The following is a 72,089-nucleotide window of genomic DNA, read 5'->3' as shown; positions in this document are numbered from 1 at the left end:
ACAATGCTATTTTGATACTCACCATAGAATGACCCAGATAGTCGGTCACATTTTCTGAGATATAAACCAGTTTTCCTTCCCTGGTTGCGATCAACAAAAAGCCAGTCAGAGCCTGGAAGGAAATAAATATGTTGAAGTCTTTTCCTTGTTTCTGATGTAATAATCGGTATGCTATTTACATGTAAGGACAATACAAACTGAATCTGAAGATAGATGCACCTATGACATGACATAATGCTATAAACACAACATTTGAGTATCACCTGTAAGAGAGTGTACACAGCTATTGTATGTATACCTTTTAAATGCACATATGCATTTGATGATACTATGTGTTTGTGTGTATGCGTGCGTGCGTGCGTGCGTGTGTGTGACTGAGTCAGAGTTTGGTATATATCACCAACCAACTTTCACGTATAATGCCAAACACCAAGCTACGTTTCCTCTCTCAGACTACAATGCTTGTGGTAATGGAAAGCAGAGGGGGCGTTTTCAAAATACAGTTCTACCTCAGCAACAAGGACAGACTGTGAGCAGGTTTTATCGTATTAAACTTCAACCTCCTAGATTGGTGGGCTTATCTAACTACGTGGAAAAGGTCACCTACAATTGCTTGCATATGTGGGTTCGCTGTTGGCCTATCTTTAAAGCAAAGAGATTGTGGTCCCACTTTTATGAGATTTTCTACATATGTTTGTTGTTATCTACTGGTCCTTGTTGAGTTCTGGAACGCACGGGCTCCACATTTTGGTAACTGACGTGATAACATTTGACTTTTCCACTCCCCAAATATGGCTATCTCTCGCATTCAATACTGTTTGCCCTTGCTATCAGTATGAAACTACTATCGCAATGAGGTCAATTAATAATACATCACAATATCAGACATTTTGTCTTTAACAAATACCAGTCTGCTGAATTTGTTTGGGTTTAATTTCTTTTGAAATATACTCAATGTATCTACTTACTTAAGATATGTTTTAAAGAAATGCCAACAAGGCCCAAGTCAAAATGCCAGTTAAATAATATACGAGATACAAACAATAATATCTAAGGCGTTAATATAGCATACATGTTGCATAAAACCACCATAAATGTCCCAATGAGCCATAGCTAAAACAAAATCAATAGATTTCATTCGTTCGTACTGCAGGGAATCGACACTTGTAGATATCAGGCGATCTAGGTATTGATGCGTCATCGCGCCACAATGTGTACGTCGATAAATTCATAAATACCCCGCGAGCTCGTCAATCGACCCTAGTGTGCGTATAAAGAATAGTATCTATCTAGCTAGAAAAATCAATACCTTTACCAGGAAGATATGGCACGACAGGGGAAATTCACAACGTTTCCACACTTAAACATCGATAAAATTACTTCACGCAGGTAAATTAGAATGGCATTCACACAGGTGTCATTTCAACGAAACATGAGGTCATAGTGCCGAAAACGAATATGAAATAGGCAGCAGCTTTACAAAGTTCATTTATACTCAATTTGAAAAAATAATTTCAAAGTTGTTTGTATAGCAAAATAATACGCCTTAAGCAGAAAATAAGATGCGAGTTGCCACACTAGAACAATTTCATTAAACTGTGAGTGGCACAATGGGGTAATTAAAAGGCCATATCAACGTGTCAGATGGCAGAAATGACGTCACAGTGTCTGAGGTCCTCCTCGCAATAACCCCTGGCATCTGCTTTTATTGCTCACTTGTGAAACATTCCGACAAGAATTTAAACCGTGGCCGTATACCTAAACTGTTAACCTGATACCCATATGACGTCAAATATCTAAGAATAGAACATACACATCTAGGCAAAGTTAATCGACAACTTTCAGCTCAGTAACAGTTCTGACCCCATGTAGCGATACGATTAACTGATCAACGTAAATTGTCCTTTCATATTGTGATATTTAATAAGCGAATAACTGGGAAATGTCCCGGACACAGACCGACAGATTTCTCAAAGCGGGGTCTGTTGCCGCCCGCCAAACCGGTCGAGTATAAATAGCGGTATTACTAAGCGCAACCTGGGATTGTTCAGGCCACGGACGCGGAGAGAGTGGCATAGCGAACGTAAATAAAAGGTACAGTGGCAAGGTAGAGTGAAATCCGGGGAGATTTGGAAAACGAACTTCAAACTTACCTGGAAAAAATCACACGAGGGAACGTTGAGGTTGTCTTTTCCAGGCTGGCGACTGGATCGAAACACTGAAAGATGGAAACAAGTTCTCGTGAAACAAGACCTTAAAACGTCATTAAACTAAATTCTAATTCGATGACCTCCATAGATATCATGTTACTTATTTCAGTCTTGTTTTCCCCAAATAACTTCATAACATTGATAAATAAGTTATCAACACAATACGTCACTCGAGTTGAAATAAGTGGTCAAAACATGTCCAGACAGTGTTGTACGAAGAGATAGGTACAGGCTTTTACCAAATGTTATACATAGAGTTTAGACATTTAATCTTATCAACACTGTTTTTAAGTATATATAAACGTGTTTTGACCAGAACAAATATCAAGACAGCATTTTAAGTACCTTTAAATTCGAATGAAAATGATGACATGTCATAAAGTTACTTAAAAATACGTTTTAAAATGAGAAGCACTTTTTTACAATTTTCTATACGTTCTGACATCAAAACAGAACAATTATTTCCACTTACATTTGTCAAGTACGTTGCATTTCCTAATATAAACGCAACTCAGGGACATGATTTGAAGTTGGGACAAGCGTTGACGGGCGGACTCGGGAAGGGGCAACAGGTCTCTCATGACGGCTATCTCAGCGTTAATCTGATCTCGCCGTTGTTTTGAAGCCCCTTTGTTGGATCTGAACAAAATAAAACACTATTAAACTATTTCTGATGACAACAGAAACTATCCAGATCGACTTAATGAGTGGAATCGGGCGATTTGAAACCGTTTGGAACGTGGGAGAGTAATGTTTATAGCTTTTTAGTAGTTTGTTATGTCAACCTGAAAAAAGAGATAAAGTTAATTCCAGGAGTGGTGCAAGTAAACCTCCTGGGATTGAGCAAATACGTCGAGTTAATAGACTAGACTCACATCGATAGTCAAAATAAACACCCCGTGTATATAGACAAATAGGTATCCGACGAGAGTATCGACCATAAACCCGTGGGCGTGTGTGGTAGAAATGAAAGCACCTCACTGTACACACACACATTCACACAACGTAGAATCCCGTATCCCACACGTCAAATCAAACAACACTTACCTATCAAGATCATAGAGAACCAGCTCTTCTACAGGACTTGGAGCCATTGTGTGTGTGTAAACTCTAAGACATTAAAAAATAAAAATCCTAGGAACTCGGCTTAAGACGGACCAGCCGTCTTTTCTCGCTCTACCTTCTCGTGAAGCCGGACAAGCTTTGAGCTCAGTGACATCATACCTGTCGATTTTAGTTCCTCGCTAGTCACGTGACGATTCTGATTGGCTAAGCCGTGTCGTCTGCCTGTTGAATGGCGGATTCGCTTGCGTTAGCTGGAGAGTGGCCTTGACACGAGCAATTCCCTTTTACAGGCATTTGTGTGGCTTATAGTAAGTGTTTAGCGATGGATTCATTTCCGGGAGACAGGAGCTTACAGACAACAGGCAAAATGAAAACAGTTTGTTGCTTCACAGAATCTTAGTGTAGGAGTTAAAGCTACACGCCGTATGTCAAATTCCCTTGTTTGTGTCCTACTGTATGTTTACATGACTGAAAATCACATTCATTGTCATTGCTTCATGAAATATTTCGATTTCAGCATCCACCGTAAAACAACAGCATGGAAATATATTTCGGACTTAAATTCAGGATACCAAACAATTTCGTCACGATAAAAAAAATACACCCGCCTACAATGTGTGAGGAATTACTTTTATTCACAATTTGTCCGAAATGCGTTTCTTGTATTATATATATCAACCCACATCAACACGTTTATCATGATCAGATCATAAACAGCATATATAGATTGTTATTGACAAATGAACACGTATATGTTGTTTGTAAAGCGATCGTCTATTTGATATATTTTATTCATTGGTCAGGAGAAATAAGAATTTGTTCCAGAAGGAGTGAATGAATATATATATTAATGGTGGATCCCAGAGAGTAAAATGGATATTTACGTACTGCTACGGAATATCACGGACGTGGAAATTATTTCAAAATATTTAATGTTTAGATACGCGAAATGTTCATTCAGAGACACAATTACAAAGTAATATAGAAGTGGATATCATTTGCAAAACATATGTACGTGATCTACGTACTGGAAAAAAACCCAGTCTAACGACATTGCTGCTAGATAATGGACTGTTGACGATGTTGCATTGCGACGTAACTGTTGTAATCCGTTAGACCTCCTCATGGTATCAGTATAGTATACAATGCAAACTAAATAAAACCTGAGTACGTCTACTTAGACACATCCCGATGTCAGTAACGTCATCGCATTCAAAATAGCAAGACTGGCTGACTGAGTTTAGTTTTACGCCGCTTTTAGCAATATTCCAGCAATATCACGGCGGGGGACACCAGAAATGGGCTTAACACATTGTGCCCATGTGGGGAATCGAACCCGGGTCTTCGGCGTGACGATCCAACGCTTTAACCACTAGGCTACCCCACCGCCCCCAAAATAGCAAGGGAAAAGGAAACACAGAGCACCAACGCACTCAAAATAGAAAGTGAAAATTGAACGCAAAACGTCAACTCCCTCAAATTAGGAAGTAGAAATTGAACGCAAAATGTCAACTCCCTCAAATTAGGAAGTAGAAATTGAACGCAAAATGTCAACTCCCTCAAATTAGGAAGTAGAAATTGAACGCAAAATGTCAACTCCCTTCAAATAGGAAGTGAAAAGGGAACGCAAAACGTCAACTCCCTCCAAATAGCAAGTGAAAAGAGAACGCAAAACATCAACTCCCTCAAAATAGCAAGTGAAAAGGGAAGCAAAACGTCAACTCCCTCCAAATAGCAAGTGAAAAGGGAACGCAAAACGTCAACTCTCTCCAAATAGCAAGTGAAAAGGGAAGCAAAACGTCAACTCCCTCCAAATAGCAAGTGAAAAGGGAACGCAAAACGTCAACTCCCTCCAAATAGCAAGTGAAAAGGGAAGCAAAACGTCAACTCCCTCCAAATAGCAAGTGAAAAGGGAACGTAAAACGTCAACTCCCTCAAAATAGTACGAAAAAAGGAAACGTGAAATAGAGATTATTCAATCTCAGTCTCTGTTACCTGAAGAAGCTGACTCCTTTGGGCATAAAACGTAGTTTTCTATGCGTGTATTTGGTTCATTGACATGCTTGTATTTGGTTCATGGACATGCTTGTATTTGGTTCATTGACATGCTTGTATTTGGTTCATGGACATGCCTGTATTTGGTTCATGGACATGCTTGTATTTGGTTCATTGACATGCTTGTATCTACCTGGCGTCTAACTAAACAAACAACCATATCATTTTGGTTTTCCCCGATGCAGATAAAATAAGATTGGAAGTAGGATACGTATCAACCCTTCGCCTTAACTTTACTTACACTCAAATTCACAATTTGCTCAGATACACCTAAAATAGGTGGTACAGACTATATATATGGCATGGTCAGTTTGGCACCATTTATAGAACTGAACAGTGAGTCCCAAATGTTAAAATCAGTTTATCGAAATAATCGATCTCATTCACAATCCACGAGGGCGATGTACTGGTGCACTGTAAATCGCATGTCTGATCGGACAGTGATAAGGTTTGTTTTTCGGACCTCTTCACAGCCAATGGGATCTGTGTCCCGCCCTGTGAAAGATAGGTTCAAACATGATAGCTCGTGACATGGGCGTCCACTCTGTCGCCTTTCCTGCGTTGATAACAAGGTAGATTATGACAATTGTTATGAATTTATCAGAACGAAATAAAAAACAAGCGTACGTTGAACTGATATAGGGTGGTGCATGTGTTCTTCAGGTGAAATGAATTTATGGTCAACATTAGAATTAAGCAGGATAACTGTGAAATTAACAAAGACTACACGTTATATTATATGACTGCATTGTGACGGTATATGCTTTGATTACTGTCAGGGTCATGAACACAGGGGCGGTGGGGTAGCCCAGTCGTTAAAGTGTTCGCTTGTCACGCCGAATACCCGGTTCGATTCCCCACATGGGTACAATGTGTGAAGCCCATTTCTGGTGTCCTACGAATATTGCGAAAAGCGGCACCTTTATTTTATTTTCACCTTTATTTCACCCTTTGTATGGTAAAGGATGGAGACGAGATAATTAGAATTGCAATACATCCTAAATCCAGATCGTCAACGCCAGAGAATAATCACTCTCGATGATCACTGACAGAGAATTTTCATTCAACGTAACAGATAAAATAGAGGTGATGATATATATAAATGTATTACTGAAAATAAGTGATGACACCAGGTATTCCTGAACCATACGCAATGGTGCTTAAACTACTATAGTATCTCACATGGATGCATTCCCCAACTTCCTTCATCTTCGCTTCATCCCTGTCTCGTGAAACACTGACTAGCTGTCAGTCTTATGTACTTCCTAGCGGTACATAGAGGCGCCTGTTGACATGATCTTAAAGTAACTGAACCGGTATTATTACCAGTTTTGTTTCAGAATGGATACTTATGGCCCAGTACTGTACATAGCATATACTATCGTAAGTATTTGTGTCTTACATGCCAAAACTCCTCTGGATCTCATGTTAAGGGTAATCTGAGAAAATAGATTTCGCTACCTTCAAAAACAGTTTATGGAGACTTGAAGCGTAACATAACATTGGTTTTCTTGTTCCATAAGGCAAACGTATGGGATGATATAGACTTTTCTGTTCCACAGCCTTGAGTAAAGCCAAAATTTCTTATATAGTGCTAACCTGTTTCTCATCCGTTTGAGTGTGGCTATACAATACAGATATGTACAGGTAATTTTTAACCCCCATTGATGGTGCATGGTTCTAATGCACGACACTTTCCCCTTTACCTTGTTTCCCGTTATGTAGTGTAGGTAATGTGAATAGCAAACAAATTGTAGCAAGATAATGGGACGAAATGTGCACGCATGACAATCCTTTACAGGTTGACTACAAACGTCCCATTATTTCTTTTTATCTTGGATTGGTCTCTTTTGTATCGTTGAAACTGCTCGTCACGCATGATATTTCTACCATCTTATGGTATGAATTATTGAAACTTGCGTTACTTTTAGGCGTTTAGGTCTGATGATTGTACTGGAGATGGCTTTGCAGGTAGGAGAGGTTTTTGCAGGCTGGTAATTAGTAATGTGCTGAAAATAGGTGTCCCCATGTATGTGTGTATAAAACAGATGAATGTGTATGTTTGTTGTTCGGATAATCATCAGTTACGTACATTTAGATATCTAAATAAGGAGCGATAGAGAGAGAGAGTGTGTGTGTGTGTGTGCGTGTGTGCGCGTGCGTGCGTGCGTGCGTGTGATGGTAACATATATGCTCAGTACCGATCGCGACATGCAGATGAATGCGGCACGCAGACAAACGTAATCCCATCAGAGTTCCATGGAGCCTACTGCGAATCTCGATATCATAAACATATGTACGCTGGTACATTGCACTGGATCTACTAGCATATAGTCTTTGGAATCGTATATTCCACAATACATTTTTCTCATCAAAAACGTTTTCTTATAAATAGAAATCCTGCTGATTTCTGGCTAGACTGGCTTTCATATCAACGTAGATTTGTTTTGTTTTCATGGGGTATAAATAAACAGCTTTCACAGCGGCTGGTACAGGACTAGATGGTGCCGCGTTGCAGAGTTTACGATTTCGGCACCTCCAGGCGGACTATCTTGCTGGGTGGCGACACAGAATGCCTGTTGACAGGGTAGTTACTGAACTTATCGCTGTGAGGAGGTTGCTCCATTTTCTACTGTGTCACCGTGGTTTGCAAGGAGGCAGAATCTAGGACACATTAGCTGTAAGCCCCGAATGGGTTGCAGATGTTGTCTTGTGGGCAAGAAGTTAGTTGAAATATCAAGTATATTAGAGGGGCTAAACGAAATCTTTTACATCTATAACGTTGATATGGTTGTATGTGCTGAGAAATAGTCAATAAAAACTGGACGCGAAATATGTGAAAATAATAACTGAACACGTTGCAAAATATATTTGCTGTTGGATCAGAGACCATATATTAACAAAAAGAGTATGCTGGAGTCGGGGTTACTTGAGTTTAGTTTTTCACCGTTCCTAGCAATTATTCCAGCTATATCACGGCGGGGGACACCCGGAATGGGCTCCGCACATTGTAACCATGTGGAGAATCGAACCCGGGTCTTCGGCGTGACGAGCGAACGTTTTAACCACAGGGCTCCCTCACCGTCCCCTTACTTGTAATAGCTTGTCTGGCAGGACTAAGGAAATATCCTTTCTGCTGACACAGCGGCAGCTAGTTCTTCAGAAAACGTACACTGTCGATCAGCTGGCATGCTTTTTGTTCACTTCCTGTTCTCGTATTTGAAAATGTATACTGTCTGAAAGCCCATGTAGCAATTACGCACCTACTATCACAAGCATTACCTGTGAGAGTAAAACAGAGACCGCTCACCATGCTTAAATTCTTGGTGAAGGATAGACTGGCGCTTAGTCTCTGAATATATCTAACAAATATACCCATTTAAATTGAAAAGTATCCCCTTTGAGATTGGAAATTCAGACCAAACCTGAGGAAATCTGGACTTGTTTCATTTAGGGTTTTAGCATTGACGGGACGGCTAGGCAGTTGGGAAAATGATGTGGTTCAGGGACTGTGGCTAGGCTAGGCAAGCTATGTGGAACTGATGGATGAAAAGTGTAAGGTATCTTGTGTAACTGCGCCAGGGCAACGAGCGTACATCCACATACATTTGACCGTTTCACAATAAACTGAGGGCTGTACTACATTTGTTGTCTGTCATACAGACCCTGAAGCAAATATATCCAAGAACGCCCACGCAAGATTAGAAAATGTGGCAAGTCTAGATTTCCATAGCTTCAGGAAATGAAGAAAGTCTCAGGGTTCCTTTTCATTATATTTATTTTTTTACTAAAAACTTTTTTCTGTAAACTATGTTCATTTCAGAGACTAGTTGTTAGTCTATAAATTTGTGAACACGCCATGCTATAACATTAATACTATTCAAACTCAACCCACTTACTGCTACAGTTCAAACACATTTATTTTTTGTAGTACCATTATACTACATTAACTCGTTACAGGTGAAGGGTTTGTTAGCTTTACTCTGTTACTTTATACCTTCTCCTGCAAAGCATGTGTTAAGCAGCCTAATTGTGCATAAAGCATATTTCAACTGATTCTTCGTAATACATATCCTGATATAGGTCACAATAAAATCTGCGGCTATCAATCATTCTGGCAGTTTCGTCAAAGTATTCTTTGTTTGATACGCAGTAAATCATGTAAAAAACACATGAATTGATGCTGAGAAACAATCCTTGATTCTTTAAGCGTATGTTTTCTAGGTCAATATAACGGAACACACATACACATATATCTTCTTTATAGAAGACTGACAAGTTTGCCTTCTGGTGTCCTATTTATCAAGGAAACAAACAGCATACCACAAGTTAATGGCCATCTCCACATATGCCCCGGAGCGGTAAATCACAGTACAACATTCACAGTGACACAGTATTTTCCACGTGGTATTGGTGTCCTTTTTGCCCCGACCATTTTAAATTACAATCTAACAGTAAAGCCAACCGCAAACAGTTCTTAATCCCTAACATGGCGTTACGTAAACCACGTTTAAAGGTGCGGTATATCGATCGCTTTATTCATCCTACTATTTGTTGATGATGTTGTACTTTCTTAAGCACATTGCACAAACGCTTTGAATTATTTTCATAACACACTTTCGATCAGAACAGGCAATGTGTTTTAGCAAAGACAACACAACAACTTGGAACAGACTTTAACGAAATTGTTTGTGTTATTAATCTGTAGGGGCGACATAAAACAGCATGTCCGCTGTGTAAAACATTGGTCGTATTAGTATACATAATATTCCGATTGTGTTCTTCGCAAACGCCTGGTGTCATCAGTGGTTTTCAGATATGCTTTCACTCGATATTTTGCCCTTTAGAACCAGTAGAATCTGTTTCTACCGGGAGACAAACGAGACTGGCGTTTTCTGGCGTTGACGTATACTTTATGAGCAGGGACGTCCCAGTCACCTGTTTGATGACAAATTGTCAGCGCCAGTGCTGTCGTATGACCTTTGTTTGTTTGTTTGTCTAATGCCGCAACCGAGTTTCCAGCTATATGGCGGCGGTCTGTAAATAAATGAATCTGGACCATACGATCTAGACTTGCACAAGTCTCTAAGGTAATAATTAATAGTTTGAATGATAATTTCTAAAAATATAAATACTCCTCTAAAGCTTATTTAGAACTGACTTGAATTACTATGCATCCATGGGCTTAGCCTTCAGTACAGCCTTGGAGCAGGGCTACATACGATCCCGTGATTGACATCATGAGCATCGATCTACGCAATAGGGATACGATGACCAGTGTCAGCCATGGCAGCAAGCCTGACCACATATTCACGTTGGTCGCCTCTTTCGACGAGTATGGATTGCTGAAACCCACGGGTCATCATATACAGAGTTGTACTGTATATACTCGTTTCCAGATTTTCTTCTTGACAGGTGTATGCCATGAGCATCTGTGTAGATATCATGAATAAACTTGAAAGATGAAATCAACAAAAAATGAATATTCACTGATTACCAATTTAGGGTAGACATATTGTTGTGAAAATAGTCTCAAACAAAGGTATAATTCCATACCAGCACAATCAGAGTACCTCCTTCACCGAATCTATCCACTTCCGTGACGCAGTATTCCACGTAATCCATCACAGACAATCAGATTGAAACTGGACATTTCACTTACATGATATTATCCTGAAGTCGGTTCTGGTTTGGGGACATTGACCTCACACGGATATCCATTTTTTGCAATTGTTCAATCAGTTTATCAGACATTAGATTGCATCTGTGGTAACGTATACGATCTACTATAAGTAAGTGAACAGAACAGTCCATAATTTGAGACTAAAAGAGAATGTTGTCTAAAATGAAGCCGATTTGAAGAGGACTTTCTGGATTTGGGGCAAAACCCCTGAGAACTGGTGAAAAGCCCGAAGTGATTATGGTCTTCATGCTTACGATTTTTAGCAAACACCGCAGATACGGATTTTGTGGTTATGACAAACTAAGAAGTGTATCCAGGGATTCAAACTGGGATCCAAACATACCAATACATGTTTGTGGCAGGGCAAACGGCGGTCATACCACATGTATCGCGAAGAGTTCGTGCAAACGACGGAAGCAGCACATGTCGAATTATATGTGATCATGTCAACTCGGATCCAAAAGGCGGCAAACTACATGCATTCTGTTGCCACTTTGACCACATTTCACAAAAGCGTTCATAATACACAATTTCTTATATTTGTGGGTACTCACGTATCTTTGTACATGTCGGCGCAATGTCGGTATGTACACGTGTGCTAGAAACTGGGTGTCCACCGAATCATTTTACAGAATATTTGAAACATTAAAGGCCTATATTGTCCTTGCGGTACATTCATTTGTATCTGCACAACAGCGCTGGTTTCCATTCAAGCATAAGGCTACATAGCGAAATTCTAGAAATGTCAAGCAAATACGTATTATAAGGAGCTCTGAAGACACAGGAGCTATTTCTGCCCAAGACCCAGTCTCTTACTGCAATGTGGCGTAAAATGTCACCGAAGTTTCTTTTCTCTGACGTTTCGTTATTTCATCGTTTTATCAGTTTCGGTCAACACGAGATTGGTTTACTGGAACTACAGACAGTGATATTTTAAAGCAACGCATCAACGGTCAGTAGGAATTATACCATTCAGATCTTTAAAGGAAATCTTTAATGAAATCCAATCATTCATAAAGCACATAGAAACAAGTATTTTCAAGAAGGTTTTTATGAAGTCAACATTTATTGCCAAATACCTTTAAAAACCACTCGTGTTCCGGAAACTACCGAGAGTTAATTGGCAAGAATTGTCATCACGTGAACTGACGTCCTAGTGGAGTGCTAACTTGCAGTTGGTCTCTGCTTCTATTTAATGCTAGAATCTAACTTCCGTTCGCCGTGGCATCACCATAAAAAAAAAAACACAGATGAAAATGTTGAATTTTCACACAATGACTTTACAAATATTCGTACATATCAATATGAGCTGAAATAGTTTTGACAGCAGCAAGAAAAGCAATGGGAATATATCGAGTGAAGGCGATCAATCAGATGTCACAACGCGAAGACTAGGGAACATAAATTCTTTTGCAAGGAATATAATTATTTTTGATTTCGGTAGAAATAAACTTTATTTGGGTTAATTATAATATATTTCTATTGTTTATCTTCCAACTAAACTTATCAAAATCATGAAACGATGGCGGCTCTTCTTCACGCAGGTATATTTTGAGTTACAGATGTGTCTGTGGGTGTGGATGTACTTGTGCCTACACAGGAAGAGATACAAACATATACATCTATATACATATACACATATTATTATATACAGTGCATCTAATAGTACTAATGTTGTACTATAAATACTAACAATCCTAAGGACTAAACGCTACTTTTGGGTTTCTACGTGAAATAGAATTAATACATATCTAGTAAACTGTTTCACAAGACAGATATTTTTATGTGAAATGTGCAAGGTGTAGATTGGATCTTGCTATTGTCAAAACACGGTGGCTTGTGATGTCAACGCTAAACAATTAGTTCTGAACAGAGGCTAAATGTTTCCTATACACATAATTGGTATATAGTTATTATATATCGCATAGTGTGTCCAGTGGTGGTTGGTTTAGTTATTCCTGCCGTTTAAACAGTTCTTGTAACGTGTACTTTACTGATAAAATGAGGAGTTTTTATACTGATATTTAGCTAACAGTAACATTTGTCCATCGCTATAGCACTGACTACGAGTGAGTGAGTGAGTTTAGTTTTACGCCGCACTCAGCAATATTCCAGCTATATGGCGGCGGTCTGTAAATAATCGAGTCTGGACTAGACAATCCAGTGATCAACAGCATGATCACTAACTACGACATATTTGAGAGACACACAGAGAAAAAACACAAACGAAGGAAGTGTATTTAGGCACAAACAGGAAAAATAAAACTGACAATATTACACTTAAATATACCTCACACAATATTTTAATTGACTTGGGGGATTATAGATACTGTGCATACACAAGATTCTAAAGATTAGTTTACCAACAACTTCCTAAACATTGTCGAAACGTTGTCCATGCATGTGAATACAATTAGAAAGGCTTTCCCATAGGCAAATCATGTTCGTCAAATTTCTTTTTCAAACTACAAGCATATTTATATAGTGATTAAAGTGACGGCCGTCTATAGCAGCTATCCCTGCACAGGCATCAACTAACACAATGTAAACGATTAGCACAGAGTTTGTTTCACATCAATCCGAATGTTTCATTCAAACTGAAAAAAGTATTTCACAAATGTGGTGAGAGTGTGAGGGCATTTGATGGGTCTGTGATTCTGTAATTTATGGAAACTCTCATATGGAAACTCTCATAAGTAAACTCTGATCTCATACAAAGGTTCCTGTCAAACCTCGACAAGAATACGGTACGTTGTCTAACGATATTCCATACGTAGGTTGATGTGGTTTGTACGGGTGTTTTTGTGTTTCGTTTTCTTTTCTTTTAATTTTTGTTGAGTTTGGGTTTTTTATAGGTGGGTGGGGGTTGGGGGCATGACAGATCAGATCAACATGCTTCTTACACTGAACATTAGCTACGCCGATATTTTCCCACGATTTTCCATACGATTGTGTCTTGTCCTTGAGTAAAGTTAGTCCTTTAGAAATGCTTTAGACAACGATTAATATCCGTTAACTACTTCCAGTATCCTTGTACATACTAAACGGGTCATGATTAATACCAGTGTTTGTGATAAGGCGGAGAATCAAACCTTGATCCTAGACCTGACGATCACAAGTTGTAACCACGTGAGCATCAGACCGCTCGTTCAGAGGCAGAAGACACATTTCAAAGATTACCCATAGGCGGAACACCCCCCCACCCCCCTTTCTAAAATAGCTGTATCCGCCCCTGGTTCATATATCAACATTGGAATGAACTGAAAGCAAAAGAACAGAAACAATCCTATATCTAACCAAGGCATAATGTAAAAACTAAATCTAGTCACTGCAGTATCTTATACTGAGCGTGTTAGTGAATACGGTGTTAAGCGCTTTTTTTCAGCAACATCATAGCGGTTGACACCACAACAGGCTTTATACATTATATGAATGTGGGGAATCGAATCCTGATCAGGATTAAGCCGTTGACACATATAAAACGGGAACGTAGTTCCTTTAAGATAATATATACATCAATAAGCTCCTGTCTATACTAGATGTCCACCTGAACTCCTTTTAATATGGGGCGGTCGGTAGTCCAGTGGTTAAATCTTTCGCTCGTCACGCCGAAGACCCGGGTTCGATTCCCCACATGGGTACAATGCGTGAAGTCCATTTCTGGTGTCTTCTGCCGTGATATCGCTGGAATATTGCTAAAAGCGGCGTAAAACTAAACTCACCTCTTAATCTACACTACCATATTAGAATATCAAAGTAGTGGATGTGTCGTCAGCCTTTAGCAACCGATTGCAACAATCTTTAGTTATTTTAGTCATTCGAGTCAGCGTGAGCCTAGTCTCCTACTTGCAGACAATTGCTGACATTTAAAGCCATTAATGTATGTTCATTCACGTTGACAATATTGCATTGCGAAGGGTATCCGCTGTGACGGTGACGAGGCCATTCACATGGCATGTTATTGACGGGGATTGTGGGGGAAGCGGTAGAGCTAGAAATAGTCACGATGCGACACATACCTCAATGCCCTAATTCGGTGTAAAATTGATTTAATATTTACGGAATAAAAAGTCAGATATATTTTCTGAAATCTATTCGTATCGTCAGATGTTCATGTGATGTTAGTGCGTTAGGGTGGCATAGCTGATAAACGCGTTCGCTCGTCACGCCAAAGGCCTTCTTCCATTTCCCAACAATGACACAATGTGAAACCCACTACTGGGGTCTCCCACCAGGATATTGTTGAAACATTGCTTAACGTGACGTAAACCCCCCAACTCAAAATCTGAATTCTATTTGATTCGGTGATAATGCATTCATTGATTCATTATGCATCCATATACGTTGTAATATATTACAACAGGCCTCTGCTACGACGAATTGTTTCATCCAACTGATGAGGGACATCAAAATGTACACTGTGCAAATGTTGGTTTCTTTTAACATTATACTCGGTGAGTGAGTGAGTGAGTTTAGTTTTACGCCGCACTCTGCAATATCCCAGCTATATGGCGGCGGTCTGTAAATAATCGAGTCTGGACCAGACAATCCAGTGATCAACAGCATGAGCATCGATTTTCGCAATTGGGAACCGATGACATGTGTCAACCATACACTCGGTAATACCCCAGCTATATGCCCCCGGTCTGTAAAAACTATTCATACAGACTCTACCAGATAATCCAGTGATTAACTCTCAGGACGAAAACAGTGACAGCCAATGATCCCTGACACCGTCCATTCAGTGGCCTCTTACGACAAGCTTTGTTTATCATATACTTTCACCTAGTTGCTATTATGATCTGGGACATTCTGACTAATGTTTGTGATTGTTGTATTTTGATGATTATGAAACTTAATCCATGTTAATTCGCATCTAGATATGACTATGTATGACTAAGAGATTCGCATATTTCGCCATGACAAATCAGTTCCCCGTTTTCAAGTGTAGAAGATGACACGAAATGATGACAAGGTCACCCACCCCTTCACATCACAACCTATATGTCCCCAGTAAAGTGATGATTAGCAATACACTGAGGATTCTAACTCACAGGCAAGCTGACACAATTCCCCAACGGCCGTTTATGCATCTAATTTGGATGTGTCCCGCACATGTCTTCTCCTTGTGATTTTAGGCAGAACATGTTGTAGTGCTTTCTGACAATGACACTTAACCGTTCTGTCAGGACACATCCAAACAGCTGTTCAAGAACCTCGAGTGAGTGAGTGAGTTTAGTTTTACGCCACTTTTAGCAATATTCCAGCAATATCACGGCGGGGACACCAGGAATGGGTTTCACACATTGCACCCATGTGGGGAATCGAACCCGGGTCTCCGGCGTGACGAGCGCACGCTTTAACCACTAGGCTACTTCACCGCCCCAAGAATCTCGAGTACATCCTTGCACATGGCTGCATGCCTCTACCCGTCTGTCATGAACGTGGGGATCTACTGGGCTAACACATTCACTGTTTCGCGACACTGCAGTCCTTTTTTGTTGGATGATCCGTATACCACCAAATCCTGATCCTAAGCAAACTGTGAGTAGTATACACAACTGCTGATTGTATGTTAGACCTATGATCTTTGAAAATCAAACATAGCTATTTTCGGCACAAATTCACATTATTTCAAACATGATGGTCATGTTAATACATTTCTTACCCAAGTCTTGGCTGAACCAATTATATTAAACAAATTACCCAGCCACATGTGATGTCAACCATGAAACTTTTCCTTGAAACCTTCACAGAAACCTGACTTGCTGTAACCCTGATCCAACAACTGGTGCCCGTGGGGATGCCAACTTCTCTCTTGCAAAAGTAACGCTTGCCTAAATTTAGTTCAGTCTATCAGCAACCATATCCAAACGGTCTGTAATATATGAGAGCCTATCAACAGTTAATAAGTGAGTGAGCTACGTTTAGTGCTGCTTTGAGATACGTAGTACAGTGTGATAAGTACTTTAGACACTGTATTGTACAACAGCCCATAAAACAGCTGATGATATGACAGTCCTGTCACTAGCTGCCCACTGCGCTGATCATAATGACAAAAAGGTCATTCACTTATTTCTTCGGGGCACATAATCACACTTCGACAAGAGTGTGTCAAATGTCAACCTCGCACTTGACATAGTACGCATTACTAGTGCTTCAGATACCGTAAAGTTCGTAACAATGGCTCTATAATACAGACATGTTTAATTGAACATTAGAAAAGAACAGTCAGCAAGATCCATTGTCATTATATTTTTCTTCTCTATTTCATGATAAAATAAAATAAATCACATACAGTTGATCTGCTGTTAATTACTTTGACTGTTCATCATTCCAGCTATTTCAGGTTGAGCGATCACGGGGCTTTATGTACGTACTTATTTAAAAAAATATTGCGTCAGCTAGGAATCGTTGGGGGTATTTTATAAACTTGTTGAGTCATATACTGTATAAACTACTCCACGTTTGATAGGGTTAATGAGCTATGTCACCCCTTTTTAATGCACTTGATATGCACTGCCAATAAAACTAAAAGTGATTTTCAAATATATAATAGAAAAGAAAACTGTCGAAGGCTTAAGCCAAGTCGCCTGACTGCAGTCGGCCGATGGCGATGTTGCCTTGAGCTTCTGTTAGTCGAGGCAAAATTTTCATTTGCTGTACAATTGTGATGATAAACAAAATGAAAACCCATCATTCCTCAAGAAAAATTTATGTGAAATGAAATTCAAAATAGTCCAATAAATGTCAAAACAGTCCATGTCACAGAAAAACGTTATTTAAGAAACTAGCATGGTGCTTTGTGTACACGCTGGCATCTTTAACGGACGGGGTACAATGGGAGGAGGAACAGCGCAAAGCCACGTGCTGCACAACGGTACTGGGAATGACATTGACAGAAGGGACGTCTCATAAACAAATAGTCGCAATCTGACTCGCTCATGTCATAGCCCTCGTTGTCAATGCTGAATGGCTCGAGTCACTGCTTATGGTCACGTCTATGCTTGTGACTGTTTTTGCTAGAGCCCATTACGTGACCAGTATCTTGACTCTATCTCGTTGACGACTTTGGCAAGGCTGCCAAGTCTCAACTGTTAGCCGACAAAAGGATTGTTTTATTAGCGTTTAATTTCAACGTTGTCTTCAATCATCCAGCTTTAGCCGTTTCATCCAGCATTTGATGTCTTCAGTATTATATATTTTACGAATGTACCGATAAAGTTCCTTGTTCTATCCAGCTGCCACAGGGACATGGCTGTTGACGTCCCCAGAACAATCAACCTGTCTTGAGGGGCTTAAAGCGTCACCTGGAGCAAGGACGGTTAATGCGCAGTTTGGAGAGTGTCGCCACCAAGACCCTGTCATACATGCGTACATCGTGGAGCGTGTATATGTCATTCATAGCGAATTATATTGTGCATAAATTCTTACAAAAGGATTCATCTGTCTACAGTGAGTGAGTGAGTGAGTGAGATGGGTTTTACGTCACTTTTAGCAATATTCCAGCAATATTACGGGGGCAGAAATGGGCTTCATACATTGTATCCATGTGGGAAACGAACCCGGGCTTTCGGCATGACGAGCGGACGCATTAACCACTAGCTACCTCGCTGCCCCCTGTTTACAGTGTATTTACAGCCTAAAGGGCATATCGTGTATTGGCATGAGAAAGGTTATGTACGTTTTCTCAAAACCACCGAACATTAAGCGAATCATATACAACTGTAAAACAATTGAGCACACCTAATCTATACTCGGGTTACAATGTTCAATGATTTTTCTGCCACTATTGTACGAAGAAGCTTATCCGATGACCAGAGATATACAACGTACGGCATGTCCCTTAGAGCAATTGGTCGGGAAATGAATGTCCACTCCACAGTTGTCAGTCGTTGGGTCAGATAAAAGGGAAATTAGATAAAAACTAATTAGGTGAAAGATCGCCCACATACTGGGAGACCCAGGGTAAAGTCAGACTTGTAGACAGGGCAGTACTCAGGCCCACTCGACGACAACCATTTGCCACAAGCACTATTCTGAAGCACCACTGGTTAACATTAAGCCGGGAATCTGCGAGAACAGCCCGGAATCGCCCAAGGAGAGCGGGTACAGCTCTAGAAAGGTCATCAAACGTTCTCTACTGAGTTTGCTGTTTACCACGGTACCACGGAAACATGGGACTTGGCGAAGTATACATTGGTCTGAGGTGAGGTGAGGTGAAATTGGGTTTTACGTCGTGCTTAAGAATATTTCGCTCATATGACGACGTGCATGCGTGTGTATGTGTATGTGCGGCTGCTTGTACTAGCCCAGACTTAAGCTGGTTTTATAGTGCTAGCCCACTGAGATACCATGCCACAATGAAGCATGAATACCCCACTCAGACACATTATACTGTATTCGAGCCGACCAGTCCTTGTTGTACCCATTAATGCCGAGCGCCAGACAGGGACCAACAAGTACCATATTTTAACGTCTTTTGGTATGACGCGGTCGGGGATCGAACCCGCGACCTTCCGCTCTCCGGGCGGACGCTCTAACCACTACACCACGGAGGCGGTCATTGGTCTGAGGAAAGCTGATTCTTTCTTCATATACTGAACCGCAAAAGAAACGCAAGTTACTATTTTCAAAACATACGTTCCAAATGCATTCCTTTTAGGACAACAAAGTATACCATTATAGAACCAGGCATTCGATGATGGTTTTGCCGTTGTTGCCGCTGATTCTTGACCATATCGCCCAAACGCAATCATTTTTATGTTTTTCGTGTTTTTTGCATGAAGTTTTTGTGTTTCACACAAAAATGCGTGAATTTCACTCCAGTTTGAAGCTTTATAAGGCAGGTCATTCAAAAAACACCATAGAATCTGCATCGAAACGTCGCATTCACGAATAAAAGAAGTTGTTATCAATAAGTTTGTTATCAATAAGTTTGTTATATATTGTGTCTCTCTTTACTGTAAACTCGACTTGGTGACAATACGTGGGAACTTGACGAGTGATCAGTATAACCAGAACGTGCTGGATTCAGTTGCTCAGCAATGCTGTTCCCGATCTGATGCAGTGACAGCTTTCATTAAGAATAATGCAGTGGTCCGCCATGAGTCTAGAGCTGCACCCCCTGGGGCACATTTGGGAGTTCATCGGGCGACGGATACAAACAAGCACGTGTTCCACCTATTCAAAAATCTGCCTGAGTTGGATGCAGCTTTGCATCAAGAATAACAACAATTTCCTCTGCAACGGATACAACTGACGTGGGTTACACGACGCAGGGTACAGGCAGTTATCCAAACATATTGGGTACACATATCAGTCTAAGTAAACTTAGGCTCAGAATTATTCCTTACACTGCTATACTGAGTCTAACAAAACCTAGTAGAAGGTCGCGTCAGCTAACCTTTGAGCGACCTATGACCGTCCAATCAAACGCGAGACGGCCGAACGGATTTAACCAATCAGACAACGACTACTGGTTAGGGTTCGGCGGGACTTACAAAGCGGTTTTGGGATTTCCTCTTCCCTGATCGCTGACACTGATCTATCAACAAACGAACATCCGCGTAAAACACAGATATTTGACATGCAGAAAGTACGCTTGTGGGTTTCTAAAGACATGGTTACTATTTGCTTATATTGTCGCAAGATGACCTCCTTGAATATTGACAAAAACGCTATTTTCAGCGACTGTTTACTCATTGAGTGTATCACTCGGATCGTGCGGAAAATAGCATTCGGAATCGTTCGAGTTTTTGAGGTAAAGGCGAATGTTAACTTTCGCGATTTGGTAAGCTGTGTTCTGATTGGTCAGTCCAAAAGATTAGCTGACTCGACCTTCTATTAGGTTTTGTTAGACTCAGTATAGCAGTGTAACGAATAATACTGAGCCTGAGTTTACTTAGGCTGGTACACCTATTGGTTTTACAGCGCTTCTGGGTTACAAATAAACATTTTTTTGTCTCATCACATACACATTATGTTGCCTGATCCTCTCTCTTGATCCATACTTGTAATAAGTATCATTTTGAGCCAAAACAATATGATTTGTGTATTGTGATATATTCAGTCTACTGCCCTGTTTGTGTTTTCTTGTAGCCAAGACGTGATGTGCATTACAAAACATCAAGCTTTACCAACGTACTAAACTAAACACCTCCCAAAGGTGCTTAACCTTTATCAGGTGTATATGTTAACAATGTTTTAAAGAGGGAGTGTTTGAATCGTTCCAAACATGTTTCCGTGAGCTGTATGTGGGTGATGAGGGTGACGAACATTTACGACAATAACATATATGACTGTGTTTTCGTCACGCCCAGATTCACATCCAAAAGTGTCAGACGGAAGACAGTTGCCATAGTGCCGAGCGTTGCAATGAAAGTACAACGTCCTTTCGGTAAAGTCACAACAAATCATCAGCAACGCGGTGCATGCACGACATCAATACACATATAATTTGAAGGTAAACATGACAATATACCGATTGTTGAACCCAAACAGCTTTTAAACATTTCCGTTGGACAGTTATACAATTGTGATGAGGTGATATGGGGTTTTAAGTTGTACTTAAGAATACTTCGCTCATATGACGATGTGCATGTGTGTGTGTGTGTGTGTGTGTGTGTGTGTGTGTGTGTGTGTGTGTGTGTGTGTGTGTGTGCTACTAGCCCCGATTTAAGTTGGTTTTATAGTGCTAGCTCGCTGAGATACCATGAAGCAGTTAAGCATGAATATCCCAATCAGACACATTAAACAGACTCGACCGGTCATTGTTGTTCCCATTAATGCCGAGCGCCAAGCAGGGACCAACAAGTACCATATTTTAACGTATTTTAATATGAAGCGGCCGGGGATCGAACCCGCAACCTCTAACCACTACACCACGGAGGCGGACAGTGTGTAACACTGTATCATTTTAGACAGGGGAAGCTTGTTTATGGGAAGTGTGAGTGAGTTTAGTTTCACGCGGCTTTTAGCAATAGTACAGCAACACCAGAAATGGGCTTCCCACATTGTACCCATGTGGGGAATCGCACCCGGGTCTTCGGCGTGACGAACGAACGCTTTAACCATTAGGCAAACCCTACCGCCCCGTTTATCGAAAGAACTGATTGCATATGGCGTAATTAAGTCTTCATAAACTGCGTTAAAACTGTACGTGACATGTGCCAGGGGAAGGTATTCGCATCTGTCTTCAACATAGTTAATGTTATGGCGTCACGAAGAATTAAAGGGCATGTATGGCTCGTGTTGCATCAGCTTTCACGGACACCACCAGCGTATAATGTCCAGTTGTCAAGTCTTGCGACTTGTCCCACTTTGCGAGTCGAAGAATATAAAACTTAAAAAACGAACAGTGTCAAGCACAAATGTCAAGCATGAACCACGTTTATGTTGGTTGTTTTTTTGTTGAATGACGCTGTGAGGAATCTCATAATTATAAGAGGCTGCCAGTAATTAATCGAGTTTGGATCAAGCAAACTAGTGACTGATATCATGAGCAACGCCCTTAAACACTAATGAGTGAGTTTAGTTTTACGCCGCTTTTAGCAATTTCACATCAATATCGCGAGGGGTGGGGTGGGTGGGGTGGTGAAGTCACAGCCTCTAATTATAAAAGCTAAGTTAGACCCCATGTCATCTATCCTAAAGCTGACTTCATATGTACAACTTGCGATACTATCTGATTAAATAGGATGCGGTTTTAAGGATATATCAACAATGTAGGTATTAGGGCATAGCCTGTGAGAAGATGACTGTGTACTGCTCGGATATACTTCGTTAACATAAGCTGGATGGATCAGCACGTCAATAGGTATAATACCATGTATATATCAGGCTTAGTGATATGTAATTTCAACAGGGGTGAATCTGTTATCGTCCCATCTTTTGACCTGTGACTTTCGATCTTCGTGCATAGTCATTTGTTGAAGGACGTGAGAAGGAATATGAATCGTGAAGCGTTGGGTAGAGATGTGTGTGCACACGTAAACCGAAAGCACATACACACACGAGCATTAGTTAAGCACCACTTGAATTCAAGGGCGTTGTTTTAGAATATTGGTCCAAACGGAGTCTTTAACTGACATGGCGTAAGGTTCTTTGGTCTTGTGACATCTTTTACATGTTACCGAACGGCCGTTGTCGCGTATGGAGACGTCGTAACGAAGCATATCACCTGGAGCTGATCGGTTCAGGACGTCCTGGATACCACCGTCGTGTCACGTTTTGATAACCATCCACTTGCCACTTACGATATTCATGAATGGCAACGATAGACCTCGCCGTTCTCCAGCCGTCATCGTCCATTTGCAGAATAACGCAATCATGGTCCTCAAAGAGCCCCGAAAGGAACACAATCAAACACCTTTGGGACGGACGGTCTTGGAAGCCAATTTCGAGCAAGAGGTCCTTCTGTTCAAAATCTGCAGAAACTGATGCAGACACTCCTATGATGAGAATGCTTGATTGCCAGTATGAGAAGAGTATTGACAGATGTTATCCGTGCGTGCTGTGGCTACAACTGGTACTGATGTAGTCGCCAGTGGTGGTTCATACAATCACACCAATCATTGTTTGAGAACCGCGTGATAATCAGATTGGTGGCGTAGTCATGGTATCCATTCATTACGGCATTGTTGATATTCACGTTTTTGTGTATTCCCTCCAAGATGTTAACCAAATTTCAATGTCAGTTTTGTTTTTGTTTTATTCAGAGTTAAATATGTTACAGTCACCATTTACTAAACTGTGTGCATCTGTTGAAAGATGACAAAGGCATTGTTTCGTGAACAAAATTCTGTGGTCATTTTCCACACTTGGTCGATATTTGTCACCGTATCGCAGTTTTGTAGATCGATATTAATATTAATGAACAGATTGACTGGTCCAGGCTTGATTACTTACAGACCGACGTCATATAGCTGGAATACTGCTGAGTGCGGCGTTAAATAAACAAAACAGTTCACATGGGCTCCATAGGTTGGATGCCATGAGACCAGGTTGGCCAGTCAATGCGGACAATAGCCTCCTGTTCCAAGTAGGCTTCAAGTCGTGCCTTATCGTCCTTGTGGGATGAAGTCTATCCCGCTTACATCAACATTCGTTCTCACATATACAGCCAGAATGTCATCCCTCGTTAGGACATGAAGATCGGTTCTTCAACGTCAAAGTATAAATGAACCCCTGCACAGCTGGCATGTTCGGTTACGATGGAATCCTGAACTTGTTCTTCGCCACACCAAGGCATGATGATCTGTGAAGTCTTGAAAATACTGGGGCTAAATCCTGACCTGTACAAATAATGTGGTCTTCAGTCCAATCCAAACATGCCTGTTTGTTATTACACGCTACTCTTTTAAGTGTAGTAATGAGGCTATAATGTCTGTGTGGTGTAACGCTGTCGACCACCTGCATGTCGTTGAGTAGCTGATCAAAACGTCTGGAATTGATTCCAAGCCCTTATGATCATATTGTTCCAGACTCAATTTATTTACAAACAACATCATACATCTGTAATACTACTGAAACAAATTTATGCTCATGATATAGTCACAATTGTACATCTGCTTTGGGCAGAGATTTCTTATGAATGTGGAAAGTGTTTTGTCGCTTCTATTTTACATCATCGAAAACATCAAAAACATCCTTTGCAAACCTTGAGCAGTATATGGTGAATCATAACAAAGATGTTACAAACATGTTTCTGTGAGCTACATGGTTTTGGTGCTTCTATATTTTAAGATATCAAAAATATCCTTTGAGCAGTATATGGTGAATCATAACAAAGATGTTACAAACATGTTTCTGTGAGCTACATGGTTTTGGTGCTTCTATATTTTAAGATATCAAAAATATCCTTTGAGCAGTATATGGTGAATCATAACAAAGATGTTCCAAACATGTTTCTGAGAGCTATATGTGGGTGATGAGGGTGACGAACATTTACGACAGTAGCATATATCTGTTTTCATCACGTCTAGATTCACATCCAAAACTGTCAGACGGAAGACAGTTGCCATAGTGCCGAGAGTTGGGATAAAAGGACGTCGTCTGTTCGGTAAAGTCAAGTTACAGTCCGTTTGATTTCATTTGAGACCGATGAATAAACAAGTTGTTTAACAAACGATCATTATTTTGTTGTCACTTACCGCTATTTTTCACGAGGGGGTGACCACTTGCTGGTAAAAGAGCCAGGTAATCAACAAGCAGTAAGTGATAAGAAAATAATGATCGTTTGTTAAACAACTTGTTTATCCGGGTGTCCAAAATTATGAGACAAGATTTCATGTGACTGTGCAACGTTTGATTTTTTGGCATTTATTAGATATTGTGTTAGTGAGCAATTCATCGGTCTCAAATGAAGTCAAACGGACTATACATGAATCGTCAGCAACTTGGTGTCATGGTGGCCATTCATTCCGGCATCGTTCATATTCACGTTTTTTGTGCATTCCAATTATCTTGTTAACCAAATTTATACACGTTACAGTTACCATTTAGGTACGCGGAATTAGTTTTCAAAGCACGTAAAACCACATGTAGTATTTTCGTACTAACACAGATATGTGGGTGTTGCTTGATTAATGCTGATGTGTGTATATAATTATATGCCTAATGTAAATTTAAGTATAATTATCTAACATTTGGCAACAACAAATTTTTAAGGCCCTAAGACTTATGTTCATTCGATGTTGTCATATTCCTACAATTACTGATTGTTATAGAGCATGGTGGTGAATATACCCCTGTTCGAAACATACATACCAATTAATGCTGCTTTCAGGTAACTGTTACTAGAATACCGTTTACATTAACAAAGCGTTCCTGTTATCAAACCGTAAAAGGGTTCCGTGTACAAGTGTTCCAGGTCACACTGTGACGTTGGACAAATCAAAGCTCACTGATCGTATAACCTTGTGTGATAAACGTTGACTTCACTAAAGGTATGGGACTACGTAGACAGTCTCATAGGGACCTACTCATTGTACAACACCATGTACATTTTAGATACTAACTCCACGAAATGACGTGTTTTTACAGTCATGGCATTTAAGATTTATTAAACTCGTATATTTATCTCAAATGCCAAAGTACAAAGTAGCTGATGCGATGGCCTTTTGATTATGACGTTTGTTCGACACAAGAACCGAGATTGTTTTCTTCTGAAAAATCATTGAACATATGTTTGAGTAAAAATAGTGTACTGCATCACACATAGTTTTGATCACTGATGCGTCAACTATTGAAATGTTCCCAAATGTCTGTCATCAAACTGCATATAAGTTGCTGAAAATATGCTCGACTTCAAGTGAATGTTGCTTATTTGAAAAAATCATTAGTTTCGGGACATCCAGTAAAAACTGCTCTAATGTTCGGTCCCTCAATGAACTGCAACATCGGTTGAACGCAACACTTCACCTTACATGTGAAATGTATCGAAAGTAAAGTATATGTGCTTCAGGAACGTCAAACATCTTCATTTTAGTCACTAAAATGTATACCTTATGTTAATTGTTGCTTTGCGATTTCAAAGCCAGGACAGTGTTAATGAGAGCCGTATGACTATATCTCATCAACGTGAGATAACGTGTAGCATAGGTACGTGTATAAGCCATATGAGAATTCCACTCGATGACGTCATGTTTAGAAACGTTTAGGTCAACTACGAGTTGTTCCCGCCTACAAACATGGAGATGGACCAGACTGATTAGTATTTCATATATTGCAAAACTCCTTTGGGGTATGATAACACTTAAACATCTTAGACCATCCGGACCATTCAGTTGCCCCTTACGGAATTAAAACCGGAACCCTAAAGAATTGTGTGGCAGGGGCGGATACAGCTTTTGAGAAAGGGGGTGCACAATATTGAGAAAAGGAGGGTGCACACTTCATTTTCACCAGAGTTTCAATGGTCATTTAACAAACTTTTAGCACAAAGGGGTGTGTGCAAATACACACACACACACACACACACACACACACACACACACACACACACACACACACACACCGGATCCGCCTATGATAACGATGATGATGAAAGAAAAGACACATATTTCAAGCATGAGAAAATGTGCCTTCTACAGAGAGTAATGTCTATATACCCAGCAGCTGGACATAAATATATCAAACATTTTAGGGCAGTTTCTCATTAGTCACGGCGTGTGAACAGTACGTTTGTTTTTCTTGTAGCTACAAAACACACAATGTGCATCGTGGTAACAACGATAACAGGCTTAACACTGATATCAAGCAGATATCACTAAGGATGTTTGTGGTCAGGACATGGATACAAATACACGCGTTGTCAACACAGAGTTGTCTTTCACGAGGTAAAGTTTGCTCAGCCTATAACACCATGGGCCACCATCGACCTACTTACAGGGTATTTACAGTCAGGTAATCAACAAGCGTGTGTGGTGAAATTTCAATTTCACACGTGCAACCAACAACTGGTCCCCCCATATAAAAAATAGCGAAAAGTGACAACAAAATAGCGGTTATTTGTTAAACAAGTTTTATATTCGAGTATCCAAAATTATGAGACAAATCATCAGAGTTGGTCTGTCGATTTCATGTGACAGTGCAAGATTTGGTTTTGTTGCAATTATTAGATTTTGTAATAGTGAGCAATTCATCGGTCTCAAGAGAAATCAAACGGACTGTCTGGTTGCTTTGATGTGAAATTGGCAATAATTCTTTGCTATGTTTGCTTCTCCTACACACACACACACACACGCACACACACGCACACGTTTTCCCAGCCCTCTATCCAATTTGATAAACCCCCCTACGAACCCTTTTTATCCATATTTGTTTCGTTCAAAACGACTGGGGTGCATATATTTTCTAAGTAAAGTGCATATTCCGGTTTTCGCTGTTTCTGAGGAAAGATATTTCGCAGAATCCTGTGTGTTACGTTTCCTTGTCCTCGTATCACTGTACGAAGAGGATGCAGAGTTGAAATATCCACAAGGAAGCTACAAGGTTCTTTTCCTCTTTTTCCTAAACTGGAGTGGTAATATTATTCCCTGATCGCTAGATAACATTAACTGAAAGCACACTGAACCCACTGCAAATTGTTAAGTGAGTTTGGTATGAGGTCACACTGAACAATATTCAGTACATCCTAGTGAACCAACAAGGTGGACAGCTGGCAGAATAAACCTACAGGTGCAGTGTTTGCCCTTAACCCTGAAAAGCTGCTGGCTCTAAGGACCCAGAACCATAAAAAGTTCGGGGTCCTGATCAGAATGTGTAGGCCCTATGTTTTAATATGGAAGAAAATACTCTTAGTTATTGAGGATGAAAAAGCTGTTGGCCATAAGGACCTGCAGAAAACAAAAGCTGTGGGTCCGAGTGGTTTTCAGTCGGCTATCGGCCGACGTTAATTTCGAACGCTGTGCAGGTGTATGATGCTGCCAAGCATAGCATCGTGAGTGAGTGAGTTTAGTTTTAAGTCGCACTCAGCAATATTACGTTTTCTGTAAAATTTCCAGTAATCTATACTAAGTGACCGAGCCATCCCACCCGATTCCCTCTTACCCCCTTTATACGACAAGCACAAGCTGCTGAAGGCCATTTCTAATCTGGACGTTTACGGCATTTGGGGAACTTAAAGGTCATAATAGAAAATCGTTTGGGGAAGATCGCCAAAATTTCAAACTAAAAACGTAATTGGTCCGATGAAATGGCTGGAAGAAAATGTCCTGTCCATACCAGAGTGCGTGACTTGATCAGGGTAAAACGGAAGATACCGTTCTGTGTTCACTAACATTTAGCTCAGCCAAAGCAGCAAGGCACGTACGCACACATGCACGACTGGTGGCAGGCCTCCAAAATGATGTCATTCGTGAAAAAAGTCTATGGTGCACCGCTTGACTGCCTAAGCTAAGTGCATGATCTGCAAATAACTTCTTGGGGACATTCCCAATTAATCACATACACCCTTAACTGCTTTGAAGAATGTAAAAACCATTTAAGATAAGAAAATACTGTTTAATCATGCCTCAAAGTGGATATGGAGTCAATTATAAATGAAAGTGTCCTGAATGATAAATGAAGCGTAAAGTTGGAGCAATGTGACCCAGTCAAGCCTGCAATCGCTGTAAAGACAGCAAGGCCACGAAGAAACCAACGTATACGTCGTCTTTCATGTTCCATACCAGGAGTCTTTGAAGTGAAAAAAAAAAACTACTACTGTACTCCACCGCTGTGGATCGTGTAGTACAAGCACTGATAACACAATCGACATAGTAGCACAGGAACAAGGAAAACTATGACGTTTCTCGAGAAACAAAATGTTTATCACACGAATAATTATTTCGTACTTGATAATGGGTAAAGGATAGTGAACTGCTGAAAGACAAAATACAGGATCATCAGTTGTTGGTTTGTTGTTAAACGCCGCACTCCAGCTATATTCCAATATTCCAGCTATATTGGCGGCTTTCTGTAAATAATCAAGTATGGGCCAGACAATCCAGTGAACAACAGCATGAGCATCGTTCTACGCAACTAGGATACGATGACATGTGTCAAACAAGTGAACGAGCCTGACCTCCCGTTAGTCGCCTCTCACGACAAGCAAGGGTCACTGAAGATCAATTCTGACCCGGATCTTCACGGGTGTTAAGTCATGACGATCACTTCAACACTATCCACTGACTGAAGCAATGAAGTAAATCGTTGTTTATCATACCTCAAAATTCATAATTCAACAATGAGTGCGTGAATGAGCTTATCACGGCGGGGGGACACCAGAAATTGGCTTCACACATTGTACCCATGTGGGGAATCGAACCCGGGTCTTCGCCGTTACAAGCGAACGTTTTAACCACTAGGCTACCCCACCGGCCCTAATTCAACAATGATTTATCAGAATTGATGACTTCACTGTTCTATGGGCCCACTGCTACCAAAGTCAAACAGAAAGAAATGGCCGTATACATACATTTGTAGTGAAAATGTGGAGGACACCAGATGTCACCGAATTGCATTATCCCAATGCCTATCACTGAATCAAGACCTAATACTACTCTTTGAGCTATACGACTGACTGAGTTAAGTTTTAGGCGCTTTTAGCAACATTCCAGCAATATCACGGCGGCGGACACCAGAAATGGGCTTCACACGTTGTGCCCATGTGGGGAATCGAACCCGGGTCTTCGGCGTGACGAGCCAACGCTTTAACCACTAGGCTACCCCACCGCCCCCTTTGAGCTATAAGGCGGAAGGGTAGCCTAGTAGTTAAAGCGCTCGCCCATTCACGCCGAAGACCGTGTTTTGATTCCTCACGTTGGTACAACGTGTGAGGCCCATTTCTGTTGTCTTCGTGTAGCTGGAGTATTTCTAAAAGTGGTGAAAAACCATACTCAGTCTCAAAATTGGAGACAAGTTGTTCCACACTGGGGACTAATTTCGATCGGAATGTAATGTTATGTTCGTGAAGAGGAAGATCAGTGTTTAACTGGCACTTTCTTTCTTACAGAAGCTTGTGTGGGTGGCGGGTGCTCCCGGTAGAGAACTGCATGCTTAATATTCTTTACAGGAACCCCTGGCATCCTCACTGTTCTTCAGAGAGCTGCTCTCATAATTTTCATCACCAGTTGCGAATTATATCGTTCGGAATCTGCTTTTACAGAAATTCGATACTGATTAATCTCTGACATTCATGTTTTGAATTCGGGTTTAAAGCATTGCACAACACAACTGTCATGTGAAGCTCGGGAGCGTTGCCCGGACGCCTACATACTCTCAGTCTGTGCCATTACGGGATGTCCAGAACCCCGAGGGAGCTCGTCCTCATTAACCTATGCATGTTAAAAGGGGCCTAAATGAATCGGGTGGGCAGGGTTGGGGAATTAATGGATTGACATCGTATCACGGCAGTGGATTCCTCTACAACTGATGCAGCTGGTTTTTCGCGATTTGGGTAGGGGGTAGCCTAATGGTTAAAGTGTCCGCTCGTCACGCTGGAGACCTGGGTTCGATTCCCCACATGGGTACAATGTGTGAAGTCCATTTCTGGTGATATTGCTGGAATATTACTAAAAGCGGCGCAAATCCATACTCATTCACTCACTCTTTCATTATTTATATGCATGCAGTCGTGATATGGCTCGAATATCGCAGATTTGTCCCGTAATCCTTTCGCATGACCCAGACATACGGTCAAAATGGAGATTGACGGCGAGAGGCAGAGAATATGTACATGTATGAAAACACGGAATTAGTTAAAATATACTTCTCATCAAAAGTTTAGACTCACTAGTGTAAATATAGCCACTTACGTCGGGCAACTGTTCTAAACTACATTTTGCAAAGTATTCCATACTGTTTAAAGGCACTGCTTACACATGAACTGATGTATTGTAAAACAAATTCGTAACGTTGAAATGATTATTTCATGAGTTCAGTAAATGATAAAAATCAGTGAAAATTGGCGAATTATTAACAAAACTTTACACCAAAACGCAGCTGTTCTCATGCACGATATTTGCACATGCTTTTCAGCAATTTGATGCATGGTCTTTGTGCAATTCATCTGCATAAAGTTTGCAGTTGGTTCCCCAAGTAAGTGGAGAAATCAATCTTCGATGTAACCATATATATATACATAACATATAGCGAGTGCTTTAAGTCTAAACTTTTGATGGGTAGTATATAATGTCGCCAGTCTGCTAGTTGTATCATTCAGATTCAACACCCGGCAATAAAACGTAGTTATTTAATTGTGGGTTGTTTAAGCGTTTGTTACATCGTGTTACAGGACTTCTGTTTAAAACCAATGACGGAAGTGAATACAAGTTAGTCTTAAACAAAGTAAACATCCTGTGAAAGCTTACTTTGTAATTGGTATGCAGATAAGGGTGGTTCTTCTCGCGCACAGGACGAAAATAGCTGCATGACGCAGATGCTCAGATGGGATGAACGGAGACATGTCTTCACAAACTCACGTCAATGCACCTACAGCAAATAGTACTTTTCTTTGTGTTTCCCATCTCATGCCCCTCCTGAATTTTCATTTCTAACTAAAGTAATAATTATATAGTTCTTTTCTCTGAATACATTGTCAATAAGAAGTCAAGCAACAAGTGTTCCATGTTAATTTGCCTGTTGTTTAACAGCAATATGACGGCGGTCTCTACATGGATGAGTGAGTGAGTTAGGATTTAACGTCTAAATTGCGTCATTTCAGCTATATAGCGATGAGACACATATACACAAGTTCATCATTAACACAAAGTCACACTCATAGCAAGTTTCCACTACATCGCAATACTATTTTCAAAATTTAAAATAATAGGGTCACTATTATGAATAAAGAATACAGAAGTTGTATATCATAAAATTGTCCGTCATTATTCCTAAGATCTCGAGTATAAGCTTTGATAGTTGGCTTGAAATGACTGTACGGGAACCGCAGTGGCGATGACGGTTTGTCAAGAGCCACCTTAGCTGCAGCATCGACTTTTGTTTTACCTGTTATGCCTACATGATTTGGTAACGATAAAAGACGATGTCACATTGGCCAGTAGGAAGATTGTTATAAAGCTCTAAAATGTCGGGAATGATTGACTCGAAGCGACACTTCAGAAGCAAGACAATGAATCTGAACAAATGATAACATATTTTTAATGTCTTATTGATTTTTGTTTGGTATTGGTCAAAGCCTTGAAGATTGCTTTGGCCTCAGCAGTATGGATTGAACTACTGTCTGCGACTCTTGAGGAGACATTGGATCCAATGACAGGTGTTTGCGCATCAGAGTGAGTGAGTGACTTGGATTGTACGCCGCTTTTAGCAATATTCCAGCAATATCACGGCGGGGGACACCAGAAATGGGCTTCACTCATTGTACCCATGTGGGGAATCGAACCCGGGTCTTCAGCGCGACGAGCGAATGCCTTAACCACTCAGGCTACCCCCACCGTCCCTTGCGCATCAGAATGATGGACTACGTTCAGCTTGGTCACTTATCGTTGAGGTTTACTGTTGCAAGTCCCACGGGAGAAGACTCCATTGATGATGAGATACATAACACAAATTATTTTGATGTGACTGTTTGTGTGAAACATGATTCGTCCGACTGGACTGAACAATAACAGTGAGACAACAGTATAGGTCACATTGTCAGACACGTGTCCTCGGGAAACCGGAAGTGCTTCAGGGTTCGCATCCCCCAGAACTGAAGTGGTCTTACGAATAAGTCGGTCATTATCACTTGCCACAGTGACCCAACAATCACGGTTCCTGACCTGGTATCAAGTTGAGGCCGCCTCAAAATATCCAGTTTCATCACCGATAAATACACTGTAGAACCACGTCTCTATGGGTGCGCCTTTGTTTACTGCTGAGTGAAGAAAATCAGCCTTACTTGCTGTCTACAAAATTGCCATTACAAATTTACCAGAGTCAAAGGGAAGATTATTTCTAAAAATATGTCCATGTTTGTACTATGTACGCTTGTCATGCCTCAACTTAAATGAGTGAGTGAGTGAGTTTAGTTTTACGCCGCACTCAGCAATATTCCAGCTATATGGTGGCGGTCTGTAAATATTCGAGCCTTGGAAATTGGAACCGATGACATGTGTCAACCAGCTGGCCTGACCACACGATCCCGTCAGTCGCCTCTTACGACAAGCATGGGTTACTGAAGATCAATTCTTACCCGGACCTTCACGGCTCTCAACTTAAATGAGGCACATCAGATAAGTTTGTTTCAGCATCCCACATCTAACAGGATATACAACCTGTGCGGATGATGTTGCTGTGGCCATCTCCGCAATAGGCCACCCTAGAACACAAGGTCACTGGAACCATCCCATATGCTCGTCAACTAGTTGTAGAAATGAATCAGTTATAATCTGATATAATCAGATCACAGTATTTGTCGCGGTTAGGAATAAAACGCTGAATGCTCTGTCAGTGTCATCATGAGATCCACTTCAATAACTGTTAAGGATGCCTTATTTCATTTCTATTTAAGTCACCTTAAAAGTAGAAATTCATGTTTCTTGCAGTGATGTTTCTTGCAGTGATGTTTTTTTCAGCCTGTTGTTGGAATCCCGCATCGTAAAACGGTTGGTGACGCTGCTAAGAAACGGCGTAAAACCATATTCACTCACTATATGTATATATTTTGTTTAGTATATTTAAAACATTAAAGGAATACATAAACATATCTCTGTTCAATCAAACATTTCACTGTTCAGTGACAGTGAGTACGCCGCATTTAGCAATGTCACGGAGGGGGACACCAGAAATGGGCTTCACACATTGTACCCGTGTGGGGAATCGAACCCGGATCCTCGGTGTGACGAGCGAACGCGTTCACCACCAGGTTACCATCGCACAAAAGTTAGACAGTTCCGGTCTCAACTCATGCCCGATGTTCAGGCTACTAGTGAGTGAGTGAGTTAACTTTATGCCGCTTTTAGCAATATTCCAGCAATATCACGGCGGAGGACACCAGAAATGGGCTTCACACACAGTGCAAATGTGGGGAATCGAACCCGGGTCATCGGCATGACAAGCGAACACCTTAACCACTAGGCTACCCCACCGCCCCTCCAGGCTAAAAGTAAACCTCCATAATAAATATCCCTTTGGCTGTGCCTGTTGGGTTCCAACCGAAACTGTTTCCCCACTCTGTCCACTTATCCCCACCCACTCGTGGCGTGTCCGCATTTCAGCTCGATACATCCGATTCTCAGATTATGTCAATGCTCTTATCTGATGTTATTTTATACCCAGAACATAAACAACCGATAAACAATAATTGAACAAGTCAGTTTGTCAGTGTGCCTCGAAAATACATTCATTAACTGTGATGGATGCCTAGGTATCCTGTTTCTAAATTCTGTCATGCCGGTGCCGATCATAAATGAACGCTAATTGCAGCTTACCAAACATGCGATGACCAAATATGGAGGAACATACGTCCATAGATTGTTCATGCCAGTTAAGCCAGGTGTGAGATAATGTTTCAAAGCCTAATGACACTACGTAATGCTCAAGTGAACTAATAGTTTGTATTGCCATTAAACCCGGTTTTACTACGGTGTTTTAATGTAGTTTCCAATGAATGTAATGTCATGTGATCCCATAAAATGTTGGTAGTGCTGGTCAGAGTTGGTGATGTTAGCACGAAAAATACATTTACAAGATAATTTAATTATCTAAAAATTAAGTTATAAAAATAGCCCGGATGCGTAACGATTGTACATACTAAGCATGGTTTATTCTTCAGCCAGTGGTAAAGGCTTCGGATACATAGCCGACAACATTGCAAGTTTAACTTTTTATATCGATGGCTGGGTTTAACTCCAGTTCGAACAATACTGCATTTTACATGGCGTACCAGCTAAATGTGGGAGGGAAATTCAAGGCCAAGCAGGCGTGGGTGAGTGAGTGAGTTTAGCTTTTCGCCGCAATATTCCAGCTATTTGGCGACGGTCTGTGAATAATCGGGTCCGGACCAGACAATCCAGTGATTAAAATCATGAACATCGATATACGCGATTTGGATACGATGACATGTATCAACCAAGTCAGCAAGGTTGACCACCTGATCCCGTTAGTATGGGTTACTGAAGGTCAATTCTAACCCGGATCGTCGCAGGTCTAAGCAGGTCTATACCGCATTGGCGAAAAATGTCGATCCAAGGCTGTGGTGCCGACAAACCAAATATCAGACAAAAATCTGGAACTCGATCCTACGGTCAGCGGATCTTGGGCCAACTATGGCACGAAGAGACAAAGAAATGGTGTTCACACTTGTACTCAAATTGTTTCGAGAGACATTTTCATATTTATTAAGTGCATTCACGCGTTTCCTAAAGTTGAGCAGATGAGTTAATTTGTAACGTACGAATATAGGAAGCCTACAGTTGGATCATGATAAACACACTGTCATAGAGGAAATACCCTGACGTTTGTAGACGCTCATAGTGATGATAGACTATCAACAATGTCATATTCTCTATTGACGCACTGTACTGCTTGACTGTGGGAAATAGAAATATAATATTGACTCTTTTCCAATATCGGTTTTCATCGAAGAGTTACTGTTAATAAGCAAATCCAACACACATACGTGTCGCTGTTTCCTTCTGTGTTGTCACCTCTGCGTCAGTTTTCACAGGATGTTGTTTTCACATCCGCCGTTGATTTCACGACAAAGCCCTGTTAGAAAGGGTACATGACGTAACTAAAGCTTCAACAATTAGACCAACACGGAGACTGACCACAATATATTTTTCTCACTTCGTCATATATACTTTACATACGTTCTCTGACACCCCCGTCCTTTACTAGCAACATCCAGTTAGACCATAGACATTCCATCAACGGAAGAACATATATTACAAGCGACAATCAGCGATTTTCTAGCTATATAAAAGCGACCTGTACATATTAAAGCCTGTGCAAGTGGTTAATGATATGAGCAGTAGAGCTGTGTCACTCAGTTCACCAATACACCAAGCATGAACACCGGAATAATTTAAACTCCTTCTTGTAGCAAGTATAGGTAACTGGGGACCGGAAGTCCCTCTGGTTTCGAGGAAATATCCGATAGTCGATTGCCTGTCCATTTGTTTCGTTGTCACTGAATTGTGATGATATATCTATCTTTCACAGATCCAGTGTCTCGCAGAACAAACTGATATTGAACTTGATCTTAGTCATGGATCAGTCAAATAATCTTGTCATGATTTCGGTGGTCATAACTATTAAGTAAATTGGTAAGCTTGTCTTTTAATGTCGGTGGACGAAGGGGTAAACAAATTGTCAAAGCGTTAGAAAGAACAGTTTTCGTCTACTTTTAAGGGACGCTTATCCAGAACAATTTACCGTGACTGGTTGTTGCTTTTGTTAGTGATGTTTTACCGCGACTACCGGGATTCTTGACTGGCTTGCGATCTCTGCTGCGCCACCAGCAAGCGCATTCGGTAGTATAAGTATATGTATATCACGTTGATCAACACATATTAAACCGTTTTAACTCATTAATATTTCTTCATTATTATGATAACGAATGAACACAATTAGAAGATTAACTTCATCTACCAGTGATACAAAATGTTAGGACTGAAATAACCCAGAAGTCAATATACGTCTTTAGCTTGTCTTATAATCCTAATGAATCTATTATATTGTTTAGCCTTTTGGAACTTAATAAAAAGTACACAATCTGTTTTTAGCGAATTTATAACATGACTGTAATATTAGACAGACATTTTATATATTGCAATTCATCGGTCTCAAAATGAAATCAAACGGATTGTAACTGACCATCGAATGAATGATGACAAATAAACAGGTATAGGCTTATACCAAGGGAGTAGTAATCGCTGCATTTTTAATTGCCTGAAAAACTTAGGGGTCGACACTATTTTGAGGATACGATAAATACATATAAGTATTTGCTGTGAACGTATATATCTTTTTACCAAAGTATATTTTGAGTTTTTCCTAGCAATTGCAAAGTTAGTTTAGGGATTCAAACAAATCAACATAGACATCTGTAAAAACACACCACAGAAATAGGATCAAATTGGATCAGTCATTATACCATCCACGCATCAGAAAATCCGAAAAGGACTTCACTGCTGGGATACTTTATTACAGTCACACAAAAGATTTATTAAAATCTTTGTTATTATTACGGCATCTGATGGACATTCACCCTTCTTAATGTACCACTGTTTAGGTTGAAGAAATTCTGCCAAGGTGAACAGTAGCCCAGTCCCCATGTCCGTCACGGTCGACGCAGCAGGCACCTACAAGCTTGTAGCTCGGATTCGTAATTAGATTGTTAGCACAAAACATAATTCGCTCTGGATCAGTGCCCCTTTAAGTCCAGATTCTTGTTCGAGTAAAGAGATTCGTTGACCAGTGGACAGCAAAAAGAGGTCATGATCAACTTGTCCATGCAAAATTACGCAACAAACTCCTTTCCATACATTGTAAAACATATATGCTGAAAGCTGAATCCTTTTAACATTCCCGACTATATAATCATGCATGTCCATCATGCATGTCTAGCATGCCAATGAATTACGATCAGAGTGACGATATCATGTGTCCGCCAGAAGGTGAACGCATCCTGCTCAACCGGTGCCATTCGTTAAATACATGCATCCGTTAAAAAGTGCGAACAGACTCAACTCAATCCAAACCAGGGCACAGCACCAGTCTGGACACACATGAGCCAAATCTGGCCATGTCTTGTACGGAATTCTCCGAAAGCTTCACTAAACCCTGGAACGGTTCAACCCGATTAAGCACTGTATGCGTTTATTAACGTTCCTCGCCCCATGTGCTCTATATATTTATCTGAATTGCAGTGTGCGAAATAACTTCTAAATTTTGCTAGCCAGTCGGGCTAGCTATGCGTGAAAGTTACTAGCTAATTCCCTAGTCTGAAATTTGAATGTAGACACGGGTTTCATCATTAAGCTGCTAATATGATGAATATTTTTAGCAGGCCATAATCTTGCATAATTTAAAAGTGTGTTTTAACTTAACAAGTCAGAGTGATATATCTGGCTAATCGGGCCAGTGACTGTGGAGATTTACCGGCCCGAGTGTATTATTACTAGCAACGGGCTAGCGGGCCAGTGGCTATTTCTCACACTGGCAGTAGGTACAGTTCCCGTATTCGTCTCCGCCTAAACAGCTGCAGGGATTGGTGAGTCTGGTGACGCTAATGTATATAGTGAAAGTTTCAAAGTAAAGTAAGAGTTGTCTCCCTTATAAATCGCCCTTTAACTATCCATTCGCGTGTTTTTCAACTTAAGTATCAAATTAAAGACACTTAAACCGTAAATTAAAATTCCGCTCCCAAATAATACATGTTTTGGTTTTTAAAAGGGTCACGATACGTTTCATCTTGAAGATTAAATCTGTGAAGTTGCTGTTACTTGATCATTTGCGAGAATGATTGTCATTCGCAAGTTCCGGGTGGAACAAACTACTTTGTTTTTAGTATGTGCCATTGTGGTATCCCCTCTGAATGTTGGCCGCAGACATGTACGTTCATTCTAGGTCAACGTCACCGGCGTTACACAAAACTTTAAAACAGTTCCACACCGAAGTTACAAATCATGCTAAATGAGATATTTATGGTGCGCTTCTTTGAATGGGACGTGCACGACTTGTGAAAAACTGGGTGTTTAAGCACGTAACGAGCAAAGGGCAAGTCACACGCCAGTGAATGTATTGTGTGGCTGAGGAATGTTGCGGTTACCGTTCTTAATATTTTAACAACATAAATGTGACACGTTGTTTTCGGGTCATGAAAGAGGGACGTTCTTGGCATTTCAATACATCAAAAAGGCTCTAAGGCGCCCAACTTTTTTTTCTCTCATAATAAAACTATACGTCGGAGAAAATTAATTACCACCGTTTAGCTCACCTGGTAAAATATACATGGTTAACAATTGCTTGGCCAGACTTAAATGCCTATAGTAGTATTAGTAGACTGAGAATATCACTAAAGTTAAAACAGTTATATTTTCCATAGAGTGAGGAAGTTTTTACGCCGCTCTTGTCAATATTCCAGAAATATCAGGGCGGGGAACACCAGAAATGGGTTTCACACATTGTACCCATATGGGCAAACCTGGGTCTTCCACATGCATGTGTGCTTTGTGTCTAATTGTATATTTCGGACTAATTATCAAGCGTTTGTCATTAAATGCTTCAGTATCAGTTCCCAATAGTGGATCTAGGACACACGTTGTCTGTGTTGTATTCCCCATAATTCCTTGTTCAGGAGTCGAATCTTAGATTCTCCTGATAGTTTGTATTTCTTTACCAAAGTGGTCGCGTTGAAAGGTTTCACTAAAATGGTAGGTGATGTGAAATGGGGTTAAATATCGCCTTCAAGATCGTTGGCATAATATACTATGGAAGGTGAGTGTAGTTTTTCGCCGCACTCAGCAATATTCCAGCTATGTGGCGGCGGTTTGTAAATAATCGAGTCTGGACCAGACAATCCAGTGATCAACAGCATGAGCATCGATCTGCCCAATTGGGAACCGATGGCATGTGTCAACCGAGCCTGACCACCCGGTCCCGATAGTCGCCTCTTACGACAAGCATGGGTTACTGAAAGTTCATTCTAACCCGGATCTTCACGGGTTATACTGTAAGGACACGTAATTTCATAGCATAATGCATGTGCTATGACGCATACGTTTATATATCATACAAAAACGGGACTTTTGTAATGATCCTACATTGGTCATTCGTTTGGCAGTAACGGATTATACCTGTATGTATCTGAGTGACCTCTTAGACCCCACCGACACTACATACATACAGACACGCATATATATAGATAGATGGACAAATAGACAGATACATGACAGAGAGGCAGATAGGTAAATCGATGATGAAAAGATAGAAAAGTATATATGTATATATATATATAGAGAGAGAGAGATAGAGATAGACAGATAGATACACAGACAGATAGGTAGACAGACAGATGGACAAATAAACAGATGTATGATAGAGAGGCAGATAGATAAATAAATAGATCATCAATAGATATATATTAGGTGATAGACAGACAGATAGACAGATGAACATATATATAGACGGATGGATGGATTGATTTATGTAGGTCGGTAGGTCGGTAGAGTGAATAAGTTTAGTTTTACGCCGCTTTTAGCAATATTCCAGCAATATCACGGCGAGGGACACCACAAATGGGCTTCACGCATCGTACCCATGTGGAAAATCGAACCCGTGTCTTCGACGTGACGAGTGAACGTAGGTAGGTATAGGCTAACATACACAAAGCCAAACCATCAACATGTTTACAGGGACCTAATGGCCTCACATTTCTCTGGATAGGTCAATAACATAAGCGAATAACAGTTTGGTATCAATATATTCACATATCCCAGAATATCATAGAAACTGTCATAGCTGTTTGAGAGAATCGATCGAAGTCATCCATACGCCTACATGTATTCTCAGTACGCCTACGACCCTGCAGTCCTTCGCTGTTTTCATATAGGATCGACTAGGAAAGGATTATATGACTAATACAATAAACCATAATTAAATGCTTGGTGCCAATACTACAATTTCGCCCCTGAATCTGTACATATAAACCATGAAATACACGTTCTTCAGTTATCCAGGAGGAATTGATATCAGTTTACCTGCCTATTGGCCCTGATGATGAAACCAACATTGACCCCATCGTCACTAACTGGCGTATAGGATGTACAACAGAGTCATAGAAAGTAAAGCATAAAAATGTCTGTTGACGTCAGCTACCGGATATACGTTGTTTGAATACAATCTACACATAACAATCTCGCCTACGTATTAAAATCCAGACAATGTAAAATGCCTGTTTCCTGAATGAGTCATACTTACGTTATATTCCCCAGAGTTTCCGTTTGTCAATATTCGACAAGAAACTAAGCGACAATATATATTTTCAAATACTCTGCTTCTTGTCAATCAGTATTTCTCGTGTAAGAATTGTTTTACCCTATATACCTCATGCCCATTCCGACCCGTGAAGGTCCGGGATAGAATGAACCTTCAGTAACCCATACTTGTAGTAAGAGGTGACTATCGGGATCGGGTGGTCAGGCTCGCTGGCTAGGTTGACACATGTCATCGGTTAACTGCCAAGATTGATGCTCATGCTGTTGACCACAGGATTGTCTGGTCCAGACTCGATTATTTACAGACCGCCGCCATATAGCTGGAATATTGCTGAGTGCAGCGTAAAACTAAACTCACTCACTCACTCTTGCCCATTCCAATATCGCAGGAAAATAGTTCAAAATACGTAAGCATATGTTATTTAAATAATACAAGGCACGTATCAGGATTTGTGTGCAGACGAGTGTTCGGCTGGTGTGGTGGCACACACCACAAGCACATACAAAGGCAGCTCAATGGTGAACCTGGTAAAATAAACCGGGACCGTGGTAGAATCGATTTATCGTAAGAGCCTGGTCGGGTGGTCAGGCTCGCATATTATGGACAGGTGGCATCGAATGACAACTGCGTAGATCGATGATCATGATCTGGCTGGTCTAGACTCAGATATTTATAGATCGACGTCATAAAGGTAGAATATTGCTGAGTACATCGCTAAACAACAACCAACTCTGACAAAACAAGGAACATACGGTGTAAGTAAAACCAGAGTCACTGCTCCTCAACAAAACATCATTTGGTTCCTGGCGTGCCAAGGGAGGCAACTGTGCATAACGAAATGCGGTGCCCGAGTCTACTCTTCATAGTGAGTGAGTTTAGTTTTACGCAGCACTCAGCAATATTCCAGCTATATGGTGGCGGTCTGTAAATAATCGAGTCTGTGCCAGACAATCCAGTGATCAACAGCATGAGCATCTATCTACACAATTGGGACACGATGACATAAATTATGTCAACCAAGTCAGCGAACCTGATCACCGGATCCCGTGTGTCGCTTTTTACGACAAGCATGGGTTGCTGAAGGCCAATTCTAACCCGGATCTTCACGGGTCGCGCTATGAATGGAACATTGTGTCAAGCGACCAACCAATCTAGTTATACATTCATCAGACCGAAGAACATACATCAGGAGGAAAGACGCGCTTCCTTACAAAGTAGCCTCCTGTAAACCGAGTCAAACATAACTGCGTTTTTATTATGCAGTTAAGTCATATAAACCTCCACGGGAAGGATTCTGTCGGTTATAAGTGCTCCATAATCCTAAAGAGTGCCCCAGATTTAGTCAAGTCGTGACATATTGCCATGACACCTGACATACATGGGTCTCAAGTGTCATTGCTCTCGTTCAACAAACACGCCTCCAGAACCACAACGCCACCTTCTGCTTAATGAAAAATCCAGGCCTATGGACAGTGGGATCAAGCCGAAAGGTCATCTTCAACACCTTCTTAGGTGGTTCGCATTTCGCGTTTACTAGTTGCGGTATGTTAAGGTGATGTAACGAGTCTTGTATCACATACCTATCATTGATAGTGATCCCTGTAGACTGGCGTATGTAAGGGACCACCTGCACTGGAAGACAATCTATCAACTGTAGACTGTTTTTGTATGGCATGAAATACTGACACCTCTCTACAACACTGAATGACTGAGTAAAAGTTTCACCCTCAAGTCAGGTCTTCCAACTCGAGTTCTTACAGCTAGTATATGATGGACTCTGGACCAAGCAAACCAGTGAACACAATAACGCCAGCGACAGAGATTACCATTGTGGAAAGACTGACTGACTGCCTGAGTATGGCTTTACGCCGCTTTTAGCAATATTCCAGCAACATCACGGCGGGGGACACCAGAAATGGGCTTCACACATTGTACCCATGTGGGGAATCGAACCCGGGCCTTCGGCGTGACGAGCGAACGCTTTAACCACTTGGCTACCCCACCGCCCCCATTGTGGAAAGAATGCACAACTATTGATTTATAAGCTGATCAGCCAAATCACAGGACTACCGATCCCTATGACTCTAGAATGCTTGTATTTAGTGCTGGAGCAATTGATTGACTAATGAGTCAATCGATCGATCAGCGTCAGCGATTATGGATGAGCTCGATAGAAAAATCGATATTCATAAAGGGAAACACCAAATTAAACATCAGAAAGTATGATTCTTATCGTTATGTTTGTTAAATCAAGACAAACAACTAATGCAGATTCCTAGCTCATTAAACTGACATGTTAACAACATACTCCGTTCCTATCTCAACAGAAGCATCCTTGATCGTGTTGATCTCTGTATTAATCAGAGCCGGTTTCATCGGCACAATGGTCGCGTTATTGCCCACATGTGTTTTGTTGTTATCGATCTGCATTTCGTGAGCGATAATCAACACTGATTGTATTAGGCCACACTTATTGTCTTATATTCTTTTTAATATCTGTCCTTTAATGTAACGCAGCACCAAGGGTCTGATAATACATGCAGTTGAGATGCAGAATTGTGGTGCTATATGTGGATATAACCGAACTACTATTTGGTAACGATTTCCAGAAGTAAAGGAAACGTTTCTGTGTCAGTGAGTTAATAGTTGACATCGGCGTTATTTCAGCCATTTTGTGTCATTACAGTCATCATGACAGCAGATATACATGTACATTAACTTACGACAACAACGGCCTGAGGTGAAGAGGCACGCCCATACTGTCATCTTCAATCTGATAATGTGCCGTCACAAGGTCCCTCGCCACGGCCTGGTTGCTTTGTGGGGTGTCAAGGTTGTAGTAGACCAGTTGCCTGAACGGAAAGTAGATGTATCATCAAACTTGTCATTTAAATCGCTAATGACAAAAACAAATATTTATTTCTTCTAACTTCAAGGGGCATTTAGGTTATGTGTTGAATCCCTGTGTTTAGATACAAAACATGAATCGGAAAGATCGCGGTATGAAGTGGTGTTCAGCAACGTCAACGTCAGGCTATTTGATCTTGTGGTTGGTACATGGATTGTTTGGTCCAGATTCGATTGCATAGCTGACTGCCGTCATACAACTGGAAATTTTCTGTGTGCAGCATTAACCAACAAATGGACAAACAAACAGAATACAAACACCGTTATCAAGAAACTGAAGTAGATCCAATCATATTACTTGCCTGTTAACGATGTAAGTATAGTCCGTTTGGCTCAAAAGCGGACCGATGAATTGCAATCTAACTCGAAAACTACTAAACATATAATACTCAATGAAACCCTGACCATAATCAAAACATCAGACCAACGCTGTGATTTATTTGCAGAATTATGTCCTAAAAAAGACAAAAGTTGTTGAACAAACTATCATTAAAATATTTACACAGTTCACTGTTCGTTATGAGGGATGGGTGCAAAGAAAGGGACAACCAGTTGTGCGAGAAAGGATGGAGATGGCGCAGCACAAGTAAATGAATCAATAACTTTGTCGGCACTTGTGCACGTGCTACACGTACAATAATAGTTGGCTGTAAATTCCTTTCTTTAATGCACCCCGTAACAAATAGTGAACTGTATCAATATTTTAATGATAGTTTGTTATGCATCTTTTCTATATTTTTAGGACATAAATTCTACAAATAAAACTCAGAGTTGGTTTAATGTTATAATTGTGGTCAGTGTTTCATTGTGTATTATATTATGACCAGAAATTATTGAGAATTTTAGGAATGTGTTTAATTGGATTTCTAGTATAAACAACCTTGACCAGCTATCAAGTGCTTGGTTTCATTCAAGAGAGACAACTCCGTTAATCCTTTTTCATTAGTTTGTGAAGAGTTATCCCCCTTTGTTTACTTGCTAGCAGACGACATTTTCAGTCATCCTCAGTATGGATGATTTAGAGAAGAGGAAGTTGATTTTAGAGTATTATAACAAGGACATCAGATCAGCTAAAGTGATTTCAAGTAGAACAGGCATCCCTTTGTCCACTGTTTATCGTGTTTTGAAAAATATTGCAAATGGATATGGCACCAGGGAGGTGCAGGTAGGCCCAGAAAATTGACTGTCGGTGAGAGGAGGCGGCTTGGTATTCTTGTTTCTAAAAACAAACGAAGGAGTTAAGAAAACTTAACGCTGGATATGATTGATAGAGGAACTGTGGCTGTCTGTAAGGACACAATTAGAACTGAGCTGCATGCAATGGGTTGGCAGAAAAGTCGAGGAATTCCATCACCGATCATGAAACCTGAACAAAAGGAGCGAAGGTTGAACTGGTGCTTACAGCATAGAAATTTTAACGGAGACAATGTGATTTTCTCAGATGAAAGTTCTGTGTGGCTGTTTCCTAATACACTGAATTCTGGACCAAACTGAAAAACCTTTGTATCAGCGCCCAAAGTACAGTCCGAAATTTAACGTGTGGGGTGGCATATCTGTGTTAGGGGCAACTCCCCTCTGTGTATTTGAAGGGAATATGAACAGTAACCGGTACACAGATATTCTAACGAGGGACATATTTCGCTCATATGACATCGTGCATCACGTGTATCTATGGACATGTTTTACCCCAGATATTGACTCCGAGCCGACCAGTCCAGGCAAGGACCAACAAGTTTACCATATTTTAACGTCTTTTGGTATGACGCGGTCGGGGATCGAACCCGCGACCTTCCGCTCGACTCAAAACATCCAACCGTTCAACCATCTGCTCACGTGTTCTATGGAATTTTTAGGATTCCAGCAGGATTTCGGACCCAAAATATCGACATTATTAGATTGGCCAAGCTATAGCCCTGACCTAAATCCAATAGAAAATGTTTGGGGACTTATGAAGGAAAGTGTCAATAAGAAAAATCTGACAAATATTGCTGAAATGAAAGAAGAGGTGGTCCGATATTGGGACAGCATGGACCACGACTTAGAAGCCGCATAGAAGCCTGCATTGCTGCCAATGGTGATTTGACAAAATACTAACTGTTCACCTGTCTTTGAATCTGGAGTTATGTTCTGCTAATATTCACATTTAAGACGTGAGTAATGAGTGAAAACAATTGAAAAAATTACAATCTTTAAATTCTCAATAATTTCTGGCTGTACTGTATATGTTTACTAGTTTTTTAGTTAGATTGCAATTCATCGGTCCGCTTTTGAGCCAAATGGACTATAGTGACACAAAAAAGTCGCATTTGACGTAATACAGAGGTTGCATGTATCTCCCTTGTTATTATTTAGATACCTAGGCACAGAAAGATCCTCTACTTTACTGTGATTGTTAGTTAGTCAGACAGTCATTGAAAAATATCTACTATCATTGGCCTTTGTTCATACTTCAGAAGCCAAAATTAAACTTTTCCTTTGTGTAAATGTAGCCGCGTTTATCGTTATTTGATATGTTAGTTGAGTACGAAAAGGTACTTTTCAAAGCATCGCGATCAATAAAGGACATATACTCCGCGTCATAATCCTGAAAGTGTATTAAATGACCATTGAAACTGATGGTCACCATATGCTGATGAGCGTCAATAGGATTAATATGTTGACAACGTGATTAACAGTAGTAAAACGCTGTTTATGTCAATGTCACACGTAATGGGAGGGTGGGGTGGCTAAAGTGTTCGCTTTTCACGCAGAAGACCAGAGTTCGCTTCCCCACAACAGTAGTGTGTGAAGCCCGTTTCTGGTGTTCCCCCGCTTTGGCAGTCAAAGTAAACTCAGGCTCAGTATGATTCGTTACACTGCTATACTAGTGTAACGAATAATACTGAGCCTAAGTTTACTAAAACTGCTAAAAACGACATAAAACCTTACTCACTCACTCACTCACTCATACAAATTATGCATATGGAAGTGGAAAATGGACAGTCAACATTAACATAATGAAAAATGCAAGACTGAAGTGACGGAAAGCGCTACCTGAAACGCACACCAGAACTAAAAAGAGATTTAATAATTACATGTACAAAATACCACAGTTAGTCAATTTGGGTTCAGACCAAAATGAAAAGCACTGTTTGAGGTTGAAAATGCAACGTGTTATCTCTTTATCTGTTTGATCCCTCAGTAATGGCTCTGAGTATAGTCGATATTAACCTGCTTTAAAATAATACTTTCGGCAAACACCCAAACAGTACCATTAAAATCGGAAGTCTTATGCACTTACTGGGATTCCTCTGCTTGATGACAAGGTTTTTCTTCTGCACTCGTTAATCCAACTGGGAGATCTGGGACATGTACTGGGAGAGCCCGAGTTCCCTGGCATGGAGGGGCAGCGCCCTCTGGAAAGGACCGATGTTGGTAGCTCGGTCCTGATAAATAAGACGGTTCGTTTCTTTGAAAGACACTGGAGCCGTGAAGAAGGGTAAATGAATATGGTTCCGAACTGGGGCTCACGAGTGGCATTTGACGAAGCACCTGGTCCGGGGGTTGAAATGTTGGGGTGCCCCTGACAATGTCCTGAACTGACCTCCCAGGTGTATGACTTGGACTAGCATTCGTCCCAGCGCTGTGGAACGACGCCGAAGGGACACACGATGCAGATGGAGTTACCCCTACTGAATGAACCTGAGGACCTATTCCACGTGAAGCATCTCTGTTCATAGAAAAGTCAACGGCTTCATAGCAGCTGCCTGCTTCCTGTTCGCCTTGGGTGTCTTGCCAAGGGCGCTGTGGGTACTCGAAGTAACGGTCTGTGGGATAGGTTTGAGAGGAAGGGTTGAATGGTGGGTAGCTCTGTCTTCTTGGTCTACATTGCATGTACTGGAACTGCTGAGAAGACACGTCGTCATCAAATACTGGGGGGTACCTGTTTAAGTGAAAAAAGTCAGTTCAAAGGCTTACAAGTAAAGGGCTTGTACAAACTGTTCAATTCGGGGGGTGGGGGTGGGTGTTGAGAGAGAGAGAGAGGGAGTGTGTGTATATTGTGTATCATTTCCCTCATCATATCATATTTGCAATGTATCACGTAATATTCTGAATGGGGAGAAATATCATTGGCAAAAGACTTTGGGCCGAACATGGGCATGTGATAACACGCAGGTGAAACCCCTTTCCGGTAGCTGTACAGTGGTGTTGTGGGATTTCAATCGGGTGAGGGAGTTATGGTTGTTTTAATCAGCTGATAGCAAGATTTCAGCAAGTTGTAAGTAAACTGTAAATAACCCACCAGAAAGACCGGTGGCTATAAGCAGGAACATTGATTTGTCAGATTACGATTGAAGCCACACCACACGCAAGAAACATCTTGATCTTGAATTACCCTACCACAAGCAAAAAGACCTTTTGCCCTGGAATTCCCACAGCACGCACATTGACACTTTGCCCTGGAATTCTCATAGCAAATGCAAGAGACGTTTTGTCCTGCAGTTCATACAGCACCGCATTTTGTCCGGGATTATGTAATAAATGTGGTGACATTCACAAAGCTGTATTATAGCACTAATCATTATACATGGTTGTTCTGACTGCCACTGCTGATGTTGAACATACCTGATCGTTAGAGACGGTACAGGAACATCACTGGCCTGGCCGGTGAGTCCAAACCTTTGGTCTTGACCATCATCAACATCATCTGGGCGCATACGCTTCCTATAAAACAGAAAAACATGCAGTCTAGTCATGTACATTTAAGATGTCTAATCTCATGAATATCCACTGATATAAATCAGGAATGGGCGGGTTATTTGCCACTCTATTTGTCGTAAAATGCAATTGCGGGAGATTCGGAAACCAAACAGAAGTTGCAGATACAGAAGAAGGTATATCAATACTACAGGCAGGCATAGCCAGCATACTATCTATTTCATACTACCAGAAGAAGGTATATCAATACTACAGGCAGGCATAGAAAGTATACGGTCTATTTCATACTAAGAGAAGAAGGTATCTCAATACTACAGGCAGGCATAGCAAGTATACTGTCTATTTCATACTACCAGAAGAAGGTATGTCAATATTACAGGCAGGCATAGCCAGCATACTATCTATTTCATACTACCAGAAGAAGATATATCAATACTACAGGCAGGCATAGCAAGTATACTGTCTATTTCATACTAAGAGAAGAAGGTATCTCAATACTACAGGCAGGCATAGCAAGTATACTGTCTATTTCATACTACCAGAAGAAGGTATGTCAATATTACAGGCAGGCATAGCCAGCATACTATCTATTTCCTACTACCAGAAGAAGGTATATCAATACTATACAGGCAGGCAAAGCAAGTATACTGTCTATTTCATACATCTGAAAAAGGTATATCCAATACTACCGGCAGGCATAGCCAGCATACTATCTATTTCATACCACCAGAAGAAGGTTTATCGATACTACAGGCAGGCATATCCAGCATACTCTCTATTTCATACTACCAGAAAAAGGCAAATCCTAAATGACGTCAATGAAGGGTCCTCTGGTCGGAGGAAGGATATTTCTTTTGGTCATAACTGTTGTTGCTGTTGTTTAACGCCGCACTCAGCAATATTGCAGCTATGTCGTGGTCTGTAAATAATCGAGTCTGGACCAGACTATCCAGTGATCAACAGCATGAGCACCGATCTACGCATTTTGGATACGATGTCAACCAAGTCAGCGAGCCTGACCACCCGATGCCGTTAGTCGCCTTTTACGACAGGCATTGGTTACTTAATGGGTTACTCGCGGACAGTCCTTGGATGGGTGACCGTTTGGGGCAACTTGACTCCTGAGAGTTTCTGGGACTTCACTCCAGCCCCACAACGAAGCACACGTGACATATACTAAACCACAAAATAAATGTCGCACTGATACCGGTTTCTTAAACCACACACTTTAATTTACTATAATTAACAATCAAAACGGAGAACTGAGTTCAAACTTGACAATTATGGTTAACACATTTTCGGGAATCACATTTACAGTTCACACAAACAAAATCACCAAAAAATGGTACCAGTCAGCATCGTGTGTGGCCCCCATGGGCATCGATGAAATCGTTGCATCGTCTGTACATGGAATGAATTAGCCAGTCAATGAAGGCCATAGGCACTTCTGTGAAATGCGAAATGCCTGATCGAGTCCAGCCGCAGTTGTCGGCCTTGGATGGAGGCCATTCAGTTTTCTTTGAATCTCGTCCCAAAAGTGTTCTATTGGACTTATCCGGGCTGAGTGCAAGCTATTGTAGGGTTTGGATGCCATGTTGTCTTAGGAAGTAATACGTTGCTCTGGCAGTATGGGCACAACCGTTGTCTAGCTGGAAGATGTGATTTTTGTAACGTCCAAAATGTGGTACAACGTGGGGTCTTATGACTTAGTCAATATAGCGAGCAGCTGTCACGTCATTTCCTCATCCTGGACCAAGATTCTGGAACACCACGGTGTCAACTAACTGGTTCTGATCGATTGCACCCCACACCATGATGCTTGGACCACCCAATGAGTCTCTTTCAAGAATACACCCATTGGAAAACATTTCACAACGCCTTCGCCATTTTCTCGCTCTGCCATCGACTGTCAATAACACAATATAGGCTTTCGTGAGATAACAGCACAGTTCTCCATTGTTGTTAACGCCAATTTTGATGGTGAGTTGCCCATTGCAGTCGGTTTTAGCGGTGAGGACAGGACTACAATAGGGTCTGTGACAGCAGAGGTTTCTTCCACGCAAACGTCGACGCACTGTTTCGGCACTGATTGGTCTGTTGCTAGTCCCAATAGTATTGCATGCCGTTTCCGTCACTCTGGGGAAGCGATCAAGAAGATGGTGGCGCACAATCTGTCGGTCTTGACGTTGCAATGTTACTGAATGTCGCCCACTGCGTGGACAGTCTTGGATGCTGCTAGTGACCTTATACCACTCCTGCAGTCGGTGACCGCCTGCGTGGTGTAGTGGTTAAAGCGTCCGCCCGGAGAGCGGAAGGTCGCGGGTTCGATCCCCGACCGCGTCATACCAAAAGACGTTAAAATATGGTACTTGTTGGTCCCTGCCTGGCGCTCGGCATTAATGGGTACAACAAGGACTGGTCGGCTCGGAGTCAGTATAATGTGTCTGAGTGGGGTATTCATGCTTCACTGCGGCATGGTATCTCAGTGGGCTAGCACTATAAAACCAGCTTCAGTCTGGGCTAGTACAAGCAGCCGCACCTACACATACACACGCATGCACGTCGTCATATGAGCGAAATATTCTCAAGCACGACGTTAAACCCAATTTCACCTCACCTCACCTCCTGCAGTCGGTAGATTGTCCTAACATGAACATTAAAACAATTAGCTACCCTCCGTGCAGTCTGGACAACTAGCAGTCGTCCCACGTTTTGGTTCCTCTGATCTCTCGTAAGACGTGGCATGCTGGTTGTGTCAAAACAAAAAATGATTTCAGGCGAGTTTGGGATTCGCTTTCATTGGTAGGTTTGTCACGACATGCACGTGCATTTTCATTTTCACGAATGTCATACGGAGCCTTTAACCATGTTTGCCTTTTTAGGTGCGTTTGGTCGATATGCTTTTTCATCAGAAAACACACTGATGTTGGTAATAACTGTCAAGTTGGATTGAAAAACATGTTAAGAAAACGGTAAAATCATAATAAAGACATAGACTTCCAAGAACAAAATTTTGCATTTGGTTTTGAAAAGCGGCGTTTCTTTTGTGGTTCAGTATATGTGGTCCTACCTTAGGTGAGTGAGTGAGTGAGTTTAGTTTTACGCCGCACTCAGATATATTCCAGCTACATGGCGGCGGTCTGTAAATAATCGAGTCTGGACCAGACAATCCTTTGATCAACAGCATGAGCATCGATCTGCGCAATTGGGAAGCGATGACATGTGTCAACCAAGTGAGCGAGCCTGACCACCCGATCAGGTTAGTCGCCTTTTACGGTTAGCATAGTCGCCTTATATGACAAGAATGGGTTGCTGAAGACCTATTCTACCCCGGATCTTCACGTAGGTAAGTGAGTTTGTTCATGAATTGCCTATGTACATCCAGCTGTGAATGGGTACCCGATGCAATAGGCCTTAACATTCTAGCGCCTCACAGGGATAACACTGCGTCAGTGCTTTGAACATGCTCAAGTGTGTGGAAACAGGCGCTTTATAAATGGTCATTAATATTAGTATTATAACTGATTTTAGAGATCGTGTTTGGCGCAGCAGAAACGGTGCATATGCACAGCGGAATATCTGTTACTCAAATTATTTACACAGTCTGTATCCATTGGTTTATGGGAAAAACAAGAAGGGCCTTGTAAAAACTGTATTAATAAGTCATCCCATGTCAACTGTTGGAACAATATTAGCTAAAGTACTGTCGGAAATGCTAGAAAAATGCTTTTTGACTTATATTTAAAATTCAGAGGTATTACAGTTACTTAAATAACAAATATCACTTCAAGAAACATCTACCTAATGTAGACCGAGGGAATAAATTTTGAGACATGCTCTGAAATGTGTTTTTACTGATGAAAATACCAAAAACTTAGAAAAATAAGGGGTAGTGGGACGTTATTTGATACAAACATTAAGGGCCTGTGTTACGTCATCAGCATCCACTGTATCGACAGGTGAAATTGACACCTGAGCACACGCTCGTGGGAGGGGTCATCTCAATAGATATTTTCTGCAAAATGTTGAATATGTGTACGTTACGTATCGGTTATGTAAAGGATCATTTGTGTATGTGTGTTTGTTTTGAAATAAACATACGAATTACTGTACATTGGAAAGAATCCTATCACTTGTGTTATCTTATCGATTGATTGTAGAAATGTGCAACGTTTTAATAAATGTTTTGCATGTCAACAGTATATTTCATTGAACAAATATGGATGTAATTCGGTCAGTTTAATCAGGGATACTCTACCCCCCTTATAGAGTCTCCCTGGTTTAATCTAGTTGTGAACATTGGCCAAAGATTTAACGAAGTCACTGGTGTAGCTTCTTTAAAATATATATATTTTTCTTCTCATAAAGTTTGTAGACCGCCCGTCTAAACACTCCCTTGTCAAAGTTGTCAAGGATGGTTTCACGTCCCAGTTTTGCATTTGAGACGGTCCCTGTCTTGTCTGATTTGTTTACAATATTGTAAACTTGTTGGTAAGACATGCCAGCAGCTCTATAAGATCTGTAATAAACCCTTTCCAAACTAATGAAAGGTTTACCTCTGTCTTTTTTAAGCAGAAAAAACTATAAACCTTTGCAACAATTGACTGCAAATCGTTGGCCATAGTGGACGCTGTGATAAAGATGTGCATGCATGACGGGAAACTTATTTATCAAGACTTAACATTTATATTAATATTTCTTCAATAAAGAAACGATAATTAAGTAGAGTAACACAAACATTCAACATTTATTTGTTTAGGAAAAACTTTAATTCATATTTTTACACCACCTGTATGATTAGCATAAATGTAAAGACTATTTCAGATTTCTGTTGTTGAACTCTGGAAAAATCTTAAGTTGCTGTTTTGGTACCAAATTCTCTCCTGTAAACTGCCCTTTAAATGCATGGGAAGGTTAAATCGATTGAAATAAAATTAGGTAGACAATAGGCGAGTTGATATACTGACAACATAGTTCATTTATCACCTTTATAAAGATATTAAGGCTAAAAAGCATTTTTCTAGCATTTCCGACAGTACTTTAAGGACTGCTTAAATGCAGCTCTGAAACTTACATAATGTACATAATGTCAATCTGTCTTTATGTCCGTATTGTCAAAATTATACAAAATCTCCTCCTCTGTCCTCCTCTTTAACACTTCCTTTCTGATTTACAATGACTGGTTCTGTATCATCTTGTAAAAAAATAAATGCAATTTCTCCCTTTTCGTTGAAAAAAAGAGTGTTTAACCTGTCCAGAAACTAGGCGTAGTTGAAGAAAACTGCTATTAAATTATCCGTTTAAGAATAATCCATTTCAAAATATTATTAGCATTGCAGTTTATATTTCTGCCCCTTTGGCTTTTAAAGTAAAGTATATTTTGACGAGATATTGATTCATACTGCCTTCCAAATGATATCTAAGTATCTTCTGACGTAGGCAAGAATGTCAAAGCATCTCCTTAACAGTAAAACAGAGTTATATTTTGGAACAGTGACACATTTAGAAGTCATAAGTAAATACCGGAGGTTATAATGAGGCCACACAACCGCTCGGTTTAACGCTTTCAAAACGAAATGCCCACGTGTAATAAGACGCATAGATTGTTTCCTTTCATAACGAGCCTGCATTAGAAAAAATCTTCGATAGTGTATCACGTACACAATGTATTACAGTTACCCATCAAGAACATGGAAACTGATGATGTAACGAATACACACATCTACTGTACAGTTGTAACAGAGGGGCGGCGGGGTAGCCTAGTGGTTAAAGCGTTCGCTCGTCACGCCGAAGATCCAGGTTCGATTCCCCACATGGGTGCAATGTGCGAAGCCCATTTCTGGTGTCCCCCGCCGTGATGTTGCTGGAATATTGCTAAAAGCGGCGTAAACCCAAACTCACTCACTCAGATGTAATAGATGTGTAATTATGCTATTGGGTTTTCTATTGATTGATAGGTTGTTGTTTAAAGCCGCACTCAGCAATTTTCCAGCTATTTTGCGGCAGTTTGTAAATAATCGAGTCTGGAGCAGACAGCCCAGTTTCATATTGAACCAACCAGGCAGGTGAAGTCTCGCATGGCCTCTACCTGATGTGCGTGATTGTACATATTAAACGCACGCATCTGCATGAATATGAACATAAAGTGTTAAAAGGATATTTTCAAACTAATGTTTGCCATATAAAGGCTTGCATAAAGAGTGTGGGTCAAGAGGACAACTGTCTGATGATTTTAGTCCACATGAAGAATACTGAGTGAGTTGGGTTTTACGCCGCTTTCAGCAACATTCAAGCAATAACACGGTGGGGCACACAGGAAATGAGTGAGTGAGTTGTTTACTACGCCGGATTGAGCGACTCGAGCTGTTGTCCATACCCGCTTAACGTATACTCAACAAGTAACCGGGGACGTGGGGGTAGCCTCGTGGTTAAAGCGTTCGCTCGTCCCGCCAAAGACCCGGGTTGGAATCCCCACATGGGTACAAAGTCCATTCCTGGTGACCCGCCGTGATGTTGCTGGAATATTGCTAAAAGCAGCGTAAAACCTTACTCACTCACTTACTCAACAAGTAACACGTGCACTCAAACAACGACTCTCAAGTGTAACATTGTCCTATATTTCTCGAGTTCTTAGTATATATGCTCATAACTCTCAAGGCAGAGAAATGAATTTACAACTTTTGTGGTTTGATTGCTTGTCGTACACGATCACATTGAGGTCAGAACAAATCTGAAATGTCAAGTACAAAAACGTGTACATTTACTCTTATTAACAACTGTTAAACAAGACACCTTGACCCCTATCGATACCATACGATCGATACAGCCGGGCGGTATTCTGAGTGCAGTGAGTGAGTGAGTTTAGTTTTACGCCGCACTCAGCAATATTCCAGCTACATGGCGGCGGTCTGTAAATAATCGAGTCTGGACCAGACAATCCAGTGATCAAAAGCATGAGCATCGATCTGCGCAATTGGGAACCGATGACGTGTCAACCAAGTCAGCGAGCCTGACCACCCGATCCCGTTAGTCGCCTCGTACGATAAGCATAGGTTACTGAAGATTATTCTGAGTGTAAGATTTTTGGCAACAACCAATATATGACACATATATGAACGGTACTCCAATTAACAAAACGTGTTGAGCGGTGCTGTTGAGAGACTGAGTGAATATTGTATAAGGCCGCGTCAACAATTTTACAGATATTCGCGGTGATGTACTTTAGAGGTAAATTGTGAGATACCAAGCCGCCGATTAACCTTCATACCCAGCTCACACACAGCACACAGATTCCCGAGACCACCTGTACTTGTTTTATCCCCTTTACTACCAGAGTGCCACCTCTTACAATATTCTGGTATGACGCAATCGACAATCCTCGACAAAGAGGCTCTATCAAATGTTAAAAGGAGGCGGTTAAATCTAGGTTTTAATGACTGAATAATTCACAAAGCAAAAGCGTAAATGTTTGACAGCAGACCTGCATAAGTGTTTGAATTGTTAACAGAATGCTCAGAAACTATAAGAAATGCTGTCTCATCAGGTTTCAAGAAATAACGTTGTAATTTAAAAATATTTCCGTCCTGCAGATTATCTAACACGAAAACAGATATTCCTTACGGCAACTTCACTTCAGCGGGAATAAAACAGAAGACGTCATTTAAAATAGTTTAAAGTGCATGAAATCCAATCGCTCAGAAATGTTTTGTCGACAAACATCAGCACAGTATATGTATTTGTAGGTTTTTATCTTTCCGTCTCATATTGGCATATTTGAAAACGAGAATAGATACATTTCTAGGATTTACAACACCAATCAATTGAGGAACTAAAATGAATTTGCTCCCACGCACTAGGCTTTACGCAAAGTACCTAGCTGAATTTCCTTGGCAATTAAAGTGCTGATTTTGTCAAATTTAGAGGGTATTTTTTCATTCAATGAAATAGTGTAAACCGATCACAAATGTCTTTTCGGTTATCTTTAGGTGTCCTGTTATCAGTAAGCCACTTCCATAAAGTCAGAACATTGGGTGTAATTTATGGTAACATTTTATTTTAGGAACTGAAAAACATGTAATTCCAATATAGAAATTCGTACCGACATAGTCTCTCCATACTTAGGGATGAATATCGGCCTGTCTGCAGAGCTAGATAGATTCCCTGATCATGCATAATATATTTCTAACACAAATGAAACATTCAAACGTGGTACAAGCATTGTATATCAAATCTAAGAAGATATTTTCAGAGCTAATGTTGTTTCAGTAATCTAGACAATGCGTAAAAAGAACACATCTAAGATGCCTTGATACCAAAACACAGCGGAAAGATTTTTCCGCCCGTAACCCCCGTTTTTTATCCCCTACCTATGCTTAAGAATATATTTACGCAATCATGGACAGGGACTGTAAACAGTTGAAGTACAGTTATGAATATTATTTGCAGTTATAAAACTTAATATGTGAGCGTTCAGTTGTTTGTATGTACATCAATCTATACTGCACACAACGCCTGCATAAAATGTTGATGATGAAATGTTGAATTTAAAACTTCAAGGGACGGATCTTTTTTAATCTATGATAAAGAGAAACGGGGATGTTTCCCCATTTAACTGCACTGAGTGAGAGAGTAATTACGCTATGTTGTGTTCACAATATTCTGCAATATATAAGTTACTACAACGAAAACAATAATTCGCGTCTTGGCTAGATTTAATGCAGTAACGGCAGACGCCATAACACTTATGCAAACTTCCTGAAAATACTAATTCTGCAGTTGCATACTTACATTTTCGCTGCTGCTTGCCACGAGGAATGCATGAGCAAAAGTAATGTCACAAACAGATAACCACATTTATAAACTTTCCCGAATGTCGTCTGCTCGCTGGCAATCCATGGTCACGTGACCAACACTCTTTGATCACGCCGTGGTCTAAATATAGAACTTCACGTTTCAGCCACGAATTAAAAAGCCTGGCCGAGATTGGAAAATTTGTAGATTATACTATCCACAAATCCTTCCATGTGGAAGAAATAACAAAGATGGTTCTTGTTTAAAACAACTCGGTGTCAGTGGAATCTCGCGAATGTGATCACAGTTCTCGAGTTAATGTTACGCTTGCAGGTGGCAGAGTCGACAATATCACATTAAACAAAGGCATAAATTCCACAGAACGAACTGTCTGAACCTCTCTGACGCACATTCTGTCAAATCGCACGGACAGCACAATGTGCACGTGCTCCTCGTGATTTAGAAGATGCGCAAAGTTTTATTGCCGTGTATCAGATTCCGTTTGAGATCGGTTACCAAGTCAGATCGTAATGGTTGTGACGTCGAGCTGGACATTTTGTCAATGAATAATTGTTGGTGGGTATATGACACGTGTAAGGTTGGGATCAATGGTTTGAAAGCGTTAGTACATTTGATACCAAAACATCACACCCAATTGTTTAAAAAGCATTGAATAGTTGCACATAACGTGAATTAGAAAAGTTTTAAACGTGTATGCATGTCTGCAGAATACTTCCTCTTTGCTGGACCCGTGAAGATCCGGGTTAGAATTGATCTTCAGTAATCCGATCGTAAGGTCGGGTGGTCAGGCTCGCTGACTTGGTTAACACATGTCATCGTAACCAAATTGCGTAGATCGATGCTCATTCTGTTGATCACTGGATTGTCTGGTCCAGACTCGATTATTTACAGACCGGCTCCATATAGCTGGAATATTGCTGTCTGCGGCGTAAAACTAAACTCACTCACTCACTCAATATCTGCACAGGCAGGTAGATAGTCGACGTTCACAGTTGTTCTATGTTAATACATGTATTTACAATATACCTATACTGGATGGTTTCACTAAAACTTTACACCAGCATCGGTTGGACTTTCCCCTCAAATGTTATTCAACTGAAATACTGTTCAAACCATACTCAATCACTGTAAATGTTGATTTCATTCCTTTCATATTTGGGGGTAGCCCAGCGGTTAAAGTATTGGCTCTACACCCTGAAGACCCGGGTTCGATTCCCCTCATGGGCACAATGTGTGAAGCCCTTTTCTGGTGTCCCCCGCCGTTATATTGCTGGAATATTGCTAAAAGCGGCGTAAAACCATACTCGCTCACCATTCATAATTTACGCGCAAAGGTTGCGCATAAGAACAAGAAATCCTTGTTTTGTTTGCTTGTTGTTGTTGTTGTTCTTTCATTATTCTTATATTTTCAATTTCTGAAACGAATGTATTATGTCCAGGCACAATCCTTATTGCTGGCAGCGGCACAAAACAACATTCGCTAACGGCATGAAACCTGTTCGTAACAAACAGTGAATGTTGTTTCAACGCAGTCGTTACAGTGAGTGAATATAGTTTTACGCCGCCTTTAGCAATCGTCCAGTAATATCACGGGCTTCACACGTAGTACCCATGTGGGGAATCGAACCCGGGTCTTCGCCGTGACGAGCGAACGCTTAACGACTAGGCTAGGCTACCCCACCGCCCCTCAGTCGTTACAGGATCAATCCCGACTCGAAATCCGCGGGAATGAGGCTGGAAGGACGTCTTAATGCATTAATTACATAATGCATTCAAACTAACGTTCCATTTTAATGCATTCCTAAATGTTTATTCATCCAAATAAGTGTACAGATCCTGGCTTCCTCTTTGAATGATTTTAAAATGCTTTAAATGTTTGATGAAGTATTAAAGTATTTCTGTGTGTAATGATTCATTTAATTTAAAAAGGCTGCAAAGTTATTACCGACAAACAGTCCCGCAAAAATTCAGAGAGCAATATGAAGAAAGATATATCCTGAGAGATTTGAAACTTTGGTAAACTTTGTATCACCTTAACAAACCTATTTTGAAACTAATAGACCAAAAGTCATTTTCTAAAATCTAGACAGTCGTAATAAGACACACACAATCAGTAAACTTTGGACAATGACGAGGTCACACTATTCGCCTATTGTGGCATCAGAGCACAGACATATATCTCATTCCTATTATAAACTACACATCTTGCGAACAAAGAACTCCCATTTGCCTTCCCGTAATTATTGTCGTGATGTTTGTTGTAATCACCAAGCGAATCATCTAAATTTATTCTGGACATCGACTGATTGCTGAATACGATTTTCAATTAGACAAATTAATTATGTTCTTTATGTAAGATATCCGATACTGGAAGTTTAATGTCTTTACGTGTTTGTTAATTTGTTTACAAGGTATGAAAATGAACGAGGATCGGTTTTCCCCTGCTTGACCAATATGACTACGTCAAATGTTATTAAACAGTACGGGATTTAATCATATACAGTTACATCGAGCATGCTTCATTATTTCATAATCACCATTGTGTATAGTCTGTTTGCAGTGAAAACGTACCGATGAATTTCACTTTAAACAAAAACGTAAATCAAATAAAGTGAAATTAGAAGTGCGAATCCTCATGATTATACCTTGCCAATTGAACATTTAAATCTCAGAATTTTATTCAACTTAGGATAAAAGTTGTTAAACAAACGATCATAGTTTCAAATCGCTATTATTATTTGGTTATTAAAACTTTACTGCGTTGAAAACGTCAGCACTTTATTAGATTGAAAACATCAAAACTTTACTGCGTTGAAAACGTCAAAACTTTATTAGATTGAAAACTTCAAAACTTTACTAGGTTGAAAACATCAAAACTTTATTAGATTGAAAACATCAAAACTTAACTAGTTTGAAAGCACAGGGCAAAACACCACAAACGTAAGGTCAGTTGAGTGAGTATAGTTTTACGCCGCTTTTAGCAATGTTCCGGCGGAGGACTCCAGAAATGGGCTTCACACATTGTACCCATGTGGGGAATCGAACCCGGGTCTTCGGTGAGCAAACGCTTTAACCACTAGGCTACCCCACCGCCCTGTTAGATCATTATGACATCCTTATCAAATACATCACCATAACTATTTCTTGTTTCATTTAGAACCTTCATTAAACATGGGTATACGCTTTCATTTGCGTGGCAGTTTACAATCCATGGGTACACGTTCAAAATGAATTCAACGAGGATCAGTAAAAACTTTAAAAATATGTTTTGATAATAAAAAGGAAATTTCACGTCTTTGTGATCAAAATATTTATGGATTAAAATTATTTTGATTATTTTTAAAATTATATTCTTCTTTCATTTACTCTTTTCCCGACCGTGATCAAGAACAACACGAGTGTATATTCACGTTCGGTCACCACCCGTTTAGACTGTAACCCCATACCGCCATTAAATACAGAGTCAGCAAATAAGAGTATAAGTTTAAGAAACTTAAGTCCGAAACCCAACCCATTGAATGATCTACAACTGTACTGTTACTGTTAACTCAGACATCACGACATCAAACAAGACAGTCACGTGTAATTCAGGCTTGTCTCTCTTGATTATCTTCATGGGACAACATAATTGATTATTATTAATTAAAGTTAACTGTGGTATCATGATTTTGTAAGTTAGGCAATCATATATGTTCCAGTAATAAAAATGTTTCTTTTCCCAATGTTCAAATGTTATTGGCCGAGTCATTCCATTATGAAAGCGGTATCATCAAAGTTTCCTTAGACTGAATTCAATTTCTAAAGATTAGCTGCTAACCAGTTATGTAAAGAAATTCAGTGGGCGTTTTAAAAACGAAGGATTCATATGTAAGTAAAAGATGTATGCATGTACATTTGAGACTGGTAGGAGCACACCTTCAGCGTAGCGACTAACCAAATATTTGGAGTTGTCAGGGAAATTGGGATGGCGAAAGGGACCCAGAAAGAGATGTTATTTTTATCAAATTGTTAAATAGTTTTCGTATTTAAGCTTGATAAACTTTGTCGTTTCTTCGTTGAAAGACGGAACATACTCTATCACGGCCTTTTAAAACTCGGCTTTACCTAATGACCGCGGTGAAATATTTTAATAAAAATCTAAAACCGCCTTCAAGGTAATGACATTATCTTTACAAACTGTGACTTTCGTCAAAGAACAACGGTAAATTTATTCAATGCACGTACACATGTTCACAGGGATATTTTCCCAGACGTAGACATATCACTCAGTGGTTAGCGACCGGTGAGAATTTCACTTAACCATTTGTAATTCGATATCTAAATTTAATATCGGCTTCGAAACTACGAACAGAATACCCCTCCATTCTTCTATATCCTGCTAAGACCAAGCTTCTCAGATCACGGGCCTGTAATGGAAATTCACCATCAGTGTGATTTAAGTCAAAATCTTGCCGGTTAATTTGTTATACAGATGTAATGATCCCTTTACGCTGATACGGGGTGCTCAGCTGCATGGTATAAAGGGTTTTCTCTAAATCCTTCTTTGATTTTTGTTGATTACCTTGTTAAAGTATGAAAGGGTTGCCAGGTATCAAAACACATTTATTTTCTTAATTATAATAATAACATTGAATATGAAGGGATTCTGGAGTCAGGGCAAGATGGCCTGTCCTTTAACAGAATTACTGCTAGGGTTTCATCGATTTTAAATCCCTTTGATTTTTATGGTATACGCGTCGTTCTTTCGCTTTAACTAGTAATGTGAATATTTACATATACCAGTGGGAGTAATTGGGGAATTATGATTTATGTGAAAGAATATTTTGGTCCGGCTTTATTCTAACTCGCCTATTCCGTCAATATTCCTGTCCACATGAATCAGTTGTTATTGGGGTTTTTATTGTGTGTGTGTGTGTGCGTGCGTGTGTGTGTGTGTGTGTGGAGGTAAGTAGGTAGGTCAAGCTTGGAGATAGAACTTCCGGGTAGTAATCTTTACATATTTTCCCGGGGTAAGGAATCAGATCTTTTAACAAATAAATTTATTTCTTATAGAATAGAATAGAATAGAATAATACTTTAATGCCTTTTCAGGAATTTGTGTTATATAACTGTATATACGCCGTACAGTATTGATGATATACTCCTCTTTCTCGAGTTCAGTGCTAGGATTTCTCATACCGTCATGCCCAAAGTATAACGAAGACATTGTGTGTGTGTTACCGTCATGCCCAAAGTATAACGAAGACAGTGTGTGTGTGTGTGTGTGCGTGCGTGCGTGCGTGCGTGTGCGTGTGCGAGAGGGCATCTTAGGCTGGTCAAGACGGGGGCCGGTGCTTCCACTATATATGTTGAAGCATAACAATTGGCTTGGAAACCTGTGATCCGATAAACGCATGGTGCTTTGTGGATTGTGAACACAGATTCACCCTTTCACTTCCAAAGAATTGTTTGTTTGCGTGTTTGTTTGCCCTCAGCAGCACCCCAGTATATAACGGCGGTCTATGCTCAGCACTTCCTATATCCCTACCCAATATCCATAAGAGCTGTATTTCTATGCATGGTGAATTCTGTAAACTATGATGTACATACAATATTGTTCTTATTATCTTAATTCAATTTCCTTAATATCGACGAGGCGGTGGGGTAGCCTAGCGTACGCTTGTCACGCCGAAGGCCCGGGTTCGATTCCCCACGTGGGTACAATACAATGTGCCCTCCGCCGAAGGCCATTTCTGGTAGCCCTAAACTCCCCTCACTGATGTTGCTGGGATATTGCTAAAAGCGGCGTAAAACTAAACTCACTCACTCACTCACTTACTATCGACCAGATGGGATCATCAGTATCTGATATACCAGTAATTAGGCTTATATAATACAGACTTCAATGAAAATACGTTTATCCTCAAACGACAACTCAATCATTACAATGCAACAGTTGATATAAGAGTGTGTTTCTTGTAATTTATAATATCACATTGATTAAGTGATAATTATTATGGGTCACAATGTTTAAAAGTTTTGAGTGTGGGTTTGGCTCGCCCACTCTGGTGAGGTAATATTTTATATTTGTGACCCAATATTTTAGATTTGTGACTCAATTGCATTGTACTAGAAATCTCTATTGCCAATCATTGTAGCTTGCTCATTGTTTTGTTCAATATATTACTGAATATTTTATACTTGTCTGTGTTCTATTTTAATGGTTCAAATGGGACTCTTAAACCTTTTGTCACGGCAAATTTATTAACCGTAACAAAATTGGGGGCTCGTCCGGGATAGAATTCATTTGACATTTTGAGACCTATTGTGAACTTTATTTCAAATTTCTGCAATTTTGCAACAAGTTAATTGTGAAACCAGCAAAATGGTATTTAAACTTGGGAAGTTTCTTAGGTCCCCTGACCCTGAGACAGTCTGTGAATTGCGCAAATCAGATTTATTGCAAATTTCTTCACATTTCAATCTTGAGGCCAAACCTGCTATGAGGAAATTTCAGATTTTGAAAATTGTGTTGAATCACTATATAGATGAGGGAGGTTTTGGACATGAATTTTTGGAAATGGTTGAAAAAGAATGTTCGGACCAACTGGAAATGAAACAAATTGGAACTAAAAACGTTTGAAATAGAAAAAGAAAGAGATAGAAAGGAAACATAATTCAGAAAATTGGAAAATGACAGGAGAAAATTGGAAATTGATAGAGAAATTGAACTGAAAAAGCTTGAAAACCCTTCTCCCTCAAACCATTCCTCTTTCGACATTGCAATGCACACAAGACTGGTACCTCCTCTTAATGAGAAAGAAGTAGACAAATACTTTCTACATTTTGAAAAAGTTGCTGAAAACCTCAAGTGGCCTGTGTAAAATGTGTGTGTCAGCGTGAAATGTACATGCACGGGTATTTACATTAGCACGCTTAATTGATGTCAAAGATCGTCAGCACACAGGTTGAAGAGTAGTAGTGAAAACGATGTTGTTCAAAGATGCCCGGCAAATCATCAAAAGAGTTCACAACTTTTTCAAGCGCGAGGCAAAGCGAAAAAAACCTCTTATCTCAATTGAGTGTTTCACCAAAAGAACAATTATGCCACCAAGATCTGCAAAAGAACTTTACAAAGAGTTATCTCCCATGGTACTATTTCAGAGCTTGATGATGACATGGCAGTTAGGGAGCCGTCTCAACACATGCAAAGAAAAGAAAGCTTGATTAATTCGAGAAAAGGGTTGTGATCGACCTCATACGTCGGTTACATCGATCCAATGAGTCCATATCATCAAGTAAATTGAAGAAAATATTGAAAGAAGACCATGACATCAATGTATCAAAGTATGCCATATGCAAGCTGTTGCTCAAATTTGGATATAAACTGAACGCCAAAAGAATTGTTACACCTCTGAACATTAGAATATCCTACAATGTTATATGGATAGAAGACTTTGGTTTGGTATGTTTTAACAACCAATCATGTAACTCTATTGAATCAAAACATCAGACTGAGGAATTCATTGATAATTAGGATATCGACATGTTTGTTTAAAAATTCAAATCAAAAGTGTAAAAAACAGTTAAGAAAATGGGTCCAAATGATATTGTTTATGATGATAATGCATGCACATTCACAAAAAGTGATAAAGTTGGGTTTTGGATATGAAAGAATGGTTGTTTGCCGGAAAAAGGGACCCAATGCTGAAATTGGATTTTTGTCTCTCTAAAACACATTCCAACCACTTGAGGTTTAATTTTTGGATCATCATGACTATCGACTGTTTTAGGAAGAGTCGTCAAACGAGAAAAGACTAATATTTTCCCTTTCCTCAGTCTGATGTTTTGACTCAAAAGAGTTACATGATTGGTTGTTAAAACATACAAAACTAAAGTCTTCTATCCATATAACATTGTAGGATATTCTAATGTTCAGAGGTGTAACAATTCTTTTGTATGGTGGCTGATTAGGGCCATCGCTTTCTCGCCTTAAAATTCGGAGGCGAGAAAGCGAGAAAGCGATATCCCGAGACGAGAAAGCGATATCACGAGACGAGAAAGCGATATCACGAGACGAGAAAGCGATAACGCGAGACGAGAAAGCGGTAACGCGAGGCCCTAATCAGCCACCATACTTTTGGCGTTCAGTTTAGATACAAGAGATTGAGCAGCCAGAAACGGACTATGTGAAAAGGCAGATATCACTTGTATGAGAGCCCTTTATCTGAAAAGAATACGCGACAAGAGACAAGAGGGACGAGAGATCTTGTGGCTAGATGAGACATGGGTGAATGCAAACCATACTTCCTCTTATCAGTGGCAACATCCGGAAGCAGCCAACAACAGGAAGATTCCATTGGGGAAAGGCGAGAGTCTTATCGTTGTTCACGCAGGCTCTCATTTAGGGTTTATTCCTGGTTGTGACCTTGCTTTCCGTTCCAAGTCCACGGATGGACGCGACTACCACTCGGAAATATTCAGCTGTGTTTACTGAGTATGTGACAGAGCAGCTTATTCCACCACTACCCGCTAAATCTGTCGTAGTCATGGATAATGCTCCTTACCATAGCTGCAGAGAACCGAACAACCTCTGCATCAAGGAAGGGAGATATGGTGCAATGGTTGGACAGACTTGGCATTGAATATCCCCTAAAGGCAACAAAGGTAATACTGTATAAAATCATCCTTGCCAGGAAACCACCACCAGTGTATCAAATTGACAACTTGCTGAAGCTTCATGGACACGAGGTCATTCGGTTGCCGCCTTACCACTGCGATCTAAATCCTATTGAACTTGTGTGGGGACATATAAAAAACAACGTGGCCAAGTGAAAACGTTCCTTCAAATTAAGAGATGTGAAGAACATCGTTCATGCAGAAATCCGAGACGTTACGCCAGAGTTGGAACAGAGTTTGGAACTGTACAGCATGTGCTAGATATTGAACAACAGTACTGGAAAAAGGATGGTTTGCAAAAGGGGTGTGTTAACCCAGTGATTGTGGATTTGGACTCAGACAGTGACACGGACGTAGAAAACTAGGTGTATACGACACTTCAGGATCAGATGGAGAACAGTGACATTCTTTAATCATGTACTGACATGCTTTACCCCAGGTATTTAAAGACTTCAATAAATCTACTTGTTTAAAATGGATTTGTGATGATCATACAGTCCCTGTAGATTAGCTTGCAGGCGTAACAATGTAAACGAGATGCACGTGTGTCACACCATGTTGTTGGCTGTTCCATCATATCATTTTACTCCCCTGTATAACTACTTCTATTTTTCATATTTTTATAGGATAGCTTCTTAAGAAGAAGCTTTAATAATTGACATAAAATTATGAAATTTAAACCTTAGATAGGTCATAAGATATAAAGAAGGGAGCCATGGACTATGCTACTGCAAACTGTTTTGAAGGGTAAAGCTCAGGATGCTTACTCAGCCTTGTCGATACAGCAAAGCTCAGACTATGATCTTGTCAAAAGGACGCTTTTAAAAGCTTATGAGTTAGTGCCTGAAGCTTATAGTCAGAAATTTAGAAATGCTCATAAAAGGGACAATGAGACTTTTGTAGAATTTGCTAGAGAAAAGGAAACTTTGTTTGTCAGGTCGGTGTGGGTCTAAGGAAGTCACAGATTTTAATGGTTTGAGACAGTTAGTTTTGATGAAGGATTGCAAGCAGAGTGTTCATTCTGATCTCAAGACTTATTTGGATGAAAATAAGGTTGATGACTTACATGAGGCAGCGATGTTGGCAGATGATTATTGTTTGACTCACAAGAGTTCTTTTAGGTCTCCGGGTAATACAAAGGGCTTTTCCCCGGGTAAGACTTCAGGACATGCAGGTTTCAGTGGTGTGAGAACAGGTTCAAATTCTTCTGACAAGCAGTCACATTCTTTTCAGTCTAAGCCTAAGATTTCCAGTGGTTCTGATCCTGTTTGTGCATACTGTAAGAAGCCAGGTCATTTGATTTCTGCATGTTACAAACTCCAGTTTAAAAATCAGGCTGCAGGTTCCCTAAATGCTTTTGTGTCTATCGCACTTAAGCCTTTCTTTCCACGTGGTTCTGAGGAGTTTTCTTTGTAAGAGTAAGTCCCCAGATTCTGTAGTTCGGAAGGAGTATTTACCTTTTGTTTCTAAGGGTTCTGTGTCGCTTATGGGAGATAATTCTACCCAACGGCCCGTTATTATCTTGAGGGATACTGGAGCTCTTCAATCTCTGATTTTGAAGGATATTTTGCCTATTTCTGATGAGACTTCAGCGAACTCAGATGTTTTGCTTCAGGGTATAGGTGGCAATTCTAATGCTCCTCTCCATTTTCTGAATTTGACTTCAGCTGTGGTTTCTGGTGAGGTGAAAGTTGGTGTTCTTGACTCTCTCCCAGTTCCGGGTGTCGATTTGTTGATCGGTAATGATCTTATAGGCGCCAAAGTTGGTGCTGATCCCATTGTCACTGTTTCTCCGGAGAGTTCAGTTAGTACAGAAAAGTTGGAGGAAGAATTTCTGGGTATTTTTCCTTCTTGTGCAGTGACTCGTTCAATGTCGAAAGGCATTTCTTCCAAGACTTCTTGATACCATTTATGATTTGTCAGATACTTTCATGAATCATTCTTTTCATGAGGCAGAGGCTGATGACTTATCTTCAAAGCGTAGTAACTCTTCGGGTCTTCTTGACAAGTCCGATAGTTTGTCAGGTGGTGATCACATTCTTTCCAGGGAGCAGCTTATTAGTGCGCAGGGCGAGGATGTTGAATTGCAGACGCTGGCTGTTTTTTAGGAGGTTAGCATGGTTCCAGTTTGTTATTACTTCAGGGATGGTGTTCTGATGAGGAAATATAGGTCGCCGGATGTTCCCGCGGAGGATAAATGGAAATTGTATCATCAAATTGTGGTAAATTATTTGGAAAGCATGTACTTTCATTGGCACATGAAAGTCCCATGGCAGGTCATCTGGGTGTGAACAAAACTTGTGAGAAAATTTTGGCACATTTCTTTCGGCCCAGTTTGAGACAAGATGTGGCTGAATTTTGCAAAACCTGTCATGCATGCCAAATCGTTGGAAAACAAATCAGAAAATTCCTACCGCTCCTTTAAAACCTATACCGGCTTTTGAGGAACCTCTGCGTAGAGTTATTATTGATTGACTAAGTCTGGTAATCAGTATCTTCTCACTATCATGTGTGCTTCTACCAGATTTCCTGAAGCTATTTCACTTCGTAGGATTGTTGCTCCTGTGATTGTCAAGGCTTTGATCAAGTTTTTCACCTTAGTTGGTTTGCTTGATGTTGTTCAGTCTGATCAGGGCTCAAATTTTATGTCTAAAGTGTTTCAACAAGCTATGTACCAGTTGGGTATTAAGCAAGTTAAATCTAGTGCTTATCATCCGGAGTCACAGGGAGCTTTGAAGAATATGATCAAGACTTATTGTTTTGAGACAGAGAAAGATTGGGATGAGGGTGTGCATTTGTTGTTGTTTGCTGTCAGGGAGTCAGTTCAGAAAAGTTTAGGGTTTAGCCCCTTTGAGCTTGTATTTGGGCATCGTGTGCGCGAGCCATTAAAAAATATAGAAGAACAATGGCTCAATCACAATCCTAAGATCAATCTTTTAGACTATGTGTCTACATTTCGGGACAAACTTTCAAAAGCATGTGAGTTGGCCAGACAAAACTTTAAAGTTTCACAAGCAAAAATGAAACACGATTATGACAGAAAGTCAAAAGAGAGAAATTTCATTCGTGGTGAGAAAGTGTTAGTCTTACTTCCCATTCCTGGTCAACCACTGAGACCTAGATTATTTTTTCCCTGATGCCTGGCCGTCGTAAACAAAGAGAGGTTGTGTCATGTAAACATGATTAAGAAATACCATGACAGGTTAGAACGCAAACAAGTCAATTGTATTGCCACACTCTCCCCAATTACTCATTGTACTAAAGACAATGGTGAACATGTTGACAATATTGATGATGGTGTTACCAATGTGAAGTTTGATGACCTTGGTGATAATGTTTCACCACAGTTAAGAAATTCTAATGTGTTAGCTCACCTTGATGAGAAACTGTCACATTTATCCCCTTAGCAGAAAGTTCAAATGTCAGATTTGATTCATGAGTTCTCTCATTTATTTCCTGATGTGCCTGGCCGAACTAATGTTGTTAGCCATTATATAGATGTAGGAGATGCTGTGCCTGTAAAACAACATCTATATCGTATGAATCCTGTGAAACGTGAGATTCTGTGGAAGGAAGTGAAATACATGCTGGAGAATGACATCATTGAACCAGTGACAGTCTGTGGAGTTCACCATGTGTTCTTGTGCCAAAGAGTGGTGGAGATGACAAGATGACATCCTCATAGTCACTGCATAAGTCATGTTTCCATCCAAGAAGGGCATTTTGCGTTGTCGCCCTCTCAAGATCAAGCAAAAAGTGTCAAAATTAACCAACGCAACATATTTTAACCGTGAAAATTGTCGCTATGTCGCATCGTCGCGCTTTGGAAGAATAAAAAGTATTATTCAATGCGCGACATAGCGGCAATGCGACAAAGGACCAAAATGTTGCGTTGTCGGGCTTTGGTTCGTTTTGACACTTCATGCTTGTCCTTGTGAGAGCGACAATGCGACAATGTCCTTCTAGGATTCCATACCGAACACTACAAACTATCATCCGCATCAATTACATCTATCGACTACCATTTCTTAGTCATCATCAAACATGAGTGTTTACTTTCGATGCCCGGTAGCAGAGTATGAAATAAGCCAAAAACACAGCCAGACATCCGGGCTGGTAACCTCAAAATGTTACCAGCCCAAAATGGATTTAACCAGACCAGACAATACATAGAAAATACTGGTTTTTTTTAGTTACAATGAATAATTTAATGAACCTAAGACATGTTTTACTCCGCGCATCGATAGGTGTCTCTGTTTGAGTATGTCAACGCAGTACTTTGAGCTTGCGGTACGATAGTTCACTGTTCAAACAGTAATTGTCAAGTCTAAATGTAACGCTCAGTTTGAAAAATAGATTTTAAGACATGGTGAATTTACTCAGATTTATGGAAAATGTTATTTAAATTTTATACCAGGCCATCGGGCTGGCTAGCTGTATATTTAGACCGTCCGACAGAAATCTAGCCCGTCTCGGGCGGTGGGACGGGCCTTATTTCATACACTGCCGGTAGACTAGATCTATTGTATAATTATATTCGGAGATATTTGTATGTCTCGCTTACACTTACTCTTGATGCAAAACATGCGCGGTCTTGTTATCCAAGGCGCAACAACGGGTGCACTTAATACCCAATTTTGGGTTGTTGTTTAACGCAGCAATCAGCAATATTCAGGCGGTCTAAATAATCGAGTCTGGACCAGACAATCCAGTGATCAACAGCATGAGTATCGATCTGCACAACTGGGATACGATGACATGTGTAAACCAGGTCAGCGAGCCTGACCACTCGACCCGGATAGTCGCCTTTTACGACAGCATGGGCTGCCGAAGACAAATTCTTCACGGATCTTCACGGGTCCAATAATGCCCAAGGCTTGTCCATGGTTGCAGTTAGCATTAAGGTATTTGATAATGGAAGGGTTACCACTTCCTGTGTGCACCCCACAACTGGCTTCTTAGGGTTGGATTTTGAGTTCCACTAACCCCAAGACAACCTATGCTGGTAACACTCTCCACAAAACTGTTTTACAAGAGCGATCACTTTCAACTTTCAAACAGATTTCGCTTTATGTGCAATAATTGCAGAAACTCTAGCCTACACGTCACACATTTTGAAGCACAATCGAGCATGGCCTTTCTACAAAAGTCTCACAGACAGCTATTTGACTATTACTCACAAAAGTAGTTTGATCCGGGTTTCAGTATTCAAGGCCTCAGTTAAGCTTTCAAAAGGTACTTTCATCAGACATATAGAGGACAGCTCATAATCTGAAGCATCGGTTACAAAAATAATGCCTGATGCGATTACCTATTTGGCTTGTACCACACAGGTGAACAATGATTTCCTCTGAATGTGTTAATAACGGATGGCACCGATGGGGAGAGTACGATCACATTTTACCGGCTCCATACAGAGATTCATACAGAGATGATACATGACTCGATAGTTACTTTTGTCGCTTTTATTTAAATTCGCAATAAGAGTTGTATTCATATTGCATTAAAAACTACTGATAAAGGGCTTCACGCATTGCACCCATATGGGGAATCGAACCCGAGTCTGCTAT

General features: G+C 40.4%; 2 protein-coding genes across 2 annotated transcripts in view; both read right to left on the bottom strand.

The window, feature by feature from the left end:
- Positions 1 to 3,419, bottom strand: part of LOC124255396 (neuronal PAS domain-containing protein 4B-like) — a 12,446-nt gene extending 9,027 nt beyond the window's left edge. The window contains exons 1-4 of the mRNA XM_046689305.1: positions 3,258 to 3,419; positions 2,683 to 2,849; positions 2,154 to 2,218; positions 23 to 112 (exon numbers count right to left, since the gene is read on the bottom strand). Coding sequence (XP_046545261.1) covers positions 23 to 112; positions 2,154 to 2,218; positions 2,683 to 2,849; positions 3,258 to 3,304 — 369 coding nt within the window. The 5' untranslated portion in view covers positions 3,305 to 3,419. The remainder of the gene's footprint in view (positions 1 to 22; positions 113 to 2,153; positions 2,219 to 2,682; positions 2,850 to 3,257) is intronic.
- A 9,080-nt stretch (positions 3,420 to 12,499) lies between these two features.
- Positions 12,500 to 58,055, bottom strand: LOC124255270. Its single transcript, XM_046689131.1, has 5 exons — positions 57,838 to 58,055; positions 48,958 to 49,056; positions 47,633 to 48,274; positions 44,169 to 44,297; positions 12,500 to 12,605 (listed from the first exon to the last, which is right to left on the bottom strand). Exons 1-5 carry the CDS (start codon positions 57,867 to 57,869, stop codon positions 12,500 to 12,502), a joined length of 1,008 nt encoding a protein of 335 aa, XP_046545087.1. The 5' UTR covers positions 57,870 to 58,055.
- Positions 58,056 to 72,089: the final 14,034 nt, after the last annotated feature.

This window comes from Haliotis rubra, unplaced genomic scaffold (assembly GCF_003918875.1).
Source record: "Haliotis rubra isolate DU_JTF1 unplaced genomic scaffold, ASM391887v1 Scf6, whole genome shotgun sequence".
Classification (NCBI taxonomy): domain Eukaryota; kingdom Metazoa; phylum Mollusca; class Gastropoda; order Lepetellida; family Haliotidae; genus Haliotis; species Haliotis rubra.
The sequence above is the reverse complement of the archived record's forward strand: the minus strand, read 5'-3'. Positions and strand labels throughout refer to the sequence as shown.

Bases quoted from the DNA above. Each gene is read 5' to 3' on its own strand.
- LOC124255270 (XM_046689131.1), bottom strand. From the start codon at position 57,869: ATGCATTCCTCGTGGCAAGCAGCAGCGAAAAT. The intron at 49,057-57,837 runs GTAAGTATGCAA...TCTGTTTTATAG, and splicing joins TGGCAAGCAGCAGCGAAAAT to GAAGCGTATGCGCCCAGATG. The intron at 44,298-47,632 runs GTAAGTGCATAA...CTTTCCGTTCAG, and splicing joins CATCAAGCAGAGGAATCCCA to GCAACTGGTCTACTACAACC.